The sequence below is a fragment of the Pseudophryne corroboree genome, chromosome 7 (genome assembly GCF_028390025.1).
Source record: "Pseudophryne corroboree isolate aPseCor3 chromosome 7, aPseCor3.hap2, whole genome shotgun sequence".
Taxonomy (NCBI): Eukaryota; Metazoa; Chordata; class Amphibia; order Anura; family Myobatrachidae; genus Pseudophryne; species Pseudophryne corroboree.
The window spans coordinates 114,725,102-114,797,190 of record NC_086450.1 but is presented as its reverse complement, the minus strand read 5'-3'; positions in this window follow the sequence as shown (position 1 = coordinate 114,797,190).

Genomic DNA, 72,089 nt, shown 5'->3' with positions numbered 1-72,089 from the left:
TATAATAAACAAATAATACCCATTAGCGACAATTCAAATTTTATGATACCATACTAATTCATATATTTGTGTCAGCAAATATATGAAAACGTCCAGTGTCCTGGCCAATATTTATTGGAATAAATACAACCTTAATGACTTTTTAACAATGTATTTCATAACTACAGTATTAAAGGTAAACTGTTTTATTTGTATATTATCTTCATGGTGATGTATGACGGGATCCGGTCTGAAGGTCGACACTGTCTAGGTTGACAATGTTTAGGTCGACCACTATAGGTCAACAGTCACTAGGTCGACAGGGTCTGAAGGTCGACAGGGTTTCTAGGTCGACATGTGCTAGGTCAACATGTCAAAAGGTCGACATGAGTTTTTCATGGTGTTTTTGGTGTCTTTTTCTCCGTACAGTGTCCTGGAACCCCAATTAGTGCACCTTGCTTCGGGCAAGGTACCATTCCAATCGTAATCCACGTGGATCGTTAAGTATGAAATAGGAAATAAAAAAGGAAAAAAACGGGAAAAACTCATGTAGACCTTTTGACCTGTCACCCTAGAAACCCTGTCAACCTTCAGACCCTGTCGACCTAGTGACTGTCGACCTATAGTGGTCAACCTAAACATTGACGACGTTGACACTGTCGATCTAATGATCCACACCCAGGTATGATACAAGTAAAAAAATAAAAATAGAAAGTTATCTAGTCTGCTCCCAGCTCCACAGCTCTCCACCATGCCTCCCTGCTGTTGTGTCCTGTACGAGTCATTGCAAAAGTCGCAGCCGCTCACAAGTGAACAGGGATGCTCATCTAAGCCATTGCAACATCTCAGCAACTGCGTACTCGATCGCAACGGAGATGTGAGGAACATCAACTCCTCATGTGCCATCATGGCAGCACAGAATAGACGTGGGAGCTGTGATGCTGGTACCAGGTTTTATGTGTACGAGATCGCAGTCGCATGCAGAGACATGCCCTAAAAACGGTTTTGCAGAAACCCCCCCGTTACCTGCCACCAAACGGCCTGTTCCTGTCAGTCACACTGCGACTGATTCCTCACTGTGTAAGGCATTGCAAAGGTGCCTTGGTGCGTGCGTACTGCTGATAATCGCACAGATGCGACACCATCTAAGTTGTGACCGCATCTGAATCAAGCACTGAGTCCTGGTTTTATGGATGTCCAAACTTGAGCACAATTTACTTAATTAGTACAGATGGAGCCGCACTCATCCAGTGCGGCTCCATCACAGGCGTGCACTCCCGGCGTGACTAGGCGATCCATCCACCTAGTCATGCCGGGAGTGCACAGAGAAGCTCTCCCATTCTAGCAAATGGGGCGCGTCTCCGTCACGGATGTTCAAGCACCCCGGACGGAGATGCTCTCCCATTCTAGTGAATTCCCATTCCGTCACCTTTGGTGCGCCCAGGCACAGACGCGTGGCTCCATCTGTACCTCAGTTAATCTGATTTAACCAACTGTGTTCAAGCATGGATATTCTTAATTCCTGGACTGTTAGTGTGCCTTGAGGACTGAGGTTGGAAGACACTGATGTCTGACATAAACATGTAGCCAGATCTGCCTATTCGGCAGTGAAAGAGTTTCAATGCTCTGTAGAAACAATTCTCAGGCTGTCACGTCAATGCTGGGGATGGGGTTGGGATTCATTTGCCAGCGGTTGGGATGTCGGAGGTCAAAATACCGACTGCTGCATCCCAATGTCTAGAATCCCAACAGGGGAAGGTAAGTATACATACCTCTAACCCACCCTTTCTGTACCCCAACCCCTCCCCCTTCCCGCAGCCTAAATTTACCCCCCCCCCCTTAACAGCCTAACCCTAACCCTCCCTGAACTGTACTCTCCCTCCTGGCAGCCTAAATCTAACCCCCTCCCCTTCCCCCCGGGCGCAGCCTAACCATCCTCCCCCCTCCCCGTAACTTCCTAACCCTGCCTGGGGGGGTGCCTGAACCCTACTCCCCCTCCCCGCAGGCTAAATGTGCCTAAACCTGGGATCCAGACCATGAGTGCCCCTGATTAGACTGTAAGCTTTTTCAGACAAGGCACTTTTTTCTCTTGTTCTTTTCCTTCCCTCACTTACAGTATATCATCTCCTCACTGCCAATATCAGCGCCAACCTGCTGCTGATTTGGGTCTTATAACCACTGATGCTGCAATGATTATAAACTTTGTTCTACAATTTTTTTTTTTTTACGTGTTCCTGTTTATGTACATTGTTGGGTGCCATAGATCCTCCGCAGATAAATATAATAATAATAATAATAATTAGTGCATGTACAGAAAGAGCAATAAATATATATATATATATATATATATATATATATATATATATATATATATTATATACAGGGCCGGAATGGTACTAAAAATCGGTCCTGGCATTTTTGAAGCACGCAGGCCCACCTCAGTGTCAGCATCTGACTCCTCCCCCTTACTATTCCTGACTCCTCCTACTTTAGTCTATGCTCTTACAAATATAATTAATATTATTACAACATACAATCATGTACATCATTCTCTTTTAAGTGTACTTTACCACACCATATACCCCTTATGCACTACAATAGTAGGACCACTTATAGTATCTAGTACTGGTGCCTCTTCCACATTATAACACACAGAATGAGCCGAAATTCACGGGTGTAGTACGGCTGACCGGCGGTCTCCTGACCGCCGGTCAGCTTACCGACGCCGGGATCCCGGCAGCATACCGACGCCGGGATCCCGGCGGGGAGGGGTGAGTGCAGCAAGCCCCTTGCGGGCTCGCTGTGCTCGCCACGCTGCGGTCGCCACGGGTTCGCGGGTTCACGGGTGGACACCCACGAGTGGAAATAGTCCCTGTTGGTTGGCATGCCGACCATTGGGACAGTGACCCGTCGGGCTGGTGGAGGAGGTCATGTGACTGTCGGTCAGCTGACCGGCGGTCACATGAATACCACCCGAAATTCACATTATAGCACACGGTATGAGCCGAAAATTCACATTATAGCACGCAGTATGAGCCGAAATTCACATTATAGCTCACAAAATGAGCTGATATTCACATAGTAGCACACAGAATGAGCCGCAATTCACATTATAGCACACAGAATGAGCCGAAATTCACATTATAGCTCACAAACTGAGCCAAAATTCACATTATAGCACACAGAATGAGCCGCAATTCACATTATAGCACACGGTATGAGCTGAAATTCATATTATAGCACACAGAATTAGCCAAAATTCACATTATGCCACATGGAATGAGACAAAATTCAGGGAGAGTGACAGCAGGGACATAGGGACAGGGAGAGTGACAGAGGGACAGGGAACGTGACTGCAGGGACATAGGGACAGGGAGAGTGACAGAGAGAGGGACAGCAAGGGCATACAGTAGGGACTAGGGAGAGAGAAAGGCAGCAAGGTAAGATTACCTATTTAGCAGCAGCAGTCCTGAGGATGCTGTGGTTTGCGGTGTGGTAGATGAGGAGGCTGTGGTCGGCGCAGGGTGGAGGAGGCTGTGGGCCTCGAAGATGGTGCGGAGGAGGAGGCTGTGGGAGCTGGCGGAGGTGCAGAGAAGGACTGAGGGCACAGGTCTATTCAGTTTCGCTCACGCCCATCTAGAGCAAGGCAATCTATATTTTAAAGCCAGAGAACCTCACCCATACCGATGTCGGCAGGGGAGGCTGAGGGCAGCGCCGGTACAGCGGAGGAGGAGGCAGAGGGCGGTGGTGGTGCAACGGAGGAGGAGGCGGCTGCGGTCAGCGGCCTTTGATGCGCAAATCTGTGGCGGACCGGCAGCCAATCAGGAGCGGCCGCACGGACAAGAGAGAGAGGCGAGGACAAGAGAGAGAGAGAGAGAGGTGAGGACAAGAGAGAGAGAGAGAGGCGAGGACAAGAGAGAGAGATGAGGACAAGAGAGGTGAGGACGAGGAGAGAGGTGAGGACAAGAGAGAGTAAGGAGTAAGATTGAGAAAGAGAGGTGGGGATGAGAGAGAGAGAGAGAGGTGTGGACAGACAGAGAGAGAGAGAGGTCAGGACCTGAGAGAGAGAGGTGAGGGCAAGAAAGAGAGAGAGAGGTGAGGACAAGAGAGGTGGGGATGAGAGGAAGAGAGAGAGGTGAGGACAAGAGAGAGAGAGAGAGGTGAGGACAAGAGAGAGAGAGAGGTGAGGACGAGAGGGAAAGAGGTGAGGATGAGAGAGAGAGAGGTGAGGACGAGAGAAAGAGGTGAGGATGAGAGAGGACAAGAGGGAAAGAGGTGAGGACGAGAGGGAAAGAGAGGTGAGGACAGAGAGAGAGAGAAGTGATGATGAGAGAGAGAGTGGTGAGGACAAGAGAGAGGTGAGGACGAGAGAGAGAAAGAGAGGTGAAGGCATGAGAGAGAGTGAGAGGGGAGTGCAAATGAGAGGTGAGGACGAGGGAGAGAGAGGTGAGGACAGGAGCGACAGATAGAGGTAAGGACGAGAGAGAGCGAGTGAGTGAGGTGTGGACAAGAAAGTGAGAGAAAGACAAGGACAAGCAAGAATGAGAGGGAGGTGAGGACAAGAGAGAGAGAGAGAGGGGAGGACGAGAGAGAGAGGTGATGACAAAAGAGAGAGAGAGAGAGGTGAGGACTAGAAAGAGGGGGGTGAGGACAAAAAAGAGAGAGAGAGGCGAGGACAAAAGAAAGAGAGAGGGGTGAGGACAAAAGAGAGAGAGAGGGTGAGGACAAAAGAAAGAGGGGTGAGGACAAAAGAAAGAGAGAGGGGGTGAGAACAAAAGAAAGAGAGGGGTAAGGACAAAAGAAAGAGAGAGGGGGTGGAGACAAAAGAGAGAGAGAGAGAGAGAGAGAGAGGTGAGGACAAAAGAAAGAGAGGGGGTGAGGACAAAAGAAAGAGAGAGGGGTGAGGACCAAAGAAAGAGAGATGGAGAGAGGACAAAAGAAAGAGAAAGAGAGGTATGTGGACAGAGAGAGGATGAGGACAAGAGAGAGGTGATGACAAGAGACAGAGAGAGGGTAAGGACAAGAGAGAGGTGATGACAAGAGACAGAGAGAGGGTAAAAGAGAGTTAACGAGAGGTGAAGACAAAAGAGAGACAGAGAGGTGAGGACAAGAGAGAGGGGGGTGAGGACAAAAGAGAGTCAGCCAGAGCATGTACACTCGCACTCACCGTGGCAAGGGGGCAGCACTCTCTCTGCAGTGCTGCAGCTGGCCATGTGTGTGCTGTTGCTGGGGCTGAGATCCAGTGCTGCATGGTGGCGGGACTCCTCTCGTGGCTCAGGCAGTCAGCAGACATAGTACACGCTGTGCTGGGGCTGCTGCTGCTCCTCCTCCCCGGACTTCTCCCACCACCGCGGCCGCTCCCAGAATGCTGTGCGCGATGACGTCGTGCCGTTTCAGCATTCTGGGAAGGTGGGGAGGGAGAGGAGAGCACTTTTCTGCGGAAGGCGAGGAGGTGGGAGTGTTGAGAGGGATGGGTGCTGCAGCTCGGGCAGGCAAGCGGACAGCCAGACCGACCCACCTGACCATCGGCCCCTCTGGCATTTGCCAGAAGTGCCAGATGGTCAGTCTGGCCCTGGCCGTCTGTGAGAGCCGCACAATGCAAGAGGTGGTTCCGGATGCTAATTAGCTATCCCTACTTTTGCCTACCTGCCGTGATGGCCTCTTTGTAGGGACTGTAATGGCCAGCTTCCGCAACCCCATGAGTAACGCAGCTGGCCAATGGTGTCGCAGGTGATCCAATACTGCATCCTAGGATGCAGCATGGATCACTACTTATACCAGACGCCTCATGCTGCATTACCATACTCTCTTTCATATAAGCAGCAGTGATGCCACCTCCAACAACATTGGAATCAGGCCTATGGTACTAAAATTAAGAAGATCTCTACCTTAAGTGGAATTTCCTGCATTAGTAATATAGGAGCTGGCTGGTCCCCCAACCTCCTCCCCTGTCTTTACACTCACTGTAAACTGCAATTTTCTGAGCCCTGAAGGCCCTTCAGAAGTGGGGCTTGTTGGAAATATGTATGTACAGGCTTGAGGATGTAGCAGAGATTCTATACACACCAGTGTAGAATAAGGGAATGGGCCGCTGGGCAGTACTCACTACCAAAACCCTGTTGACAATGTTCCGACTTCGAAAAACAGGGGATCACCAACCACGGGCAGCAAGAGAGAGAGAAAGACCCTGGTCAATAGAGGTCCAGGCCTCAGGACGGGACAACACTAGAGAATGACACGGGTGCCTGCTACTTCCGGGGTACCCCACTAGGTCACAACACGGGTGTCTGCGACTTCCACCGGTTAGGTGAAAACCATCATATAGAGGAAAAAATGGAGGGTGGAGGAACTCGTTGGGCGCTGGAAAGGAAGTGGGCTGCCTTGGATGCACCTAGGGGTTTTCCTAATTACCCCAAAATGACATATACGATACAAGAAAAATGGTGTAGCCTGGGCGCCCTCTTTCCGTGGTTTATACCAACTCAATGGATTTGAAATACACTAATTACAAACAGGTGTACGTGAATAACCTTTTGAATGACAATGTTAAAATAGCAAATGTTTAAAATCAAGACAAAGATTTAATATGATAACAAATGCAAAAACCAATAAAATTGTATCAAAACAATTGGAAAAACAAGAGCATACCAAATAGGTAGCCAAGGAGCCGCAGGTGGTATGATGTGCAGGGTGGTCCGGACTTCACCCTGCTCTGGCTCCCGAGCTTACCAACGATAGTCCTGGTCCCAATACGCCAGTGTCCAATATCCAACGCGTTTCGAGATGTATAATCTCTTCCTCAGGGCTTGTCTTGATTTTAAACATTTGCTATTTTAACATTGTCATTCAAAAGGTTATTCACGTACACCTGTTTGTAATTAGTGTATTTCAAATCCATTGAGTTGGTATAAATCACGGAAAGAGGGCGCCCAGGATACACCATTTTTCTTGTATCGAAAACCATCATATGCCCAAGCCTCAGCCACACAAACGTCACCTATTAGCACTTGCACGCTAAGGTAAATAATGGACCCTACACGACCGTGCGAGGTCCACTAGACCGGCGCTCAGTAAGGGGACGAACAGACACGGAATACTATAAAAAAATAGAAGAATATCCCGGTGCGCAATCAGCAGCTAGTGTGGGTAATCTAAAAAAGAGGTTCCTCCTACCTCCAATACCAAAACAAAGAAAAAATCTTAGAATACCACTCAACCAGCGCTTAGGTGGGGATCAGTTTTTTTGATGTTCTCCTGAAGTCCTTTCTCCCATGAGATTTTATCTCAATGCATACCGGGAAAATAAAGAAATGGGTAGAACATAGCGTAAACCCTTCTCTAAAACCCCAAAATGTATTACAATAAAATATGCAAAATTAAGCACTAATTGCTCAGATGGTACATTGGCATGAGTGTCCACAAATGTGCAAATGACAATAGTTCCTCAATATATGTACACTCCTGTAGGAGCTTACCTTGAGGAAGACCCAGGAAAGGGTCGGAACGGCTGGGTGCCCCAGAGATCAATCCTTGGAGGACGGAGACGTGGTACAGATGATTTCCGATTCAGGGAAGTGAACCAGGTGACATCCCTTGCTGCAGCCGGGAGAAACTGGTGTTTCATATGCGCTTAAGAACTGTCCGTTGTCAGTTCTCACCTGAATTGGGTAATTAGCCACTGTCTAACCTATACCAGGATTGATCCAATGATGAATGTCATCACTTTGTACATATCATATTGAGGAACTATTGTCATTTGCACATTTGTGGACACTCATGCCAATGTACCATCTGGGCAATTAGTGCTTTGTTTTGCATATTTTATTGTAATAAATTTTGTGTTTTTAAAGAAGGTTTTACGCTTTGTTCTACCCATTTCTTTATTTTCCCAGTATACAATGAGATAAAATCTCATGGGAAAAAGGACTTCAGGAGAACATAAAAAAAAAATGATCCCCACCTAAGCGCTGGTTGAGTGGTATTCTAGGGTTTTTTCTTCGTTTAGACACGGAATACTACATACACCACCACACTTGTCACCTTGCCTGGAGATCACTCCGCTCCTGTGGAAGGAAACAGAACAGCCTCACTACCTGCAAGCTACACTAAACTTCAGAGGGTCTAACACACCAAACTTTACCCTAACTCTGGCTTGCTCAATATAATAAACTCAGTACCATAAACATAGACTGTTTCCTTTACTAACAGTCCTGAACAACAAACAACAGGGAGAACATACAGTTTATAGAACAGTAACAATAAACACAACAGTGACAGGCAGCAATGAAAATACTACTCGGACAGACTTCCCCTAACAATAAATGTGGCCGACCGGCCCTTACCCCCTTTGCCTATCTGAGGTACCGGAACCAGTGTGAACCAGAGACTGGTAGACTTGAACAGCTGTTTACGTAAAGGAAAGGGTTACCCTGGCATGTGGAACTGGACCACTCCGCCATGCCTAACCCAAACTGGGGACTCTTACCCCAAAGGCACTGTACAGAGGACTAAGCTCCTGCTGTATCTCAGTGACCTGTACAAATGAGTGTGGAAGCCGCACAGCCTGCCCACCTGTGTAACTGGTGGCACTGGTAACCTGTCCGCAGAAGAATAATTATATCCAGGGTTCTCTGTCTACCCCAATTCCCCTAGATGTTTAACTAAGACCACCTGCTATTATAGGCCTAATGCCTCCCTAACTATCCACAGGTTTTTGAACCTGGCTCTGCCCACGAGCCTAGTGCCCACCTAATCAAGAGCTAATTAAGGTCACCTGAGCCTAGTGCACCAGGCCACTACTGCAGGGTATGCTAGTGTCCCCCCTATTTGAGCCCAGGCTTGATGCCTATATCGCTGCCTGTCAGGCCAAATGCCTGCTTCCCTGGTGGTCCAGTGGGAAATTAAGGATAAGTATTAGTGGTCCAAGGTCACCTACCCCAAATGTTGGGAAAGGCTGCAGTGGGGAACTTCACATGCTCTTTTTCTTCCCACACACTGCAGCACTCTCCACTCCACAGCTTCAGTTTTCTTTCTTGCCATCGTCTGCTGCCTTTCTGGACATGGCAAGGTCTTCTGCCACCACTGCCGAGCCTCTTCCTCCGCTGGATCTTCTGTCTTCTTCAGCCGCCGCCAAGCCTCTTCTTCTACTGCTGGATCCCCTTCTTGCTTTAGGAGCTCTTCACTGCTCCCTCTCTGTCACCCAATTGAGCTCTGCTGCTCTCAGCACCTAATATAAGATGCTAGGAGGCGGCGGAGTGATGACGCGGTGAGCTCTGATTGACTCACCATGGCGGCTCCTCATTGGTTGCCAACTCGCAAGCCGGGATTGGCTTGCGATTGACGCCGAATTCAAATTGCCACGCGCAGATTGGAGAAACTTGAATCAATTCGGATGCAAGTTCTTCCGCAGTTGCGCCTCGCCTCCAGTTTGCCGTCTGTACGCGTCTCCCCACTGGGACGGGCACGCCGATCCCCACTGCAGTCTTGTGGGGCTAAGTAACCCCCACGGCAACCCCTCTCACACCAGAGCATGCCTTACAACTATGAACAACCCAGTTACTTAACCATTGGAGTGGTTTTATTGAAGATAAAGCAGGTACAGCCGTAATCACTGTTATACACACTAGTAGATGGGGTCACAGTGCAGGATGCTGGAACATATCTCACTGGAGCTAAGTAGAAGACAACTGTCTTCCACTGTAGTACTCTCACACAGTATCAAAATGTCTCTAGACATTCTCAGTAGTAACCTCGGTAGCCATCTTGGTACAGGGAATGAAGCTTCCCTGAAGGAATAGCAACATGCAGTCTGCACAATAGCACACTCCACTTTCAACACTCTCCTAGCTACAAGCGTCTCCATGTTGCACAAACATTCAAAAGAAAATTATCTTAACTAACTCAAAAGGAAACAGGGTCAGACGCATGAGAAGGCATAATGGCAGCAAAGGAGTGGGTAACTCAAAATGTGCGCAAGGCAGCTTTAACTGGTGATGATTGTCTGACAGGGTGTCACCACGCCCCACTGAAACAAAAATTGCAAAAGAGAAGGCAATCTTTCCCAGTATAAGAGCCCTAATATACAACAAAACATATGTGATATATACGTCCCTTTTCAATGTAGAAGTGTTGGTTTCTTCAATTTCTTGATCGTCTGGAATTTCAATTGTCGAGGTCAAAAATATTACATAAAAAAACATACAAACTACACACATTATGAGTCGCTATACTTGCAAATACGCGCAGTGAGCACAACAATATATGGTAACACACGCATTTACACGGACATGCCACAGAGATGGATTCAACACTTATTTCATGTAGTACATAATTATAATAATATCAAGCGACAGACATCATGATGATTTATAATTATATAATGAAGTAATGTCATGTATGTGTATTATTTGAACGAAACCAGATACACCTGTCATATTTACTATTAAAGCAACCAGATTAATGTGTAGATTCATTTGATACTTGTTATAAAGTTGTAGGACATTGCAACAAATAATTATAATTAAATGTATGTAAGCTAAAATCACTTTTATTAGAACAATAGATATTCCAAACAGGTAGTGGACGCGAAGCTCAGGCCAGCCCCTTTGGACATTCCCAAGGCTGAACCTGTTTAGCATATACAAAGAGACTAGTGACTCATCATGAATGAGTAAGTTCACTCCCCCAAAAAACTAGATAACACATTGCTGATCACACAGGAGCTCAGTAGCTGTTTGGTGCGAGACGATGATGGAGTTCCAGCATGATTTTACAGAGAGAAAGAGAGTGATATGGAGAGACTTTTATACGAGAAAGATATGGTGATGTATTTGCTGTATATGCTGGCCTGTAACTGTAACTGTATGTAACTGTAACTGTATGTAACTGTATGTAACTGTATGTATTAACTGCTTACTGTATGAGTTGTAACTGTAGGTATACTGTACATTGTAATATATATTGAATTCATATCCTTTTAATAACAAATATATACATCAATGAGCTTTGGAACTCAGATAATGTGTGGGTGTATTGTTTTCTCTTATGGGATGCAGTGTTTTGCGATGTACAGCGCACTTTTATCGTATATGGTAATAAGATGCGCCTGGCGTCTGCAATATATATTAGAGCGGGCATTTTAAATATTTGTGAGAAAGCAATTTGGCATTCACAGATGGGGGCTGGTCCGTGATATCAGGGTTTTAATGATGCACTGTACATTACAAACGCGGCTGTAATCGACCGGCTCCGATGGACGCATCGCGACGCTGATGAAAATAACATCCACGTGTATTGTTGTGATATCAGTAAGCCAATGATATGAAATTTCAAGGGACAATGTGTTTCTTATAATATTTAAGATGCTAAAATATATTTTTATTGTTGCAAAACAAAGTTCAAATAAGTCATATTGTGTTTGATTCAGATTGGATTGTTTATCTGTGACGCAGGTTTAAAAGTACATTTAAAAGTTGCTGCATAGCCTTGATATAGTTTTTTTTTTTTTTTTTTTAACTCAGGCCTAAAATAACTTCTGGTGCTTGTATAATGTGTGATTTCTTTGTGACAAAGGAAGACACATGGTCTGTCCTCCATTTTGGACTAACCACATGGCCTGTCCACCATTTTGTGTAAACCTCATGGATGTGGAAGGGGAGGAGCAGTGGCCAATTTAGGAAGGTCATTTTCTAAATAGCTGATTTCTAGTCTGCTCAGAAAAATCAGTTTCCTTGGTCACATCAAGCACAATTTATGAGTTACCACTGCATTTATTTAACCCATGCCATAGTCAATTACACATAGTTTCAATTGGGCCTAGTGAGAGTAAATGGTGAAAGTTTTTTTTTTCCTGTCCTTGTCTGTGCGTAATTACTTTGCATCAAGTAAAGAAATTGCACACAGATAGAAAAAGGAAAGAAATGGTTTTGGTTTTTTTTTCTCTTTTTCCTTCCAAGACTTGTAGAATCTGTTTGCTATAGGATAGCCATTGAAATGCAAATTAACCTGTGTAACTGCTTTTTCTTAGCAGTGGAAACGCAAATAGCTTTAATATGCAAATAAGAGGTAAGGTGTCTCATAGGAGACCAGTGAATGGTACATATATATAATATTATTATAATTATGTGTATATTTATATCAGTGTATGTTCTGCAAGATAGCTATCCAATATGAATCATATTTAAATTATTGATTATTGCTAGAGTCATTATAGATCTGTGTGAAATAGGATACATTTGTTGCTATATAGGTAAATTTGAAATAACAGTATTTTAAGGAAGTAAGTGTAAAGACACAAACACAGGTCTGCATAAAAGTTTATACAGAACAAGTTGTGTCTAGTGGGCAATAGTAATTAGTATTGTTCACATTTATAGAGCTGGGTGATTTGTTTTATTGCGGACGCAGGGTTTTGTACACGTGTCTCGGACAAAGTAAAGGACTGCGCACGCAGTGTAAGAGACACGCACGGTACGCTAAGTACAAATTATACAATAGTGTCATTTAGTTCAAAGGTGGGATAGTAGACATTTAATACAATAGCACAAAACTACCCGGTTTCTAAAGCAGATTAGTATAAAACTTTTGTTTAAACTGTATTGCCTCTGGGGTAAAGCTGCCTATCTGAATGAATTGAAATTTTCTGTACAGAAAAACCAAAGTGTATTCGAGTGAGCGAACGTAGGAGTGAGTGGATTTGAACCCCGGAAACCGGGTCCCGTGGTACACCAAGTAAGTGGAGGCTTGGTGGTGTGAGGCGGCTGACTCACGTTAATATAGATTGAGATACGTGAGCGTGAGGAGATTTGCAGAGGAGCGTAATAGGGAATTGTGCATTGTGTAGTATTGAAGTAAAAAGGTTTTTTGTTACGCTCCGAGCTGAGGGTCGCAGTTTGTACATCGACCCGTGGTTGTACGGCAGATAGGTAACAAGTACCTATAAGCTGTGCGATTGGACCGCGCGTTTGTGGGTGCGATATATAGCTCAACTTGATACCCCTTTTACGAGCTTTTTGCGTAGAATCGCGGTATCATTAGCGCTGAATAGAGCATACGCAAGCGTGATTTGTGTATAAGTGTATAGGGAGTTTTCGCTGGTCTCTCTCAGGAAAATCTCCAGCGGCAGATATTTACTGGAAAAGGTAAGTCACTCCTAACACTTCCAGTAAATAGAAACTAAATAGGGCCTCACTGGGTACGCGGTGTTCACTATTGGAGTGAGTCATGGTACTCAGCGGAGAAGGAGCGAGTGAAAGTGCTAGGTGTCTTTCACCGTCTATTTGCGGTGTGCATTGGGGATTGCGTTTATTGGCAAAAAGTCAGCGATTGGATCCAATTGCACAAGCACTGGGCGTTTGGTAGCTAGGGTTCAGGCTGAAGAAGAGTTGGGACCGAGAAGGTCAGACTCGGGACCGAGAAGGTCAGAATTGCGACCGAGAGGGTCAGCAAGGTTTATTATGTGTGAAAAGTATGGTTCACACACGGAGGCTTTTTGCAATGAATGGTTATGTATGACTGACAAAAACAGGGTACCATTCCCTAAGGTGAGCAGCTTTGAACCAGAGGTATTGCAGAACTTAAGGATAAAGATATGTCTGATAAAATCCAGAAAACAAAGGGTCAGACATACAAAGTGTTTAAACCTGTGGCAGCAAGAGGGGTTGGTGAGTTTGATCCTAAGGTATTGCAGGTGGTATGTTTAACCAAAGTCATATAAGACAAGAATGGAAATATAAGAACTGTTTGAACTTGTATGTCACGATCCGGGTATCTGGACGCCATTTCTTACCTATCAGATGCCTCCTAAGGCTGGCTCAGCGCTCCAGGACCGGATCCCATCTGTTACCCTGATGTGCACATCCCCGTATCCTCTCCTGTCTCTCTGGACGCTGTCACAGTAACGCCTTATACATCTGGCATGGCGTCTCCCGCGGCCTCCGCCGCCGTTCCTGAGCTTCTGCATTCAGAGTGGCGATTACGTCAGCCGCGGCCTCCGCTGTGTCCGCGTGGTTGGATGTGCACCTGTCAGCCTGGCGTCTCCTGTCTCCGGTGGCCGGCGCCGCCATTACTGTTTTCCAGACCACATGGATTACAAACCAAACTTCCCTCCAAGTGTCTGCATGGGCGCAGCCATCTTGGATTCTGTCATCTGATCATATTCACCAATCTGCTGTCTGTATTATTATTTGCATAATTGCCTAGCCAATGCCTTCCTTGCTGCAGGTATAAATAGGTTGTGCCTGAGCAAGGAAGGCGTCAGTGCTTTGGTTGTCAAACCTTGTTCCAGTTTGTCTCTCTCCTGTGAATGTCTTCCAGGTTCCAGCTCCTGTCTCCAGACTTCTGCTATAGAGACCCGCACCAGCATTCCATCTGCGGTGTAGCCTGACTCTCCGATCCATTCTGGACTCACCTGTTTCCAGCTACAACAATCACCTGCTTCCAGCTCAGCTTCCAGCAGTGTACAGCTTCTCTTAAAGGGCCGGTGTCCTTTCTGCAGTTTACCTCTCTCCACCGGTATTATTATTTCTCCGCTCTCAAATTCTACATTTCATCTATATTGCATCGCTCTCAAGCTTTATTTATTATTTAACTGGTTCCAGCCAGTATCCACTCCGTGCCAACACCTGTCTGGTTCTAACCAGTACCCACAGCAGCATTTTACCTACAGCAGTCCAGCTTTCCCTGGAACACCAGCTGGTACGACCCTGGGCTTTCCTCATTGCTACAGTTGAGCCTGGTAAGGACTTTCCAACTTGCAGATAATAAGAACTGTCTCATACCACCAGAGCTCTGTGGCCCCTGCCACCCTGTAGTACCCAGGAACTGTATTATTATTTCTCTGCTGATTTTTATGTTTCTTTTTACTGCTACTGTGATGCATGGAGTTTGTCATAAATAAACATCATTGACTTTTATTCAAGTTGTCGTGGTCACGCCTTCGGGCGGTTATTCCTCATGTTACTTACATGTCCAGGGGTCTGATACAACCTCCCAGGTTCCGGTACATCTCAGCCCCTACAACTGAGGCTGCCTCCCGTCAGCTCAGGCCCTCAGTTGTGACAGTAAGCACTGACCTAATGAATCCAGCCAGAGACCAGGATCAAGCGGCCAGGCCGATGCAAGAACTGGCAGCCCGACTTGAACATCAGGAGGCTGCACAGGGCCACATCATCCGCTGTCTCCAGGATCTCTCTACTCGGCTGGATGGGATTCAGACAACTCTCCGTGGATCAGGCGCATCTGGGGCGTCAACCACAGTGACTCCAACTATAACCCCACCCACCTTACCCGTTTCTGCTCCACGTCTTCATCTTCCAACGCCAGCAAAATTTGACGGATCTCCAAGATTCTGCAGGGGATTTCTCAACCAGTGCGAGATACAGTTTGAGCTACAACCTGGCAATTTTCCCAGTGACCGTACAAAAATTGCCTACATCATCTCTCTTCTCAGTGGCTCAGCCCTTGACTGGGCATCACCGTTATGGGAGAGGTCCGACACCCTGCTATCTTCTTACACCGCATTCGTGTCAACATTCAGGCGCATCTTCGACGAGCCAGGCCGGGTAACTTCAGCTTCGTCTGAGATTCTCCGTTTACGCCAGGGATCACGTACTGTAGGACAATATCTTATACAGTTCCAGATCCTGGCATCTGAACTGGCATGGAACGACGAGGCCCTGTATGCTGCATTCTGGCATGGTTTATCCGAGCGTATTAAAGATGAGTTAGCTACCAGAGACTTACCCTCCAAGTTAGATGAGCTAATCTCACTTTGTACGAAAGTTGACTTACGTTTCAGAGAGAGAGCAACTGAGCGTGGAAGATCATCTGCTCCAAAATCTTCTGCTCCTCCTCCTCGCCAACTGTCACCAACCAAAGATGAACCCATGCAAATTGGCCGTTCCCGTTTAACTCCTGCTGAGCGCCGAAGACGTCTCTCTGAGTCTCTCTGTCTTTATTGTGCAGCTCCGTCTCACACCATTAATGCCTGTCCTAAACGTCCGGGAAACTCCAAAATCCTAGCTCGCCAAGGAGAGGGCCGGCTAGGAGTAATGATCTCCTCTCCATCTCCTCAAGATTGTAATCTCCCAGTCTCGCTTCAAGTTGCTCAACGTTATCGGAACGTTATTGCCCTCCTTGATTCCGGAGCAGCTGGGAACTTTATTACCGAAGCCTATGTTAAACGGTGGTCCCTACCCACCGAGAGACTTCCTTCCTCCTTTTCCTTAACTGCCGTGGATGGCAGTAAAATTTTTGATACAGTTATTGCTCTAAGGACTCTACCAGTTCGTCTGAGAGTGGGAGTTCTTCATTCCGAACTTATTTCACTTTTAGTGATTCCAAGAGCCACACATCCTGTGGTCCTGGGCCTTCCATGGCTCCGTCTTCACAATCCTACAATTGATTGGACGACTACGCAAATTCTGGCATGGGGTCCCTCCTGTGCTGAGACATGTTTGTTTAAAGTGTTGCCTGTCTGTTCTTCCTCCCCCAGGTCGTCTGATGTTCCACCTCCTCCATATCAAGATTTCACGGATGTATTCAGTAAAGCTTCTGCTGATATCCTTCCTCCTCATAGAGAATGGGACTGCCCGATTGATCTCGTTCCAGGGAAGGTTCCACCTCGAGGCCGAACTTATCCGTTGTCTCTGCCTGAGACGCATTCTATGGAGGAATACATTAAAGAGAACCTAGCAAAGGGGTTCATTCGACCTTCTTCTTCTCCAGCCGGCGCAGGCTTCTTCTTTGTAAAAAAGAAAGATGGTGGTCTGCGGCCGTGCATCGACTACAGAGGTTTGAACGACATTACCATCAAGAACCGCTATCCTTTACCCCTGATTACTGAGCTCTTTGACAGAGTTAGCGGAGCTACCATCTTTACAAAGCTGGACTTGAGAGGTGCATACAATCTCATCCGGATCCGTGAGGGTGACGAGTGGAAGACCGCATTTAACACCCGTGATGGACATTATGAGTACCTCGTCATGCCCTTCGGATTGAGCAATGCTCCAGCTGTCTTCCAGCATTTCGTCAATGAGATCTTCAGAGACATTCTATACCGTCATGTCGTGGTCTATCTAGATGATATCCTCATTTTTGCCAACAATTTAGAGGAACATCGTTTTTGGGTAAAGGAGGTTCTGTCCCGTCTCCGTGTCAATCATCTCTACTGCAAATTAGAGAAATGCGTCTTTGAAGTCAAGTCCATTCCGTTTCTAGGGTACATTGTGTCCGGTTCCGGACTAGAGATGGATCCCGAGAAACTACAAGCAATCCAGAATTGGCCGGTACCCTTAACCCTCAAAGGGGTCCAGAGGTTCTTAGGGTTCGCCAATTATTACCGAAAGTTTATACGAGACTTTTCCACCATTGTGGCGCCTATTACTGCTTTCACCAAGAAGGGTGCTAACCCGTCCAAGTGGTCTGAAGAAGCCATGCAAGCTTTTCATCTTTTGAAACAGAGGTTCATCTCTGCGCCTGTCCTGAAACAGCCTGACATCGACTCTCCTTTCATCTTAGAGGTGGATGCCTCCTCCGTTGGAGTAGGAGCGGTGTTATCTCAGAGGGCTAAAGATGGCCATTTACATCCTTGCAGTTTCTTCTCCCGGAAGTTCTCCCCAGCGGAGCGCAACTATGCCATTGGCGACCAGGAGTTGCTAGCCATCAAGCTCGCTCTAGAGGAGTGGAGATATCTGTTGGAGGGAGCTTCTCGTTCAATCACCATACTTACAGACCACAAGAACCTTCTATATCTAAAAGGCGCACAATGTCTCAACCCTCGTCAGGCCAGATGGGCACTTTTCTTTTCCAGATTCGACTTTAAACTCCAGTTCTGTCCGGGCTCTCAGAATCGCAAGGCCGATGCCCTTTCCCGCTCATGGGAGCAAGAAAATGAGTCAGAGTCTTCAGACAAGCATCCTATTATAAATCCGTTGGCATTCTCCACGGTAGGGATGGACTCTACGCCCCCATCAGGGAAAAGTTTTGTGAAGCCGACACTAAGGAAGAAGCTCATGCATTGGGCCCATGCTTCCCGCTTTGCCGGACATACAGGTATCCAAAAAACCCTGGAGTTTATCTCTAGGTCCTATTGGTGGCCAACTCTGAAAAAGGACGTGTTGGAGTTTATTGCATCTTGCCCAAAGTGTGCCCAACATAAAGTATCCCGCCAGTCGCCTGCGGGGCAACTGGTTCCACTATCTGTTCCCCGTCGACCATGGACCCATTTGTCGATGGATTTTATTACAGATTTGCCCATGTGCAACAAGTTCAATACCATCTGGGTGGTAGTTGACCGGTTCACCAAGATGGCACACTTCATTCCTCTCACCGGTCTTCCGTCAGCTTCCAAGTTGGCTCAAGTATTCATACAAGAGATCTTCCGACTCCACGGTCTTCCAGAAGAAATTATCTCAGATCGAGGAGTTCAATTCACAGCCAAATTCTGGCGAAGTTTATGTCAAGTCCTCCAAGTCAAGCTAAAGTTTTCCACGGCTTACCATCCTCAGACCAATGGTCAAACTGAGAGGGTGAATCAGGACTTGGAGTCCTTCCTCCGCATCTATGTGTCCTCCTCTCAAGATGACTGGGTTCAATTACTTCCCTGGGCCGAGTTCTGTCATAACAACCAGTATCATTCTTCATCTTCTTCAACACCATTCTTCACCAACTTTGGATTCCACCCTAAAGTCCCTGAGTTCCAACCGATTCCAGCAACTTCTGTTCCCGCAGTGGATATCACCTTGCATCAGTTTGCCAATATCTGGAAGAGCGTACGATCAGCTCTGCTCAAGGCATCGTTCAGGTACAAGAAGTTTGCGGATAAGAAGCGTCGAGCAGTTCCTGCTCTCAAGGTGGGTGATCGGGTATGGTTATCCACGAAGAATTTGAGGTTGAGAGTTCCCAGTATGAAGTTTGCACCTCGCTTCATCGGTCCTTTTAAAATTGATCAAGTCATCAATCCTGTTGCTTACAGACTCCAGTTACCTCCTTTTTTAAAAATACCCAGGACATTCCATGTTTCTCTGTTGAAACCGCTAATCTTGAATCGGTTTCATTCCTCACTTCCTCCATCTCCGAAAGTCCAAACTCAACGAGGCGTTGAGTATGAAGTGGCCAAGATCCTGGACTCACGTCACCGTTACGGTCAACTTCAGTATCTTATTGACTGGAAGGGTTATGGCCCTGAGGAACGTTCATGGACCAATGCTTCTGATGTCCATGCTCCTGCCTTGGTCCGGAGATTCCATTCCAAGTTTCCTCAAAAGCCAAAGAAGTGTCCTGGGGCCACTCCTAAAGGGGGGGGTGCTGTCACGATCCGGGTATCTGGACGCCATTTCTTACCTATCAGATGCCTCCTAAGGCTGGCTCAGCGCTCCAGGACCGGATCCCATCTGTTACCCTGATGTGCACATCCCCGTATCCTCTCCTGTCTCTCTGGACGCTGTCACAGTAACGCCTTATACATCTGGCATGGCGTCTCCCGCGGCCTCCGCCGCCGTTCCTGAGCTTCTGCATTCAGAGTGGCGATTACGTCAGCCGCGGCCTCCGCTGTGTCCGCGTGGTTGGATGTGCACCTGTCAGCCTGGCGTCTCCTGTCTCCGGTGGCCGGCGCCGCCATTACTGTTTTCCAGACCACATGGATTACAAACCAAACTTCCCTCCAAGTGTTTGCATGGGCGCAGCCATCTTGGATTCTGTCATCTGATCATATTCACCAATCTGCTGTCTGTATTATTATTTGCATAATTGCCTAGCCAATGCCTTCCTTGCTGCAGGTATAAATAGGTTGTGCCTGAGCAAGGAAGGCGTCAGTGCTTTGGTTGTCAAACCTTGTTCCAGTTTGTCTCTCTCCTGTGAATGTCTTCCAGGTTCCAGCTCCTGTCTCCAGACTTCTGCTATAGAGACCCGCACCAGCATTCCATCTGCGGTGTAGCCTGACTCTCCGATCCATTCTGGACTCACCTGTTTCCAGCTACAACAATCACCTGCTTCCAGCTCAGCTTCCTGCAGTGTACAGCTTCTCTTAAAGGGCCGGTGTCCTTTCTGCAGTTTACCTCTCTCCACCGGTATTATTATTTCTCCGCTCTCAAATTCTACATTTCATCTATATTGCATCGCTCTCAAGCTTTATTTATTATTTAACTGGTTCCAGCCAGTATCCACTCCGTGCCAACACCTGTCTGGTTCTAACCAGTACCCACAGCAGCATTTTACCTACAGCAGTCCAGCTTTCCCTGGAACACCAGCTGGTACGACCCTGGGCTTTCCTCATTGCTACAGTTGAGCCTGGTAAGGACTTTCCAACTTGCAGATAATAAGAACTGTCTCATACCACCAGAGCTCTGTGGCCCCTGCCACCCTGTAGTACCCAGGAACTGTATTATTATTTCTCTGCTGATTTTTATTTTCTTTTTACTGCTACTGTGATGCATGGAGTTTGTCATAAATAAACATAATTGACTTTTATTCAAGTTGTCGTGGTCACGCCTTCGGGCGGTTATTCCTCATGTTACTTACATGTCCAGGGGTCTGATACAACCTCCCAGGTTCCGGTACATCTCAGCCCCTACAACTGAGGCTGCCTCCCGTCAGCTCAGGCCCTCAGTTGTGACAGTGTAGCAACAATAAACAAGTAGGAAGAGAAAAAAAAGAGAATACAAGTACACCGCCATATGTAGATGTGGAAGCAGTTACGGCCAGCATACAAACTATAGAAAATAATAAAAATATGAAAAATATGACTGTAACTTATATATGTACTAATTAGAGATGAGCGGGTTCGGTTTCTTTGAATCCGAACCCGCACGAACTTCACTTTTTTTTTCACGGGTCCGAGCGACTCGGATCTTCCCGCCTTGCTCGGTTAACCCGAGCGCGCCCGAACGTCATCATGACGCTGTCGGATTCTCGCGAGACTCGGATTCTATATAAGGAGCCGCGCGTCGCCGCCATTTTCACACGTGCATTGAGATTGATAGGGAGAGGACGTGGCTGGCGTCCTCTCCATTAGAATAGATTAGAAGAGAGAGAGAGAGAGAGAGATTGTGCAGACAGAGTTTACCACAGTGACCAGTGCAGTTGTTGTTAAGTTAACTTTTATTTAATATATCCGTTCTCTGCTATATCCGTTCTCTGCCTGAAAAAAACGATACACAGCAGTCACACAGTGTGACTCAGTCTGTGTGCACTCAGCTCAGCCCAGTGTGCTGCACATCAATGTATAAAAGCTTATAATAATTGTGGGGGAGACTGGGGAGCACTGCAGGTTGTTATAGCAGGAGCCAGGAGTACATAATATTATATTAATTTAAAATTAAACAGTGCACACTTTTGCTGCAGGAGTGCCACTGCCAGTGTGACTAGTGGTGACCAGTGCCTGACCACCAGTATAGTAGTATATTGTTGTATACTATCTCTTTATCAACCAGTCTATATTAGCAGCAGACACAGTACAGTGCGGTAGTTCACGGCTGTGGCTACCTCTGTGTCGGCAGTCGGCACTCGGCAGGCAGTCCGTCCATCCATAATTGTATAATTATATACCACCTAACCGTGGTATTTTTTTTTCTTTCTTTATACCGTCGTCATAGTCATACTAGTTGTTACGAGTATACTACTATCTCTTTATCAACCAGTGTACAGTGCGGTAGTTCACGGCTGTGGCTACCTCTGTGTCGGCAGTCGGCAGGCAGTCCGTCCATCCATAATTGTATTATTATAATATATACCACCTAACCGTGGTTTTTTTTTCATTCTTTATACCGTCATAGTGTCATACTAGTTGTTACGAGTATACTACTATCTCTTTATCAACCAGTGTACAGTGCGGTAGTTCACGGCTGTGGCTACCTCTGTGTCGGCAGTCGGCAGGCAGTCCGTCCATCCATAATTGTATTATAATATATACCACCTAACCGTGGTTTTTTTTTCATTCTTTATACCGTCATAGTGTCATACTAGTTGTTACGAGTATACTACTATCTCTTTATCAACCAGTGTACAGTGCGGTAGTTCACGGCTGTGGCTACCTCTGTGTCGGCAGTCGGCAGGCAGTCCGTCCATCCATAATTGTATTATAATATATACCACCTAACCGTGGTTTTTTTTTCATTCTTTATACCGTCATAGTCAGTCATACTAGTTGTTACGAGTATACTACTATCTCTTTATCAACCAGTGTACAGTGCGGTAGTTCACGGCTGTGGCTACCTCTGTGTCGGCACTCGGCAGGCAGTCCGTCCATCCATAATTGTATTATAATATATACCACCTAACCGTGGTTTTTTTTTCATTCTTTATACCGTCATAGTGTCATACTAGTTGTTACGAGTATACTACTATCTCTTTATCAACCAGTGTACAGTGCGGTAGTTCACGGCTGTGGCTACCTCTGTGTCGGCAGTCAGCAGGCAGTCCGTCCATCCATAATTGTATTATAATATATACCACCTAACCGTGGTTTTTTTTTCATTCTTTATACCGTCATAGTGTCATACTAGTTGTTACGAGTATACTACTATCTCTTTATCAACCAGTGTACAGTGCGGTAGTTCACGGCTGTGGCTACCTCTGTGTCGGCAGTCGGCAGGCAGTCCGTCCATTCATAATTGTATTTTAATATATACCACCTAACCGTGGTTTTTTTTTCATTCTTTATACCGTCATAGTCAGTCATACTAGTTGTTACGAGTATACTACTATCTCTTTATCAACCAGTGTACAGTGCGGTAGTTCACGGCTGTGGCTACCTCTGTGTCGGAACTCGGCAGGCAGTCCGTCCATCCATAATTGTATTACAATATATACCACCTAACCGTGGTTTTTTTTTCATTCTTTATACCGTCATAGTCAGTCATACTAGTTGTTACGAGTATACTACCATCTCTTTATCAACCAGTGTACAGTGCGGTAGTTCACGGCTGTGGCTACCTCTGTGTCGGAACTCGGCAGGCAGTCCGTCCATCCATAATTGTATTATTATAATATATACCACCTAACCGTGGTTTTTTTTTCATTCTTTATACCGTCATAGTGTCATACTAGTTGTTACGAGTATACTACTATCTCTTTATCAACCAGTGTACAGTGCGGTAGTTCACGGCTGTGGCTACCTCTGTGTCGGCAGTCGGCAGGCAGTCCGTCCATCCATAATTGTATTATAATATATACCACCTAACCGTGGTTTTTTTTTCATTCTTTATACCGTCATAGTCAGTCATACTAGTTGTTACGAGTATACTACTATCTCTTTATCAACCAGTGTACAGTGCGGTAGTTCACGGCTGTGGCTACCTCTGTGTCGGAACTCGGCAGGCAGTCCGTCCATCCATAATTGTATTACAATATATACCACCTAACCGTGGTTTTTTTTTCATTCTTTATACCGTCATAGTCAGTCATACTAGTTGTTACGAGTATACTACTATCTCTTTATCAACCAGTGTACAGTGTGGTAGTTCACGGCTGTGGCTACCTCTGTGTCGGAACTCGGCAGGCAGTCCGTCCATCCATAATTGTAATATTATAATATATACCACCTAACCGTGGTTTTTTTTTCATTCTTTATACCGTCATAGTGTCATACTAGTTGTTACGAGTATACTACTATCTCTTTATCAACCAGTGTACAGTGCGGTAGTTCACGGCTGTGGCTACCTCTGTGTCGGCAGTCGGCAGGCAGTCCGTCCATCCATAATTGTATTATAATATATACCACCTAACCGTGGTTTTTTTTTCATTCTTTATACCGTCATAGTGTCATACTAGTTGTTACGAGTATACTACTATCTCTTTATCAACCAGTGTACAGTGCGGTAGTTCACGGCTGTGGCTACCTCTGTGTCGGCAGTCGGCAGGCAGTCCGTCCATCCATAATTGTATTATAATATATACCACCTAACCGTGGTTTTTTTTTCATTCTTTATACCGTCATAGTCAGTCATACTAGTTGTTACGAGTATACTACTATCTCTTTATCAACCAGTGTACAGTGCGGTAGTTCACGGCTGTGGCTACCTCTGTGTCGGAACTCGGCAGGCAGTCCGTCCATCCATAATTGTATTACAATATATACCACCTAACCGTGGTTTTTTTTTCATTCTTTATACCGTCATAGTCAGTCATACTAGTTGTTACGAGTATACTACTATCTCTTTATCAACCAGTGTACAGTGCGGTAGTTCACGGCTGTGGCTACCTCTGTGTCGGCACTCGGCAGGCAGTCCGTCCATCCATAATTGTATTACAATATATACCACCTAACCGTGGTTTTTTTATACCACCTAACCGTGGCAGTCCGTCCATAATTGTATACTAGTATCCAATCCATCCATCTCCATTGTTTACCTGAGGTGCCTTTTAGTTCTGCCTATAAAATATGGAGAACAAAAAAGTTGAGGTTCCAAAATTAGGGAAAGATCAAGATCCACTTCCACCTCGTGCTGAAGCTGCTGCCACTAGTCATGGCCGAGACGATGAAATGCCAGCAACGTCGTCTGCCAAGGCCGATGCCCAATGTCATAGTACAGAGCATGTCAAATCCAAAACACCAAATATCAGAAAAAAAAGGACTCCAAAACCTAAAATAAAATTGTCGGAGGAGAAGCGTAAACTTGCCAATATGCCATTTACCACACGGAGTGGCAAGGAACGGCTGAGGCCCTGGCCTATGTTCATGGCTAGTGGTTCAGCTTCACATGAGGATGGAAGCACTCAGCCTCTCGCTAGAAAACTGAAAAGACTCAAGCTGGCAAAAGCACCGCAAAGAACTGTGCGTTCTTTGAAATCCCAAATCCACAAGGAGAGTCCAATTGTGTCGTTTGCGATGCCTGACCTTCCCAACACTGGACGTGAAGAGCATGCGCCTTCCACTATTTGCATGCCCCCTGCAAGTGCTGGAAGAAGCACCCGCAGTCCAGTTCCTGATAGTCAGATTGAAGATGTCAGTGTTGAAGTACACCAGGATGAGGAGGATATGGGTGTTGCTGGCGCTGGGGAGGAAATTGACCAGAAGGATTCTGATGGTGAGGTGGTTTGTTTAAGTCAGGCACCCGGGGAGACACCTGTTGTCCGTGGGAGGAATATGGCCGTTGACATGCCAGGTGAAAATACCAAAAAAATCAGCTCTTCGGTGTGGAGGTATTTCACCAGAAATGCGGACAACAGGTGTCAAGCCGTGTGTTCCCTTTGTCAAGCTGTAATAAGTAGGGGTAAGGACGTTAACCACCTCGGAACATCCTCCCTTATACGTCACCTGCAGCGCATTCATAATAAGTCAGTGACAAGTTCAAAAACTTTGGGTGACAGCGGAAGCAGTCCACTGACCAGTAAATCCCTTCCTCTTGTAACCAAGCTCACGCAAACCACCCCACCAACTCCCTCAGTGTCAATTTCCTCCTTCCCCAGGAATGCCAATAGTCCTGCAGGCCATGTCACTGGCAAGTCTGACGAGTCCTCTCCTGCCTGGGATTCCTCCGATGCATCCTTGCGTGTAACGCCTACTGCTGCTGGCGCTGCTGTTGTTGCCGCTGGGAGTCGATGGTCATCCCAGAGGGGAAGTCGTAAGCCCACTTGTACTACTTCCAGTAAGCAATTGACTGTTCAACAGTCCTTTGCGAGGAAGATGAAATATCACAGCAGTCATCCTACTGCAAAGCGGATAACTGAGTCCTTGACAACTATGTTGGTGTTAGACGTGCGTCCGGTATCCGCCGTTAGTTCACAGGGAACTAGACAATTTATTGAGGCAGTGTGCCCCCGTTACCAAATACCATCTAGGTTCCACTTCTCTAGGCAGGCGATACCGAGAATGTACACGGACGTCAGAAAAAGACTCACCAGTGTCCTAAAAAATACAGTTGTACCCAATGTCCACTTAACCACGGACATGTGGACAAGTGGAGCAGGGCAGGGTCAGGACTATATGACTGTGACAGCCCACTGGGTAGATGTATGGACTCCCGCCGCAAGAACAGCAGCGGCGGCACCAGTAGCAGCATCTTGCAAACGCCAACTCTTTCCTAGGCAGGCTACGCTTTGTATCACCGCTTTCCAGAATACGCACACAGCTGAAAACCTCTTACGGCAACTGAGGAAGATCATCGCGGAATGGCTTACCCCAATTGGACTCTCCTGTGGATTTGTGGCATCGGACAACGCCAGCAATATTGTGTGTGCATTAAATATGGGCAAATTCCAGCACGTCCCATGTTTTGCACATACCTTGAATTTGGTGGTGCAGAATTTTTTAAAAAACGACAGGGGCGTGCAAGAGATGCTGTCGGTGGCCAGAAAAATTGCGGGACACTTTCGGCGTACAGGCACCACGTACAGAAGACTGGAGCACCACCAGAAACTACTGAACCTGCCCTGCCATCATCTGAAGCAAGAAGTGGTAACGAGGTGGAATTCAACCCTCTATATGCTTCAGAGGTTGGAGGAGCAGCAAAAGGCCATTCAAGCCTATACAATTGAGCACGATATAGGAGATGGAATGCACCTGTCTCAAGTGCAGTGGAGAATGATTTCAACGTTGTGCAAGGTTCTGATGCCCTTTGAACTTGCCACACGTGAAGTCAGTTCAGACACTGCCAGCCTGAGTCAGGTCATTCCCCTCATCAGGCTTTTGCAGAAGAAGCTGGAGGCATTGAAGAAGGAGCTAACACGGAGCGATTCCGCTAGGCATGTGGGACTTGTGGATGCAGCCCTTAATTCGCTTAACAAGGATTCACGGGTGGTCAATCTGTTGAAATCAGAGCACTACATTTTGGCCACCGTGCTCGATCCTAGATTTAAAGCCTACCTTGGATCTCTCTTTCCGGCAGACACAGGTCTGCTGGGGTTGAAAGACCTGCTGGTGACAAAATTGTCAAGTCAAGCGGAACGCGACCTGTCAACATCTCCTCCTTCACATTCTCCCGCAACTGGGGGTGCGAGGAAAAGGCTCAGAATTCCGAGCCCACCCGCTGGCGGTGATGCAGGGCAGTCTGGAGCGACTGCTGATGCTGACATCTGGTCCGGACTGAAGGACCTGACAACGATTACGGACATGTCGTCTACTGTCACTGCATATGATTCTCTCAACATTGATAGAATGGTGGAGGATTATATGAGTGACCGCATCCAAGTAGGCACGTCACACAGTCCGTACTTATACTGGCAGGAAAAAGAGGCAATTTGGAGGCCCTTGCACAAACTGGCTTTATTCTACCTAAGTTGCCCTCCCACAAGTGTGTACTCCGAAAGAGTGTTTAGTGCCGCCGCTCACCTTGTCAGCAATCGGCGTACGAGGTTACATCCAGAAAATGTGGAGAAGATGATGTTCATTAAAATGAATTATAATCAATTCCTCCGCGGAGACATTGACCAGCAGCAATTGCCTCCACAAAGTACACAGGGAGCTGAGATGGTGGATTCCAGTGGGGACGAATTGATAATCTGTGAGGAGGGGGATGTACACGGTGATATATCGGAGGGTGAAGATGAGGTGGACATCTTGCCTCTGTAGAGCCAGTTTGTGCAAGGAGAGATTAATTGCTTCTTTTTTGGGGGGGGTCCAAACCAACCCGTCATATCAGTCACAGTCGTGTGGCAGACCCTGTCACTGAAATGATGGGTTGGTTAAAGTGTGCATGTCCTGTTTTGTTTATACAACATAAGGGTGGGTGGGAGGGCCCAAGGATAATTCCATCTTGCACCTCTTTTTTCTTTTCTTTTTCTTTGCATCATGTGCTGATTGGGGAGGGTTTTTTGGAAGGGACATCCTGCGTGACACTGCAGTGCCACTCCTAGATGGGCCCGGTGTTTGTGTCGGCCACTAGGGTCGCTAATCTTACTCACACAGCTACCTCATTGCGCCTCTTTTTTTCTTTGCGTCATGTGCTGTTTGGGGAGGGTTTTTTGGAAGGGACATCCTGCGTGACACTGCAGTGCCACTCCTAGATGTGCCCGGTGTTTGTGTCGGCCACTAGGGTCGCTAATCTTACTCACACAGTCAGCTACCTCATTGCGCCTCTTTTTTTCTTTGCGTCATGTGCTGTTTGGGGAGGGTTTTTTGGAAGGGCCATCCTGCGTGACACTGCAGTGCCACTCCTAGATGGGCCCGGTGTTTGTGTCGGCCACTAGGGTCGCTAATCTTACTCACACAGCTACCTCATTGCGCCTCTTTTTTTCTTTGCGTCATGTGCTGTTTGGGGAGGGTTTTTTGGAAGGGACATCCTGCGTGACACTGCAGTGCCACTCCTAGATGGGCCCGGTGTTTGTGTCGGCCACTAGGGTCGCTTATCTTACTCACACAGCGACCTCGGTGCAAATTTTAGGACTAAAAATAATATTGTGAGGTGTGAGGTATTCAGAATAGACTGAAAATGAGTGTAAATTATGGTTTTTGAGGTTAATAATACTTTGGGATCAAAATGACCCCCAAATTCTATGATTTAAGCTGTTTTTTAGTGTTTTTTGAAAAAAACACCCGAATCCAAAACACACCCGAATCCGACAAAAATAATTCGGTGAGGTTTTGCCAAAACGCGTTCGAACCCAAAACACGGCCGCGGAACCGAACCCAAAACCAAAACACAAAACCCGAAAAATTTCAGGCGCTCATCTCTAGTACTAATGAATGTTGAAGTTTTATTTAGGAGGAGAAGGTGACCTGATTGTTTTCAGCCATTTCTCATGCATCCAGAGGAGTATCCAACCGGAAAAAGAAGAGCAGTAGCCTGTGGGGGAAGTGGCTGAGACCAGTGGAACAGGTAAGTATGGTATCATTCGTGTACATATATAGTAATACAAAAAAAAAATCAAGAAAGTAACGTCAGAAATGGAAAAAAACCTGTCCGCACATTAGTATTTGCCAGTAGGAAAGCGGACAGAGACAAGGTAACACCCGGGTATTTCTTTCAGTTACCATATAAGAAGTATTCATTCCTAGTAATGCCCCTAGTCAAGATGAGAAGGGAAATGTTTGTTGGACCATGTACAGACCCTTAATACGGGATGAGAAGGATTAAATGAATACTTTGCATGACCTAGAAGCTTGTTAAACTTTTTTTTGTTTTTGTCTCTTGCAGTAATAGAAAACTCTCCATCTGGATAAGACCACTGGTAAACACTAATTCAGCAAATGGGAGGTGGCTGTCTCTGTGCAAATGGACGGGCTCAATAAGGCATTGAGTGTCAGGGAGCAGACTTCTTTGCAAAATTGGAAAGGGGTCACAGTAGCTAATCTTAGATAGTGTGCTATTGAACATCACAAGAATAGTGCTAGTCGCAGAGAACAACAGGTGGAGAGGTTGAGGACGGTAAGTATACTAGCACATACAGGAAAGACCCATCAGTACAAATCCCAGATCCCTAATGGTCAATAATATGTTACACTTGTAGAAAGGAAGGGCATTTTGCCAGAGATTGTAGGAGTAGTAGGATACATAGTCAATATAGATTCCCTAGACAGAAAACACAAGCCACATTATTAAACACATAGACAGGACCAAGGGACATATAGTAAGGAATCATAAGCCATATAGAAAACACAGATTCGGTTAATGGGAAGAACAAAATAAATGCAACATTACCCTTTGACAAAACTTGCTGGGGTTAAGATGGGGCCTCTAAACTTTTGCTTCTTTTTCCTAGCAGAAATGGCCCCTGATTAACTTAATTTTGTTAGATATGATATACATATAATGTGCTCCCGCTCAGGAAGTACAAAGTATGTTAGACACCCACGAAGGCTAAGGTTGCATGTCATGGTTCTAGATTCATGTCCATCACAGGTAGAGGAAATTATCTCACAGATACCGGGTTCCCTATGAACTTAGGATGGACAGGACACTGGATTGATGGCTGGGATAGTCCCAATAGCGATACGATAAACAGAATTTTTGTAAGGGGAGTAGACCAAGTAGAGAATCACTTCCCCGTAGTGCCCAATCCAGTTGTCAAATTTTTATAAAATCTTCTTCACCTCTACAAAGTCATCTGTCACCAACCTCTATTCTGTTTCTCTACAGTTTCCTCTTCATCTTTTGCGTTCACACAGAGTGGTACAATACATGGACCCAAGTACAGTTCAAACTCCACATGCCTAGGTCCTTCAGAGTTCTGCCCGAACCCAGTATATCTCAACAGCACTATAACACCAGTATTACTGCAGTGTGCCTTGTCATGCACAAAGGGTGGAGAATGGGAATACTGGTGAAGGGAAATTTTGTATAGACACTGATATGCCTGTTGGTGAATGGCGAAATGATATTTTCTTTTTCATTTTCTTCTTCCTTCTCTCCTCTAGAGATGTTTCTTTTTTTCTTTTCTTTTTTTTTTGAGTTATGCTCATGGTACTCTACATTGCAAACACATGATAGTAAATTAAAATGAAAAATTTGTGTTCCCTACAGGAAAAGTCAGTCTGGAGGACAAAGGGTTATGGCCAGGAGTCCTCAGGACTGTGGGCAGGTGGTCACGGTAAGCCAGTAGCCCCCAGAGCATACCTTCCAAGTCTAGCTGAGGTGGCACACGGTCTGACTCATCTAGGCAAAGAGGGTATGTGCAGGCTGATGAGAGCCTACTGGTGTGCGCCAGGATTCAAGTCTCATGCAGGTAAGAGAGCAATGACCTGTCTTGCTTGCTTGAGGAAGAATATTGGTAAAGCAATACCAACAGAGCCGTCCCATATCCCTCCTGCAGACGTATCTTTTCAGGAAATACAAATCGACTTCGTACAGTTAACACCCTTTAGGAATTATTGTTATGTATTGGTGTGCACTGATGTTTTCTCAAACTGGGTAGAGGCATTTCCTGCTGCCACGGATGCTGCTGTGTTTACCACAAAGAAAAATTGTGCAGAAATTTGTGTGTAGATAATGGTACCCCTAGAAGTAGGAGCAAAGCTTGAAATTGTACTATTGTGATCATAGATACTGCCACTAGTATTATGTAGCTTCGGAACCACTCCCAGATCTTCACTCAACGAATCACCCTCTTCGAAATTTGTTTTTGTTTTTGTTTTGGTATTTGTGTTTTTTTGGGGTTGTTTTTGGAAGACAACCTCATGTCATGGTTGATCCGCACAATGATCAGAAATACACCAATGAGGTGACAGTACAGTACCTTGTTGAGATGAGCCAGCATTTGAGAACTTGACAAAAGAACTTGAAACTGTTGATTGCTGGTATGCCAAATACTAACTGTCTTGATTGTGAACCAAGAGACTGTGTGATTGTTCTTACGCTCAGGTTGCCTAACAGACAGGTGGGAAGGACCATACCAAGTTTTGTTGACAGCACTATCCCAGTGAAAGTAGCTGAGAGAGAGACTTGGGTCCACGATTCCCATTGCAGGAAAGTCGGTAGTCCGGAAGGAACTCGTAAATGGAGTGAGATCGCAAAAGTATCACCAGAGACTCTGTTTCGTGAAGACTGAGAGGCGGCACTGTTCAGCACTACCTGAGCGTACTAAAGGATTGCAGAAAGACCAGTCATTGTAATTGATTTGTTATGAACAAGAGTTGTTTTGTTCTATTTCTCTTTTCTCTCTTTCCCGCTGACAAACATTTTCTTTCAGGATATTCTATTTTTGTGAGGGTTTTTTTTTATGAGGAGTCGAGTGTGGGACTGGAACTGGTACTGGAGGAAGGAGTGATTTCCTTTATAGGATCCCAAGATTAGCCGATCAGTTTGTTAAAGTCAGAGAAAAATCAAAGTTCTAGTAGTTATGGAGCTCAGAGGTATTCAGGAACAATCAGACAATGGCTATTCACACATTGCAGATAAAGAGCTCATTAATATATGTGGAAGAAAGGTTTATGAGTGGCTCTCCCCGAACTCCGAAGGTTTATGTTATTTAGGAAGGACACTACTTATAACCCTTGTTCAATTATTAAACAGACCTAGCATACGTTCCAGAAATGGAAACAATGTTCAGAAAATGATAGGAATATGTAGATCATGAAAATTTTATATGTCACTGTCACGATTTGTTTGTGTCTTCTTCATCTACCCAGCAGAACCTCAATCGAATCCAAACATCAGTGTACAAAGACGTAGGTACATGTATGTGTGAAATGTTCATCGCAAATCAGACATTATAGGCCAAAGCACTGTCCCAGCATACTCTATAGGTTGAATGTTGTCCCACACCCAACCAGTGGTCCCATGACCGCTGAGTGCATATAAAGGATGTCTCGTCCTCCTCCCTGTCTTCCCCAAATATAGACAAGTGTCTGATTTGCAAAATTAATACATACTTGTGTCTAGGTCACCGATTATTGTATGAAATATTTTTTTTCTTATGTTAATAATTGATGGCAGTTATTGTTTACTGTCAAAGGGTGGACTGTTGAAGTCAAAAATATTACATAAAAAGAACATACAAACTACACTCATTATGAGTCGCTATACTTGCAAATATGCGCAGCGAGCACAGCAATATATGGTAACACACGCATTTACACGGACATGCCACAAAGATGGATTCGACACTTATTTCATGCAGTACATAATTATAATAATATCAAGCGACAGACATCATGATGATTTAAAATTATATAATGAAGTAATGTCATGTACAGTATGTGTATTATTTGAACGAAACCAGATACACCTGTCATATTTACTATTAAAGCAACCAGATTAATGTGTAGATTCATTTGATACTTGTTATAAAGTTGTAGGACATTGCAACAAATAATTATGATTAAATGTATGTAAGCTAAAATCACTTTTATTAGAACAATAGATATTCCAAACAGGTAGTGGACGCGAAGCTCAGGCCAGCCCCTTTGGACGTCCCCAAGGCTGCACCTGTTTAGCATATACAAAGAGACTAGTGACTCATCATGAATGAGTAAGTTCCCTCCCCCAAAAAACTAGATAACACATTGCTGATCACACAGGAGCTCAGTAGCTGTTTGGTGCCAGACGATGATGGAGTTCCAGCATGATTTTACAGAGAGAAAGAGAGTGATGTAGAGACTTTTATACGAAAAATATATGGTGATGTATTTGCTGTATATGCTGGCCTGTAACTGTATGTAACTGTAACTGTATGTAACTGTATGTAACTATGTATTAACTGCTTACTGTATGAGTTGTAACTGTAGGTATACTGTACATTGTAATATATATTGAATCCATATCCTTTTAATAACAAATATAAACATCAATGAGCTTTGGAACTCAGATAATGTGTGGGTGTATTGTTTTCTCTTATGGGATGCAGTGTTTTGCGATGTACAGTGCACTTTTATCGTATATGTTAATAAGATGCGCCTGGCGTCTGCAATATATATTAGAGCAAGCATTTTAAATATTTGTGAGAAAGCAATTTGGCATTCACACAATTAAGATGATTTGGTCTCAGCAGTTTTACGTGAAGACAAAAATGAATAAACGTACAATGTGTAATGTTGTTTTGTATAGTCCTTTGTTTAAAATAGTCCTTGTCCAATTAAAGTGGAAGGAACACCAGAAGAAAATGATCTATGTGGGGTGCGTACCGCAAACTCACACTAGGAGCAAGTATTCATGCGTGTAAAGGTTTCTTTATATTTCTTCACCCTTTCTGTGGGACCTTCACCAACTAGCATGCAGAGAGACGCATACCTAAACTCACTTAAAGGTATAGTCAAGTCAAGTGCATAAAGGTATCTTTTTCCTCTATAGTTGCAATAATAATGGTACGTACCACACTCACGAGAAATGAAGCAAAGATGTTCCTATCTAGGTTTCTTTTTTGGATCCACAAACGTCTCAAACTTGGAAACCAGACATATAATTTGATGTTCTCAACAGTTTTTATGCGGAGACAAAAAGTAAATAAACATGCAATGTGTAGTATCGTTATATATAGCAATCTTTCTTGTTTAGAACTATCCTTATCCCATCGTAATGGAAGGAAAAGATAGATAGATGAAGGCCTATGGGAGGTGCGTACCCCAACTCACACTCAAGGTAAGTATTTGTGCGTGTAAAGGTTTCTTTTTTCTGCTTCACCCTTTCCGTGTAGCCTTCACCAAATTAGTAAGCAAGGAGAAGCATACCTAAACTCACTTAAATATATAGATGAGTCAAATATATAAAGGTATATTTTCTCTCTATTATTACAGCAAAACAAAGTGCGTACCACACTCACAGGAAAGAAAGTGGAGACATTCCCATCTGGGTTTCTTTTGGATCCACACCCGTCTCAAACTCAAGAACCAAGCATAAATTTTGATGGTCCCAAAAACAAAAGAAAGGATGTGCCACTTAATCCGTATCTCTTAAAAGTTTATTTATACAAAAATTCCCATAGTTGGAATGTATAGAAAAATACAGACAAGAAATCGACAAACATCCAAACAAAAAATACCAACGATTTATACCTTTTTTTTTAAAAAACATTAAAAACGTGATTTTGCACCAATATATGTCCGGACTTCATAAAGTGCAAATAATAGTAAAAATACCTCAATAGTGGTCTTTTGAAGTTAGCAGAGGTTTCACAGTGCCCAGTGGTTGTCAACGCGTTTTGGCTCAGCAGGAGCCTTTTATTGAAGATAAAGCAGGTACAGCCGTAATCACTGTTATACACACTAGTAGATGGGGTCACAGTGCAGGATGCTGGAACATATCTCACTGGAGCTAAGTAGAAGACAACTGTCTTCCACTGTAGTACTCTCACACAGTATCAAAATGTCTCTAGACATTCTCAGTAGTAACCTCTGTAGCCATTTTGGTACAGGGAATGAAGCTTCCTTGAAGGAATAGCAACATGCAGTCTGCACAATAGCACACTCCACTTTCAACACTCCCCTAGCTACAAGCGTCTCCATGTTGCACAAACATTAAAAAAAATATTCTCTTAACTAACTCAAAAGGAAACAGGGTCAGACGCATGAGAAGGCATAGCAACATGAAATCTGCACATTAGCGCACTATACTTTAATTAGGGTTGTCATATATGATTAGAAGCTGTCAGTAGGAATAAACACCTGAAGCATTTCCATGGTAAATAAGGTATAAATGTATGTATAAGCGGCGCTACTACTGGGGACGTTATGTATAAGCAGTGCTATTACTGGGGACGTTATGTATAAGCAGTGCTACTAATGGGGACGTTATGTATAAGTGGAGCTACTACTGGGGAAGTTATGTATAAGCAGCGCTACTTCTGAGGACGTTATGTATAAGTGGCGCTACTACTGGGGATGTTATGTATAAGCAGTGCTACTACTGGGGACGTTATGTACAAGTGGTGCTACTATTGGGCGTTATGTTTATCATGGGCACTACTGTTGGGGACTTTATTGGGGATATTCAATTGTTTGAAAAGTCAGTTGGGTGTCTGTTTTTTCCTAATAGACAGGAAAAAACAGACACCCAACTGACATTTCAAACATTTGAATATCCCCCTTTGTGTGTAGTGACACTACTACACTGTGGGTATTATGTGTATTAGCGGCACTACTACTCTGGCCATTATGTGTATAAGTGGCACTGCTACTTGCTGTGTAATGTGAATAAGATTATGCTACTCTGTGGCATAATTTTAAATGGGGTACTATTGTGTTACCACACCCCTTCCTAGTTAGACCACATCCTTTTTTTCTGATGCGCACTGTCCTCTGTAAAATATGGAAGTGCGCAAATTTATATTTTGTTGGTTGAGGGGGCGCCGAACACCCTAGCACCGGCCCTGTTTACACCATTGAGATTATAGATTTTCATAGGATCAATATAAGGAATGACGATAATATTGTGTCCATACACACTACAACATAGTTACCCAATAACACCTACATGTGTGGCCAGCATGCCCAGTATTTTTTACAGAACAAGTCTAGTGACAGAGCTAACACTCCACTACTATACATCTGTAAATGTTACTATTTGCTCTTATATAAGGACATTACTATATAGATTTAGTATTCTGCAATACCATATAAAATATCCAACACTCAGACAAGATGTGACTAATAACGCTGAATACACACTAGGACGACCGTCTTCCTATCTGACGAGTGGTAAGTGCCCAATGTGTCATGCCTGATGTCATAACTGGGTAAGCATTTACATGTGTCCGCCCACTTGTGGTGTCAGTCACCGACAGCCTCTGCAGCAAGTGTATGTGTGGCCAGCTGACCGCCTCTACACATAGCACGATGCGCTGATATATTTGTGGATATCGGCCATCGGCTGTGCTGCAGGGCCGACAGAATATGTTGGTGAATAATGCCGTTCCCAGACACATCGCTGGTACACATCTACTGGCGCGCCCATGATATATCAGCCAGTGTGTACCTAGCTTAACACCTGTGTTTGCAGTTTATTGTGTTACTTTATACAAATGTCAAATTATTTAATGTAAACGTGTCAAAGTATTTGTACATAGAAAATATAGCAATGAATTGCTGTAAAAAATTAAGACCTAGATTTCATCACAGGTGAGTCTCCAATATCCAAAAGTCTCGTAAATGGGTGGATAGGGGCCCAGGTGCATTGCTTTACCCAGGGGCCTACACTGCTGTTAAAATTACCCTGGACCTGGGGTGGGCCCTGTCCCCTCTCATTCCAAGACCACGAGAGGCAAGGTTACAATTGTGACAAAGACACAGATAATGATGTTAATGGAAATCGATCTTTTAATATTATGCAATGTGGTTTTCCAGCAGATGACACAGGTTATATACACAGTATTGAACAAGGTGGTACTCCAGCAGGTGGTATAGGGTTATACAAGAACGACTTATCAGAAAGTCGCCAAATATTAAGTACGTCTTAAAGTTACAGAAAATTTGGTGGCATTCTGATAACTGACTGTAGACTGCTTGGAGTTATGTATATAACGTAAGATGGCAGCCAGTGGTATAGGCTTTGAACTGGATACATCACATGATGACAGCCGGTGGTATAGGCTTTGTATATAGCGTAGATTTACAGCAGATATTTCAGTTTATGCTGGATCGCTTTCCTCTACGCTTCTTCTACCATAGGGCTTGTGCTCCTCCACCATGTCTGCTCTTGCATTGTCTAAATTAGAACATAAAAAAAGAACAGTTATGGCAATAAGCTCTACAAATGGATGATTGCTATTAGACAAATAATGAGAGAACATCTATAAAGGCACAATCATAATTTTTATCATATTCTCATTAGGACTTTCTATGATAAGGAATTGTAGCTGTCATGTTTTTATCTACCTTAAAATTATGCAGCTACATGTGTGCATTTTACTAAAACATATATAGGTAAAATCATTAGCGAAGCTCTGCGATTATGTACTATACGCATTTTCCTACTGGCACCACGGGGAGTTTTTTTGTTTTTGTGTGGGGGAAACATTTACTATAAAGAGGCAGCAGGGTTTGGGGCATATAAAATTCTTATTGGCAGACAAAATAATCATGCAGATACTAATAAGCAAGGCTCATTTATTGACTGGTTCCCTTTCAACACTTAATATTCCAAAGTCAGTGTTACTAGGCCTTAGAGGATTTCCCCACAATGCAAGTAAAATAACTAAATTTGCAATCATCTATTCAAACACCATTGCCTGCTTACTGGCCTAACCATCTTGCTCTCTGGCCAGGAGCAGTACTACAGCTCAGCCTAGAGGGGGCAGACCAGCTAACTCTAGCTCTAACTTTATCTTGTTGTACCAGCTTCTGCTGCTAGACCACATGGTACAAGGCCTCCAGATGAGCAGAAGGGATGGCTAATAAGTAGTACTGAGCACTGGACTTGGCAAGTTTACAGTTCATTAAAAAAAAAACTTCTTGGTAGAACCAACACTTACAATAAGAAAAAGCAAACACACATAAGGGTACTGCTACACAGGCATGCAGAGACACCAAGGGTACGTCATAGCTACTAATGGGGATTCGATTGTCTAATAGCACTCAGACATGCTTAATCACTTTCATGGGCACTTTTTTTAAGAACATACCATTTAGCATTTGCCAGTGAATATTATGTAACAGTACACACGCATGTCAGTTTCTGAATGCCAAGTTTCAGGGCTTTATATATGTTGAAGTTCAAAACACGTTCAGAAATGGGCAATGGGTGTATGCTGACATAAAGCTGTTATGTCTATAGCATAATACATGGATTGTTAAAGTATATAAAAATGAAGCAGCTGGAAAGCTGTAGGTGACCATTACAGAGCCCCAGCTGTTCCTGCACCTGTTCCATCTGAAACATAAAGAATGGCGGCTGTGCTACTATACACTCATCAGAAATGGGGAAATACACCATACCCTACAACTGTACCTTTTTAATAGGTACAGTACCTTTTTTTATGGTCTGTACCGATTTTTGGCTCTCCAAACTTCCATTGAAAGTATAGGAAAAGGGGCGTGACCACGCCCCCTATTCTAATTTGTACCGATTTTTATGTGTCAAATGTTGGAGGGTATGAATACACATCCATAAACACTTCTAGCAATGTGCACCACACCCCGCTGGTAAGAATTACATAAGTTTGGAAAACCCAAACACAATATTTGCAGCACACTCATGGTTAGTGACAAGAAAATGTCTCTCAGTCACATAACTGTAGCCCAATCAGGCACTGAGGTAACCAGGATTTCCAGCTTCACCAAAACATAGAATTAATGGTGACATCTCCCTTCAGAGATGCTTACGGCAGATGTCACAGAGCATTGAGGTCGGCCTGGTGGGTAAGACAGCCTAAAAACCCTATTCAGACAATTTAGGTCTGTGCTCTCTTGGGTTTGCCAGGTGAATGTATGGGAATGGTCATGTGACCAGTGTGTATACAAATATCCTGTTTCTAGTAATAAAGCCATGTAATTGTATTCTTAGTTGCCCTAGCCTACTTTTATAATGAACCAAAATGCAACCTAAACTATTCACCCAGCTTACCCATTGCGGCCCCTGCGCCGTGCAGTAAGGACATCCCTCAGGTCCTGGACGGTGGCACAGCTTCGGAAGTTCTGCAAAGCAAAATATGGATATTAGCTGTTCTGTTTGTACAGGCAAAACAGACGAGACTAACACAAGCACAACGGGTTCTTATGGGAGAAGAAAGCAGGAAGCCAAGATATATGAGGTATCAGAACTACACAGGAATGACACACTTCAGCATCTGGACAATGAGTGGGATTATTATAGGCCTATATATGGCCTAGATTAGAATATTCCCAACAGCCATTACCTGGATCAGCATATCATGGGGGATGGGGAGGCAGTGTGAACAAACTCTGGGCAGTACTGTTAAGGGGGGTACACATGGAGAAATTTATGCATAATTTCTAAGCAATCTGACTAGACTGCTTAGAAATTAAGCACGGATCTCTCCGTGTGTATAGCGCGCGTCGCTGTCGCTGACTCTAGATTGGCCTGCATGCAGGCTCAATCTAGACATATCACTCACGTCACTGCTGAGTGAAGTGAGCATCCCCCCATCCCCCCTCTTGCTCAGCACACATTGTGCTGTGTGCTGAGGAGGGAGAGGTGTGTGCTGAGCGATCTGTGCTAGATCGCTCAGCACATACAGATGGGTCCTCCGTTATCTTGACTGTTTCTGCGCCTAGACGGAGGTTTAGTCATGCCTAGGCAATAGCTTAGCTTGCTGGGTTTAATCATGGACAGGCACATTGAGGCGATACTAGATACTCAGCATGCACTACACATCACCACTGGGTGGCTAATGCTCCACTAATCCAGTACTTTAGATCAAATAGCGGCAGATTGATCTATAGCTCTGGCAAATGGTCAGTGATGACTGTAATGTTAATAGATGGTGACCAATGATCAGACGGAGAGAGTTTAAAAAATAAATAGTTTATACAGACACAAATGAACACGTTAAAACACTTGTGTATGCAGATGCAAGATTGTGTATGCAGACGCAACTAATGTGTGAAAGGAAGTATGTACAGTGCATAAATACCGTGCTTTTAAAATACATGTATGAGTGTCCGAGTCCCCTAGGGCATAAACCAACACCAATGGGAAGGGATCGCTCTCTGCAGTACTTTTACACATGAACTTGTAACTTTCTCATGAAGCGTCGTGGGCTAGCGATGAAGGCTCCCACCTCCCACGCTGAGAGTCCCGGGTTCAAGTCCTAAAGTGCCAACCTTTTTTTTTTGTGTGTGTGTTCCCGTGACATTCACTTTATTTTTTTTTCTTTGTTATACATTTAATGGAAGGGTGCACACAGGTTTCACATAAATCAGACTAAATCTGCAGAAGCGATTCATTCCGCTATATACAAATACACAGCGGTAATGAGTATAAATGAGTGTATTCTGACGTAACTAACTGAGCAACAAAGTACTGTAGATCGTCTGTGTTTGTGTATTGTACATGACCTGAACTCCCACCATGTCTTGTCTGCTGCATGACCTATGCAGGCTCCCAGGAGGAAAGGGTGATGGGGGTAGGGGGAGGTGGTGGAAAATACAGTGCTTTGAAATACAAGTATGAGCATCCAAGTACCCTAAGGCATAAGCCAGCACCAATGGGAAGGGATTGCTCTTTGCATTACTTTTACACATGAACTTGTGAATCTCTCATGAAGCATTGTGGGCTAGTGATGAAGGCTCCCACCTCCCACGCTGAGAGTCTCAAAGTGCAAACCTTTTTTTTTATGTGTTCCCGTGACATTCACTTTATTATTATTTTTTTTCTTTGTTATACATTCAATGGAAGGGTGCACACAGGTTTCACATAAATCAGAGTAAATCTGCAGGAGCAATTCATTCCACTATATACAAATACACAGCGGTAATGAGTATAAATTAGTGTATTCTGACGCAACTAACTGAGCAACACAGTACTGTAGATCGTCTGCATTTGTGTATTGTACCTGACCTGAACTCACTCCCTGTCTTGACTGCTGCACGACCTGTGCAGGCTCCCAGGTGGTAAGGGTAATGGGGGTAGGGGAGGCGGTGGAAAATACCATGCTTTTGAAATACATGTATGAGCGTCCGAGTCCCCTAAGGCATAAACCAACACCAATGGGAAGGGATTGCTCTTTGCATTACTTTTACACATGAACTTGTTAATCTCTCATGACACATCATGGGCTAGCGATGTAGGCTCCCACCTCCCACGCTGAGAGTCCCGGGTTCAAGTCCTAAAGTGCCAACCTTTTTTTTTTGTGTGTGTGTTCCCGTGACATTCACATTATTTTTTTTTCTTTGTTATACATTCAATGGAAGGGTGCACACAGGTTTCACATAAATCAGACTAAATCTGCAGAAGCGATTCATTCCGCTATATACAAATACACAGCGGTAATGAGTATAAATGAGTGTATTCTGACGTAACTAACTGAGCAACAAAGTACTGTAGATCGTCTGTGTTTGTGTATTGTACATGACCTGAACTCCCACCATGTCTTGTCTGCTGCATGACCTATGCAGGCTCCCAGGAGGAAAGGGTGATGGGGGTAGGGGGAGGTGGTGGAAAATACAGTGCTTTGAAATACAAGTATGGGCATCCAAGTACCCTAAGGCATAAGCCAGCACCAATGGGAAGGGATTGCTCTTTGCATTACTTTTACACATGAACTTGTGAATCTCTCATGAAGCATTGTGGGCTAGTGATGAAGGCTCCCACCTCCCACGCTGAGAGTCTCAAAGTGCAAACCTTTTTTTTTTATGTGTTCCCGTGACATTCACTTTATTATTATTTTTTTTCTTTGTTATACATTCAATGGAAGGGTGCACACAGGTTTCACATAAATCAGAGTAAATCTGCAGGAGCAATTCATTCCACTATATACAAATACACAGCGGTAATGAGTATAAATTAGTGTATTCTGATGCAACTAACTGAGCAACACAGTACTGTAGATCGTCTGCATTTGTGTATTGTACCTGACCTGAACTCACTCCCTGTCTTGACTGCTGCACGACCCGTGCAGGCTCCCAGGTGGTAAGGGTAATGGGGGTAGGGGAGGCGGTGGAAAATACCATACTTTTGAAATACATGTATGAGCGTCCGAGTCCCCTAAGGCATAAACCAACACCAATGGGAAGGGATTGCTCTTTGCATTACTTTTACACATGAACTTGTTAATCTCTCATGACACATCATGGGCTAGCGATGAAGGCTCCCACCTCCCACGCTGAGAGTCCCGGGTTCAAGTCCTAAAGTGCCAACCTTTTTTTTTTGTGTGTGTGTTCCCGTGACATTCACTTTATTTTTTATTTTTTGTTATACATTCAATGGAAGGGTGCACACAGGTTTCACATAAATCAGACTAAATCTGCAGAAGCGATTCATTCCGCTATATACAAATACACAGTGGTAATGAGTATAAATTAGTGTATTCTGACGTAACTAACTGAGCAACAAAGTACTGTAGATCGTCTGTGTTTGTGTATTGTACATGACCTGAACTCCCACCATGTCTTGTCTGCTGCATGACCTATGCAGGCTCCCAGGAGGAAAGGGTGATGGGGGTAGGGGGAGGTGGTGGAAAATACAGTGCTTTGAAATACAAGTATGAGCATCCAAGTACCCTAAGGCATAAGCCAGCACCAATGGGAAGGGATTGCTCTTTGCATTACTTTTACACATGAACTTGTGAATCTCTCATGAAGCATTGTGGGCTAGTGATGAAGGCTCCCACCTCCCACGCTGAGAGTCTCAAAGTGCAAACCTTTTTTTTTTATGTGTTCCCGTGACATTCACTTTATTATTATTTTTTTTCTTTGTTATACATTCAATGGAAGGGTGCACACAGGTTTCACATAAATCAGAGTAAATCTGCAGGAGCAATTCATTCCACTATATACAAATACACAGCGGTAATGAGTATAAATTAGTGTATTCTGACGCAACTAACTGAGCAACACAGTACTGTAGATCGTCTGCATTTGTGTATTGTACCTGACCTGAACTCACTCCCTGTCTTGACTGCTGCACGACCTGTGCAGGCTCCCAGGTGGGAAGGGTAATGGGGGTAGGGGAGGCGGTGGAAAATACCATGCTTTTGAAATACATGTATGAGCGTCCGAGTCCCCTAAGGCATAAACCAACACCAATGGGAAGGGATTGCTCTTTGCATTACTTTTACACATGAACTTGTTAATCTCTCATGACACATCATGGGCTAGCGATGAAGGCTCCCACCTCCCATGCTGAGAGTCCTGGGTTCAAGTCCCAAAGTGTAAACATTTTTTTTTTATGTGTTCCCATAACATTCACTTTATTATTTTTTTCTTTGTTATACATTCAATGGAAGGGTGCACACAGGTTTCACATAAATGAGAGTAAATCTGCAGGAGCAATTCATTCTGCTATATACAAATACACAGCGGTAATGAGTATAAATTAGTGTATTCTGACGCAATTAACTGAGCAACACAGTACTGTAGATCATCTGCGTTTGTGTATTGTACCTGACCTGAACTCCCTTCCTGTCTTGTCTGCTGCATGACCTGTGCAGGCTCCCAGGGAGGAAGGGCAATGGGGGTAGGGGGAGGCGGTGGGAAATACCGTGCTTTTGAAATACATGTATGAGCGTCCGAGTCCCATAAGGCATAAACCAACACCAATGGGAAGGGATTGCTCTTTGCATTACTTTTACACATGAACTTGTTAATCTCTCATGATGCATTGTGGGCTAGCGATGAAGGCTCCCACTTCCCATACTGAGAGTCCTGGGTTCAAGTCCCAAAGTACAAACCTTTTTTTTATGTGTTCCCATGACATTCACTTTATTTATTTATTTCTTTGTTATACATTCAATTGAAGGGTGCACTCAGGTTTCACATAAATGAGAGTAAATCTGCAGGAGCAATTCATTCCGCTATATACAAATACACAGCGGTAATGAGTATAAATTAGTGTATTCTGATGCAACTAACTGAGCAACACAGTACTGTAGATCGTCAGCATTTGTGTATTGTACCTGACCTGAACTCCCTCCCTGTCTTGTCTGCTACATGACCTGTGCAGGCTCCCATGGAGAAGGGCGATGGGGGTAGGGGGAGGCGGTGGAAAATACTGGGCTTTTGAAATACAAGTATGAGCGTCCGAGTCCCCTAAGGCATAAACCAACACCAATGGGAAGGGAGTGTTCCCGTGACATTCACTTTATTATTATTTTTGTGTTCTCTATGTGAGGGGGGAAGGGAAAAGTGGGATGGGGTAGGGCAAGGCAGTGGAAAATACAGTGTTCAAAGAAAAGGCATAATCAAAACCAAGGGGAACTGACGTAACAACCTGGGATGCCTGGAACGCATGTCATCTGAGACGCACGTCGTCTGAGACGCTCATTGCAGTTAAGGATGGATAATGGCTGCTAGGGATCGCCCCTATTCGCTTGGGGAGCTCCGTTTCCTCATTTGAGAGAAGGACAAGATAAGGGCCTACCGGAGGGCTAGTAGGGAGATCCTCCAAAAATACAGTAGGAGGAGGACTGTAAGGTCACTTCAAAGGCAATAGAGTGACCTTGTCTGGAGGACCCCAAGGCGCCTGCAGGCAATACGGGATAGTAAGTACAGTACAGTACTGTAGATTGTTGTACTTTAAGTTACTGTAGTTACAGGTACTGTATAACACGGACTGCTGTAGCAGCAGGTATCCGGTCTATACAGTACTGTACCTGTGGTAAACAAATGGTTAAACAAGGCCCAAACGTTAACCAGGGTCAAAAGGTCAATTTTGTTTTTTTTACACTTTTCCAATTTTTTTTGTATTTACTATCCATGTCAAAAGCGACACCATCTAGGTCGACACTAGAGATGAGCGGGTTCGGTTTCTCTGAATCCGAACCCGCCCGAACTTCATGGTTTTTTTCACGGGTCCGAGCAGACTCGGATCTTCCCGCCTTGCTCGGTTAACCCGAGCGCGCCCGAACGTCATCATGACGCAGTCGGATTCTCGCGAGGCTCGGATTCTATCGCGAGACTCGGATTCTATATAAGGAGCCGCGCGTCGCCGCCATTTTCACACGTGCATTGAGATTGATAGTGAGAGGACGTGGCTGGCGTCCTCTCCATTTAGATTATAAGAGAGAGAGATTTACTGGAGCTTAGGACTAGGAGGAGTACTGTAGAAGTGTAGAGAGTGCAGAGAGTTTACTAGTGAGTGACCACCAGACAGTGCAGTTTATTTAATATATCCGTTCTCTGCCTGAAAAAAGCGATACACACAGTGACTCAGTCACATACCATATCTGTGTGCACTGCTCAGGCTCAGCCCAGTGTGCTGCATCATCTATATATATTATATATCTGTCTGACTGCTCAGCTCACACAGCTTATAATTGTGGGGGAGACTGGGGAGCACTGCAGTGCCAGTTATAGGTTATAGCAGGAGCCAGGAGTACATAATATTATATAGTGAGTGACCACCAGACAGTGCAGTTTATTTAATATATCCGTTCTCTGCCTGAAAAAAGCGATACACACAGTGACTCAGTCACATACCATATCTGTGTGCACTGCTCAGGCTCAGCCCAGTGTGCTGCATCATCTATATATATTATATATCTGTCTGACTGCTCAGCTCACACAGCTTATAATTGTGGGGGAGACTGGGGAGCACTGCAGTGCCAGTTATAGGTTATAGCAGGAGCCAGGAGTACATAATATTATATTAAAATTAAACAGTGCACACTTTTGCTGCAGGAGTGCCACTGCCAGTGTGACTGACCAGTGACCTGACCACACTGACCACCAGTATAGTTAGTAGTATACTTATATTGTGATTGCCTGAAAAAGTTAAACACTCGTCGTGTGACTTCACTTGTGTGTTGTTGTTTTTTTTATTCTATAAAAATAAAACTCATTCTGCTGACAGACAGTGTCCAGCAGGTCCGTCATTATATAATATATAATATATACCTGTCCGGCTGCAGTAGTGATATATATATATTTTTTATATCATTTATCATCCAGTCGCAGCAGACACAGTACGGTAGTTCACGGCTGTGGCTACCTCTGTGTCTGCACTCGGCAGGCAGTCCGTCCATAATTGTATACCACCTAACCGTGGTTTTTTTTTCTTCTTTATACATACATACTACTACGACATCTCTTTATCAACCAGTCTATATTAGCAGCAGACACAGTACAGTACGGTAGTTCACGGCTGTGGCTACCTCTGTGTCTGCACTCGGCAGGCAGTCCGTCCATAATTGTATACCACCTAACCGTGGTTTTTTTTTTCTTTCTTCTTTATACATACATAGTTACATAGACATCTCTTTATCAACCAGTCTATATTAGCAGCAGACACAGTACAGTACGGTAGTTCACGGCTGTGGCTACCTCTGTGTCTGCACTCGGCAGGCAGTCCATAATTGTATACTAGTATCCATCTCCATTGTTTACCTGAGGTGCCTTTTAGTTGTGCCTATTAAAATATGGAGAACAAAAATGTTGAGGTTCCAAAATTAGGGAAAGATCAAGATCCACTTCCACCTCGTGCTGAAGCTGCTGCCACTAGTCATGGCCGAGACGATGAAATGCCAGCAACGTCGTCTGCCAAGGCCGATGCCCAATGTCATAGTACAGAGCATGTCAAATCCAAAACACCAAATATCAGAAAAAAAAGGACTCCAAAACCTAAAATAAAATTGTCGGAGGAGAAGCATAAACTTGCCAATATGCCATTTACGACACGGAGTGGCAAGGAACGGCTGAGGCCCTGGCCTATGTTCATGGCTAGTGGTTCAGCTTCACATGAGGATGGAAGCACTCAGCCTCTCGCTAGAAAAATGAAAAGACTCAAGCTGGCAAAAGCAGCACAGCAAAGAACTGTGCATTCTTCGAAATCCCAAATCCACAAGGAGAGTCCAATTGTGTCGGTTGCGATGCCTGACCTTCCCAACACTGGACGTGAAGAGCATGCGCCTTCCACCATTTGCACGCCCCCTGCAAGTGCTGGAAGGAGCACCCGCAGTCCAGTTCCTGATAGTCAGATTGAAGATGTCAGTGTTGAAGTACACCAGGATGAGGAGGATATGGGTGTTGCTGGCGCTGGGGAGGAAATTGACCAGGAGGATTCTGATGGTGAGGTGGTTTGTTTAAGTCAGGCACCCGGGGAGACACCTGTTGTCCGTGGGAGGAATATGGCCGTTGACATGCCAGGTGAAAATACCAAAAAAATCAGCTCTTCGGTGTGGAGGTATTTCACCAGAAATGCGGACAACAGGTGTCGAGCCGTGTGTTCCCTTTGTCAAGCTGTAATAAGTAGGGGTAAGGACGTTAACCACCTCGGAACATCCTCCCTTATACGTCACCTGCAGCGCATTCATAATAAGTCAGTGACAAGTTCAAAAACTTTGGGTGACAGCGGAAGCAGTCCACTGACCAGTAAATCCCTTCCTCTTGTAACCAAGCTCACGCAAACCACCCCACCAACTCCCTCAGTGTCAATTTCCTCCTTCCCCAGGAATGCCAATAGTCCTGCAGGCCATGTCACTGGCAATTCTGACGATTCCTCTCCTGCCTGGGATTCCTCCGATGCATCCTTGCGTGTAACGCCTACTGCTGCTGGCGCTGCTGTTGTTGCTGCTGGGAGTCGATGGTCATCCCAGAGGGGAAGTCGTAAGCCCACTTGTACTACTTCCAGTAAGCAATTGACTGTTCAACAGTCCTTTGCGAGGAAGATGAAATATCACAGCAGTCATCCTACTGCAAAGCGGATAACTGAGGCCTTGGCATCCTGGGTGGTGAGAAACGTGGTTCCGGTATCCATCATTACTGCAGAGCCAACTAGAGACTTGTTGGAGGTACTGTGTCCCCGGTACCAAATACCATCTAGGTTCCATTTCTCTAGGCAGGCGATACCGAAAATGTACACAGACCTCAGAAAAAGAGTCACCAGTGTCCTAAAAAATGCAGCTGTACCCAATGTCCACTTAACCACGGACATGTGGACAAGTGGAGCAGGGCAGGGTCAGGACTATATGACTGTGACAGCCCACTGGGTAGATGTATGGACTCCCGCCGCAAGAACAGCAGCGGCGGCACCAGTAGCAGCATCTCGCAAACGCCAACTCTTTCCTAGGCAGGCTACGCTTTGTATCACCGGTTTCCAGAATACGCACACAGCTGAAAACCTCTTACGGCAACTGAGGAAGATCATCGCGGAATGGCTTACCCCAATTGGACTCTCCTGTGGATTTGTGGCATCGGACAACGCCAGCAATATTGTGTGTGCATTAAATATGGGCAAATTCCAGCACGTCCCATGTTTTGCACATACCTTGAATTTGGTGGTGCAGAATTTTTTAAAAAACGACAGGGGCGTGCAAGAGATGCTGTCGGTGGCCAGAAGAATTGCGGGACACTTTCGGCGTACAGGCACCACGTACAGAAGACTGGAGCACCACCAAAAACTACTGAACCTGCCCTGCCATCATCTGAAGCAAGAAGTGGTAACGAGGTGGAATTCAACCCTCTATATGCTTCAGAGGTTGGAGGAGCAGCAAAAGGCCATTCAAGCCTATACAATTGAGCACGATATAGTAGGTGGAATGCACCTGTCTCAAGCGCAGTGGAGAATGATTTCAACGTTGTGCAAGGTTCTGATGCCCTTTGAACTTGCCACACGTGAAGTCAGTTCAGACACTGCCAGCCTGAGTCAGGTCATTCCCCTCATCAGGCTTTTGCAGAAGAAGCTGGAGACATTGAAGGAGGAGCTAACACGGAGCGATTCCGCTAGGCATGTGGGACTTGTGGATGGAGCCCTTAATTCGCTTAACAAGGATTCACAGGTGGTCAATCTGTTGAAATCAGAGCACTACATTTTGGCCACCGTGCTCGATCCTAGATTTAAAGCCTACCTTGGATCTCTCTTTCCGGCAGACACAAGTCTGCTGGGGTTGAAAGACCTGCTGGTGACAAAATTGTCAAGTCAAGCGGAACGCGACCTGTCAACATCTCCTCCTTCACATTCTCCCGCAACTGGGGGTGCGAGGAAAAGGCTCAGAATTCCGAGCCCACCCGCTGGCGGTGATGCAGGGCAGTCTGGAGCGACTGCTGATGCTGACATCTGGTCCGGACTGAAGGACCTGACAACGATTACGGACATGTCGTCTACTGTCACTGCATATGATTCTCTCAACATTGATAGAATGGTGGAGGATTATATGAGTGACCGCATCCAAGTAGGCACGTCACACAGTCCGTACTTATACTGGCAGGAAAAAGAGGCAATTTGGAGGCCCTTGCACAAACTGGCTTTATTCTACCTAAGTTGCCCTCCCACAAGTGTGTACTCCGAAAGAGTGTTTAGTGCCGCCGCTCACCTTGTCAGCAATCGGCGTACGAGGTTACATCCAGAAAATGTGGAGAAGATGATGTTCATTAAAATGAATTATAATCAATTCCTCCGCGGAGACATTGACCAGCAGCAATTGCCTCCACAAAGTACACAGGGAGCTGAGATGGTGGATTCCAGTGGGGACGAATTGATAATCTGTGAGGAGGGGGATGTACACGGTGATATATCGGAGGGTGATGATGAGGTGGACATCTTGCCTCTGTAGAGTCAGTTTGTGCAAGGAGAGATTAATTGCTTCTTTTTTGGGGGGGGGTCCAAACCAACCCGTCATATCAGTCACAGTCGTGTGGCAGACCCTGTCACTGAAATGATGGGTTGGTTAAAGTGTGCATGTCCTGTTTTGTTTATACAACATAAGGGTGGGTGGGAGGGCCCAAGGACAATTCCATCTTGCACCTCTTTTTTCTTTTCTTTTTCTTTGCATCATGTGCTGATTGGGGAGGGTTTTTTGGAAGGGACATCCTGCGTGACACTGCAGTGCCACTCCTAAATGGGCCCGGTGTTTGTGTCGGCCACTAGGGTCGCTAATCTTACTCACACAGTCAGCTACCTCATTGCGCCTCTTTTTTTCTTTGCGTCATGTGCTGTTTGGGGAGGGTTTTTTGGAAGGGACATCCTGCGTGACACTGCAGTGCCACTCCTAGATGGGCCCGGTGTTTGTGTCGGCCACTAGGGTCGCTAATCTTACTCACACAGCTACCTCATTGCGCCTCTTTTTTTCTTTGCGTCATGTGCTGTTTGGGGAGGGTTTTTTGGAAGGGACATCCTGCGTGACACTGCAGTGCCACTCCTAGATGGGCCCGGTGTTTGTGTCGGCCACTAGGGTCGCTAATCTTACTCACACAGCTACCTCATTGCGCCTCTTTTTTTCTTTGCGTCATGTGCTGTTTGGGGAGGGTTTTTTGGAAGGGCCATCCTGCGTGACACTGCAGTGCCACTCCTAGATGGGCCCGGTGTTTGTGTCGGCCACTAGGGTCGCTAATCTTACTCACACAGCTACCTCATTGCGCCTCTTTTTTTCTTTGCGTCATGTGCTGTTTGGGGAGGGTTTTTTGGAAGGGACATCCTGCGTGACACTGCAGTGCCACTCCTAGATGGGCCCGGTGTTTGTGTCGGCCACTAGGGTCGCTTATCTTACTCACACAGCGACCTCGGTGCAAATTTTAGGACTAAAAATAATATTGTGAGGTGTGAGGTATTCAGAATAGACTGAAAATGAGTGTAAATTATGGTTTTTGAGGTTAATAATACTTTGGGATCAAAATGACCCCCAAATTCTATGATTTAAGCTGTTTTTTAGTGTTTTTTGAAAAAAACACCCGAATCCAAAACACACCCGAATCCGACAAAAAAAATTCGGTGAGGTTTTGCCAAAACGCGTTCGAACCCAAAACACGGCCGCGGAACCGAACCCAAAACCAAAACCCAAAACCCGAAAAATTTCAGGCGCTCATCTCTAGTCGACACACCATGTCAACCTATATCTGGTGTCAACCAATTGGTGTCAACCTAAGGTGTGTCGACCTAGATGGTGTTGCTTTTGAAATTGGTTGACACAAGATATAGGTTGACACGGCCGTTAAATTGACATGGCAAAAAGTCGACATGAGTTTTTTGGGGGAAAAATATTTTTTTAAACTTGTTTATACAGTTCTTTACAATACACACAGTCTACGATTGTGCAGTGTATCATGCAGTGTACAGTATATGCAGTGTATCACATCATGCAGTGTATCGTGCTGTGTTATTGCAGCGTGTCATGCAGTGTACATTCAGTATATGGTATTGTGCAGCGAAATTGTAGTGTAATACATAGTGAATCACATCGTGCAGTGTACTGTATACAGGTACAGTATGTGTTGTGCAGTGTAATTGCAGTGTTTTGTGCAGTGTACAGTACATGCATTGTATCATATTTTGCAGGGAAATGTGCAGTGTATTGTGCAGTGTAATGTGCAGTTTATCGTATCACAGAGTGTATTGTGCAGTGCATCACATAGTGTAGTGCATATGCAGTGTCGTGCAGTGCATCGTGTGGTGTAATTGCAGTGTGTCATGCAGTGTACCTGCAGCATATTGTGCAGTGTATCATACAGTATCATTCAGTGTAACATGCAGATGTATTTGCAGTCTCCTGCATCCCACACTGAGTGTCCCGGGTTTTATTCCCAAAGTGCCAATCTATATTTTTTTTATAAGGGAGATTTGTGTTTCAGATAGTATTCTAAGGGACATTACTGTGGCAGAATTTATTCTAAGGGATGTTTCTGTGGCAGAAATTATTCTAAGGGACGTTACTGTGGCCTAATGTGTTATGACGTGCATTACTCTTGCGTAATGTGTTATAAGGTCCATGACTGTGGCAGAGCTCTACTTTGTGACGTAATGTGGATATACTACTGCACTACTGTGACGTACAGTACAGTAACGTGAATAAGGTGGTCTACTGTGTGACACAACGTGAATCAAGGGCAGTACTGTGACGTGAATAAACTGCACTACTGTGACGTGACATGAATAAGATGAATTCAGGTGAGTGCTGCATCATCTGTCATGAAATCAATTTATACTGTAATGAATAGTACTGAGATAGTTAAGGGTGGGAGGGCTGCATGTTGATGTGTGTCATAATGTTTATAAGGGCAATGCTAATGTGTGACACAATGTCTATAAAGGTAGTGTTCTGTCTAATACCCTGGACCTACTGTACTGTACTGTACTGTAGCGACACTGTAAGTGTACTGTATGTCACATTTAAAAATGTGCCCCTTAAGTTTTGAAGACAGTACAGTACACTATGCCCTCCTGAGTGATTAGGTGCAGGGTACTAGAATGAACAATTCCATTGATTGTGATGTCATAAAGATGCTGTCAATGTTGAATTTCATTGGCTGTACAGTATGCTGCCATTATACTGTATATATATTTTTACAGGGCTGGAAGCACAACGCCAGAGAAGGCGGGACAGGCGCCACCAAGCTGGTAAGTATTGTCAAGTACAGTAGTGTACATAGTGATTTATACAGTCCCACCCCCCTGTCCTGACCAGCTCAGATAACTCACCGCAATCCGGGTGAGACACTTCCTGTGAGATCCGGTGGCCCGGGATGTTAAGAATGTCTGTTTACAAAAATAAATGTAAATATTAAACACAGTATAATTAACCTTGTAGATAGCTGAATACCCATGCTTCGCTACGGGATGAGGATGGTAAATTACAGTGATACAGTAGCTGTTTGTTAATTTACGTTTGTTGGCGATCTAGTGTACTGTATACTTTAGGCATACTGTATCTTGCTTCTCTGATGCAGATTGTGTAGTGGCTGGTCCCCCTGCCCTTCCCACTATACAACTCTCAGTCTGTGGCTTACTTCTGCCTCCTTTTTGGTCCCCCTGCCCTTCCCACTATACAACTCTCAGTCTGTGGCTTCCTTCTGCCTCCATTCCCCTCCTCACATCATGTTGGTGCTCCTGTGAAATTATATTTTTTTTTATAGTTTCTTATATAGCGCATCCCATTATCTATCTCCTGATATACTCCATGCTGCAGGGGGACCATGCTACTTCCAGTATATAACTCTCAGTGTGTGGGTTTGTGCTACCTGCATTCCCCTCCTCACATCATGTCACTGTCAGTGTCACATGCAGCCCTGTTTTCTCATACATCCTAGAGGATGCTGGGGACACCAAAAGAACCATGGGGTATAGATGGGATCCGCATGAGACATGGGCACTTTAAGACTTTCAAATGGGGTGTTCACTGGCTCCTCCCTCTATGCCCCTCCTCCAGACTACAGTTTTAGAATTGTGCCCAGTGAGACTGGACGCACTACCGGGGAGCTCAACTGAGTTTCTCTGAAATACTTTTTGTTAGGTTTTTTACAGTGGCGTATCTTGCCACGGGCAAGCAGTACTTTTGCCCGTGGCGCCGCCTTCCGGAGGGCGCCGCACCATGGCAAGATCCGCCACTGTGCCCCCCGCTGTGCCCGTCGCTGGTCCCCTGCTTTGAAGGGAACCAGACGCTACGTGTCTAGTTTCCCTTCATGGAGAGGACCTGTGCTGTGCGGTGCACGATGACATCATCGCGCACCGCACAGCATAGTGGCACAGACACTAGGGGTCATAATTGACCTCTAGTGTCTATGCTGTGCTATGGGAGAGACGTAATGACGTCTCTCCCATAGATCCGAGGACTGGAGAAGAGCGGCGCCGGCGGAGGTCTGGAATCAGGAACGGGGATTGTAAGTATACTTTTATTTTATTTTTCTTTTTCTTCCAGCTGCGCTACAGGGGCACAAATGGGGGCGTAACTGACCACGCCCCCATACAAAGCCACGCCCCTATCTTTGCCCGGGGCGCCACAAGGGCAAGAACCGGCCCTGGTTTTTTATGTTCAGGGAGGCTGCTGGCAACAACCTCCCTGCTTCGTGGGACTGGGACTGAGTTTAATGGCTCTGCTTCTGGCTACAGGACACCATTAGCTCCTGAGGGTTTGATCGCTGGGTATGCTCAGATGCTCGCTCCCACAGCTGGCCGTCACCCCCCTTACAGAGCCAGAAGTCAGAAGACAGGTGAGTAGAAGAAGAAAGAAGACTTCAGTGACGGCTTTTCCCTGAGGTACCGCGCAGCGAGCGGACGCTGCGCACCAAGCTCCCGCTCCTACCGCTCACACACACAGCACTACTGGGTGCAGGGCATGGGGAGGGGGGGGGGGGGGCACCCTGGGCAGCTTAAAATCCTCAGCATAAACTGGCAAGGGAGGACATTAGTGCAAAGGCACTGTCCTAACTCCCGCCAGTATAATCAGTATTACAAAGAGCGGGACGGAAGCGCGCCATTAAGGGGGTGGAGCTTCATCCCCACAGCTCACTCTGCGCCATTTCATCTCCGCTGGCTGCAGAGACGCTGGTCCTTCCTCGCACTGCTGAACAAGTATCAGGGTGCAAAACGGGGGGTGCCCAGGTTATTTGGTGCAATGATATAATAAATAAAGCGCTACAGGTCTGGGGCATTTTAGTAATCGCTTCAGACCCATTGATTTGGCACTGGGGTGTGAGCTGGCAAACTCCCTCTTTGTCTCTCTGACAGGCTTTTCTGTGGGTCTGTCCCCTATAAGGCCAGTGTGTCTGTGGGTGTTTCTTACACGTGTGTCGGCATGTCTGAGGCTAAGTGCTCTTCACAGGAGGAGGCTGTATTAGAGACGCAAAAGGCGGTGGGGGTGACCATGTCAGCATCGCCGACTCCTGATTGGGTAAATGTGTTGAATGCTTTGAATGCTAATTAGTAAGAGATTAGACAAGTCTGACTCTCAGACCCAGGCATGGAAGAAATCTGTGGAAGATATGTTATTACAAGTCCAGGTCCCCTCGGGGTCACAAAAACGTACATTTACCCAGTTGGCTGACACTGATACCGACACGGACACTGATTCCAGTGTCGACTATAGTGATTCCAGATTAGATCCGAAATTGACAAAGAGCATTCAGTACATGATTGTGGATAATAAAGAGGTATTGCATATCACTGAGGACCCTGCTGTTCCAGATAAAAGGGTCTATATGTACACTATAAGGAGAAGAAACCTGAGATAATGTTTCCTCCCTCTCATGAACTGAATACTCTATTTGATAAAGTCTGGGAAAGTCCTGACAGAAAATTTCAGATTCCCAAAAAGATTCCGGTGGCTTATCCATTTCCCTCTGGGGATAGGGAAAAGCGGGAGTCACCCCCCCATTGTGGACAAGGCCCTATCGCGGTTGTCTAAAAAGGTGGCTCTTCTGTCACCTGGCACGGCAGCCCTTAAAGACCCTGCAGATCGTAAGCAGGAAGCTACGTTAAAATCCATTTATATGACCACAGGTACACTACTCAGACCGGTCATTGCTTCTCCGTGGGTGTGTAGTGCTATTGAAAAGTGGGCAGATAACTTGTCATCTGATATAGATACCCTAGATAGGGATAACATCCTCTTGACGCTGGGTTATATCAAGGATGCTGCGGCTTACCTAAAGGAAGCGGCGAGGGATATTGGCCTTTTGGGATCAAAGGCCAATGCCATGGCAGTCTCAGCTAGACGAGCATTGTGGATTCATCAGTGGAATGCTGATGCTGACTCTAAGAAAAATATGGAAACCCTGCCGTACAAAGGTGGTGTCTTGTTTGGTGACGGCCTCGCTGATTTGGTATCTACTGCTACCACGGGTAAGTCATCATTTTTGCCTTATGTGCCTTCGCAACAAAAAAAGACACACCACTATTAAATGCAGTCCTTTCGGCCCAATAAATACAAGAAAGGGCGAGGTGCTTCCTTCCTTGCTGCTAGAGGAAGGGGAAAGGGAAAAAGATCCCCAGCCATGGCGGGTTCCCAGGAGCAGAAGTCCTCCCCGATTTCTGCCAAATCTAGTGCATGACGCTGGGGCTCCACTGCAGGAGTCCGCACCGGTGGGGGCACGTCTCAAACTCTTCAGTCAGTTCTGGATTCGTTCAGATCTGGACCCATGGGTTTTACAAATAATATCCCAAGGGTACAAACTGGAGTTTCCATGCATCCCCACTCACCGTTTTTTCAAATCGGTCTTGCCAGTTTCTCTTCCGGACAGGGAGGTCATTTGCGACGCCATGCAAAAGTTGTGTCAAAATCAGGTTATCGTCAGGGTTCCCCAGTCACAACAGGGAGAAGGCTTTTATTCAAGCCTATTTGTGGTCCCGAAGCCGGATGGCTCGGTCAGGCCAATCCTAAACCTGAAATCTCTCAATTTCTACCTAAAGAAATTAAAATTCAAGATGGAGTCTCTCCAAGCGGTGATCTGGAGGAAGGGTATTTTATGGTGTCGGTGGACATAAAGGATGCCTACTTATATGTTCCCATTTATCCTCCACATCAGGCTTACCTGAGGTTTGCAATTCAGGATTGTCATTACCAATTTCAGACGTGCCGTTTGGCCTGTCCACGGCTCCAAGGATTTTCACCAAAGTAATGGCGGAAATGATGGTTCTACTTCGCAAGCAAGGAATCACAATTATCCCGTACTTGGACAATCTCCTGATAAAGGTAAGATCCAGGGACCAGTTGGTAAAAAACGTTGCCCTGTCCCTGACTGTTTTCAACAACACAGTTGGCTCCTGAACTTGCCAAAATCACAGTTGATTCCGGTGACGTGGTTGTCATTTTTAGGGATAATACTGGACACAGAACTACAGAGAGTTTTTCTTCCGGTGGAAAAGGCTCAGGAACTTCAGAGCCTTGTGAAACAAATTCTGAAACCACCGAGAGTGTCAATCCATCAGTGCACTTGGTTGCTGGGGAATATGGTGGCGACCTACGAGGCCGTTCAGTTTGGCAGATTCCATGCCAGAGTGTTTCAGTGGGACCTGTTGGACAAGTGGTCCGAATCCCACCTGCACATGCACCGAAAGACAATCCTGTCTTCCAAGACCAGAATATCACTCCTGTGGTGGCTACACAGCTCTCACCTCCTGGAGGGGCGCAGTTTCGGGATCCAGGACTGGATCCTAGTAACCATGGATGCAAGTCTCCGAGGATGGGGTGCAGTCATGCAAGGGGAAAACTTCCAAGGAGGATGGTCAAGCCAGGAAACTTGTCTCCTCATAAACGTTCTGGAGTTAAGGGCCATTTACAATGGCCTTGTGCAGGCGGAACATCTTCTTCGCAATCTGCCCGTGCTGATCCAATCGGACAATGTGACAGCAGTAGCATACATAAACCGCCAGGGCGGAACAAAAAGCAGAGCGGCAATGGCAGAAGTCACAAAGATTCTCCGCTGGGCGGAGAAGCATACAAGCACGCTGTCAGTGATCTTCATTCCCGGAGTGGACAACTGGGAAGCAGACTTCCTCAGCAGACACGATCTCCATCCAGGAGAATGGAGCCTCCTTCAAGAGGTCTTCACAGAAGTGACAAGTCATTGGGGTATTCCTCACATAGACATGATGGCGTCGCACCTCAACAAGAAACTTCAGAGATATTGTTCCAGGTCCAGGGACCCTCAAGCAATAGCAGTGGATGCAATAGTGACACCATGGGTGTTTCCGTCAGTGTATGTTTTCCCTCCACTGCCTCTCATTCCAAAAGTTCTAAAGATCATAAGAAGAACAAAGGTTCAAGCAATCCTCATTGTTCCGGACTGGCCAAGGAGGGCTTGGTATCCAGATCTTCAGGAATTACTCATAGGAGATCCCTGGCCTCTTCCTCTACGCGAGGACCTGTTACAGCAAGGGCCGTGCGTATACCAAGACTTACCGCGGCTACGTTTGACGGCATGGCGGTTGAACGCCAGATCCTAGCCCAAAAGGGTATTCCCAGTGAAGTAATTCCCACACTTCTTCAGGCCAGGAAGGGAGTAATGTCTAAACATTACCATCGCATTTGGAGGAAATATGTGTCTTGGTGTGAATCCAAGAAGGTGCCTGTGGAAGAGTTTCAGCTAGGACGTTTTCTCCATTTTCTACAAGCAGGTGTGGAGGCGGGCCTAAAGTTGGGCTCAATTAAGGTTCAGATTTCAGCCTTATCGGTTTTCTTTCAAAAACAATTGGCCTCCCTTCCAGAAGTTCAAACTTTCGTGAAGGGTGTGTTGCACATCAAACCTCCATTTGTTCCCCCTGTGCCACCATGGGATCTTAACGTGGTGTTGCAGTCCCTTCAATCGCATTGGTTTAAACCTTTACAGACGGTGGAGTTGAAGTTTCTCCCTTGGAAAGTGGTTATCCTGTTGGCTTTGGCGTCCGCAAGGCGGGTGTCTGAGTTAGGTGCCTTGTCTCACAAGAGCCCTTATTTAATCTTTCATGAAGATAGAGCAGAATTGAGGACTCAGCAGCATTTTCTGCCGAAGGCGGTTTCATCTTTCCACATGAACCAGCCTATTGTGGTGCCAGTGGCTACTGACGCTTTCCTTGAGTCAAAATCTTTGGATGTGGTCAGAGCTCTGAAAATTTATGTCCCCAGAATGGCTCAGGTTAGGAAAACCGAAGCTCTGTTTGTCCTGTATGCTCCCAACAAGATTGGGTGTCCTGCTTCCAAACAGACCATTGCACGCTGGATTTGTAACACGATTCAGTATGCTCATTCCACGACCGGATTACCTTTGCCAAAATCGGTGAAGGCCCATTCTACTAGAAAGGTGGGCTCATCCTGGGCGGCTGCCCGAGGGTTCTCGGCATTACAGCTTTGCCGAGCAGCTACTTGGTCGGGTTCGAACACTTTTGCAAAGTTTTACAAGTTTGATACCCTGGCCGATGAAGACCTCAAGTTTGGTCAATCGGTGCTGCAGAGTCATTCGCAGTCTCCCGCCCTTTCTAGAGCTTTGGTATAACCCCATGGTTCTTTTGGTGTCCCCAGCATCCTCTAGGACGTATGAGAAAATAGGATTTTAATACCTACTGGTAAATCCTTTTCTCTTAGTCCGTAGAGGATGCTGGGCGCCCGTCCCAGTGCGTACTGTATCTGCAGTTATTAGTTATGGTTACACACCTGTTGTGTTCTGTTTATAGTCAGCCTGTTGCTGAAATTGTTCATGCCGTTGGCTTGTGTTCTGTTGAATACCACGTTGTGCAGCATGCTTGAGGTGTGTGCTGGTATGAATATCGCCTTAGTTTACCAATAAATCCTTTCCTCGAAATATGTCCGTCTCCCTGGGCACAGTTCCTATAACTGGAGTCTGGAGGAGGGGCATAGAGGGAGGAGCCAGTGCACACCCCTTTTGAAAGTCTTAAAGTGCTCATGTCTCCTGCGGATCCCGTCTATACCCCATGGTTTTTTTGGTGTCCCTAGCATCCTCTACGGACTAAGAGAAAAGGATTTACCGGTAGGTATTAAAATCCTATTATCACTGACATACTGTATCATGCATGTTTTGATATAGTCTGTGCTGCTGGCGCTCCCCTAGCGGTGCTAGGGGTGTCTTACCCCCACAGTGTTTGTTCCCAGCCTGTAAGTCATATGTGTACAGAGTGTGTTGTAAATAGGTCCAGGTAGTCGGGAGTTATGCTGTCCGCTGACATACTCTGTGCTGCTGTCTCCCCCCTAGGGGTGCTAGGGATTTCTAATTGTATTAGTTGCATCCGCCGTGTTTTAATACGCTCGTATGCCAAATTTCACGATCCTCACTTGTAAACTGTGGAATTGTATAGAAAGGCAGAAGGACAGACATTCGCTTTTATATACAGTAGTAGATAATTTATACACTACAGCTTCACTTACGGTACAGGTTAATTTTTTTTCTCACAGTACCACCGCCACCTACATGCCCACACCCACCACAGGCTGGTGATGAGGTGCCAGGCACCAGTGCAGCCGGTAAGCACACTGCTCTCTGATTTCTGCTTCGCTTCCCAGTGGTATTGTGTAACGAGAATTCTGGTGCGACTGTCATCATTACACTACTGTACATGTGTCCTGGATACTGTACAGTACATGTTACAAATTGACAGCTTCACTTATAGTACTTTTATTTTATTTTTCCTACAGTACCACTGCCACCTGCCAGTCCACACCCACCACAGGGACAGTAAGAGGAGGAGCAGGCGCCGCCAGGCCCCATCTCATTCGGTAAGCACACTACTCTCCGATTTCTGCCTCGCCTCCCAATGGTATTGTGTAACGAAAATTCTGTTGTGACTTTCATGACTTGGGATCACGGCGGTCGAGATCCTGGTGCTAAAATCCACACACCCCTTAAAATGGCGGTGCCGATGTCTCAAATTGGGTGGGAGACCGGCTCCATGATCCCAACAGACATGATCCTGATCGTAAGGACGCCGGATGCAATGCGTATACAGCCAGGGAAGGGACAGTTACGTTAAGGCACCACCAGTGGCGACTTAGGGTTAAGCACCAAGGGGTAGGTTTAGGCTGCAGGAGGGAATCTTTAGGGTTAGAGGGGAGAGGGTTATTACAGTCTCAGTGGTGTAAGTACAGTAGAAATATTTTCTTAGTGGTACTGATAGTTGAAAATAAATGGGTGTTATGAGGGGACGTGGTAACACAAAACTAGGGGAGTTGCAACATGACAATAGGGGCATGGCCACATTATGCCAGACACCATAATACCTCTTACACATTATGCCAAACCCCGTAATGCCTTACATATAGTATTATACCACACACCATAATGCCTATTACAGTACATATTATGCCACACACAGTTATGCCACTGACAAGAATTGGTAAGAATTGTAATCTACTGAACAGTACTCTACTGTACTGTATTGTACATTTATTTATTTATTTATTAACAGTTTCTTATATAGTGCAGCATATTCCGTTGCGCTTTACAATTAGAATAACAGTTATACTGTAGAACAAAATTGGGTAAAAAGAGACAGACATACAGTAGAGGTAGGAAGACCCTGCTCGCAAGCTTATAATCTATGGGGAAATAGGCATAGATACACAAGGATACAGTAGATACTACTGTAGCTATTGCATAATGGTCCACCAGATTGCTAGGTTCTTAATGGGTTGTGTGATATGATCACCCCGCAATGTTGTCAAAGGGTCAGGAGGGTGTGAGAGTAAAGAAAGAGAAAATATGTGAGGTTATGTGTTCTGTACAGAGGGGATGTAATTAGATAGGGAAGCACTGAAGGTTATGTGGGAGGGTCTGGAATTTGATACAGTAGGCTTGTGAGTTTTCCAATTGTGTACCAATGGCTTGGGTTCGCGTGACCAGTGGTCAAGATTCAAGCAGTCAAGTGACCAACAGCGGCATCATAATTGCAGAAATCCCATCAGGTTGAGGTACGGTATCCAAACCCTCCTACACTACCCCCTAACCCTCCATTCATACTCTGATTCTGGTCTCTTCATTCTGAATGCCGGGGTCATGACAGCTGGTACAGTATTTTAAATGCAGGTACAGTACGTCCCCTACCAATGGACGGTCATTCTACACTCCTACTAAGAATGTCTCTCTGCTTCCTGTACTATACTTCTTGTAGCACTGTACTACTGTAAAGTATTGGACAATACTGTAGACTGTAGTACAGTAGTATTGGAATAACAATGTACAATTTGACATTTCTTTTTTGGTTTATAATATTTTTTTTATATTCAACACAAATATCAGTTACGTGGAGCTGGGGGAGGAGGAGGAGGAGCCACAGTATAGTAAGTATAGTAGGAATTTCTCAAGCCCATTCTTAAAAGTATTGACCAAGTCCGCCTTTATTACTCTCTCAGGCAGGGAATTCCAAACATGTACAGTATTGCCATTACCGTGAAGAACCCTTTTCACCTCTGTGTGCAAAATCTCTTCTCCTCCAAACTGAGCGGATGTGCACGTGTTCTCTGTGTCGATCTTATCAAAAACAGTTCCTCTGCAAGCTCTGTGTATTGTCCCCTTACTGTATATATTTGTAAAGGTTAATCATATCCCCTCATAATCTCCTCTTTTCCAAAGTAAACATGCCTAGCCTAGCAAGCCTTTCCTCGTATTCCAGCGTCTCAATCGACTTGATCAGTTTGGTCGTCCGCCTCTAAACCTTTTCTAGTTCCACGATATCCATTTTGTAGTATGGTGCTCATAATTGTGCATCTTACCCACCCTCCACTAGCCTAACCCTCCAATCATACTCTGATTCCAGACTCGGCATTCTGAATGTCGGGATCCCGACAGCCGGTATTTTAAATACAAGTACAGTATAGTACTGTACGTCCCCTACCACTGGACAGTCATTCTGCTCCTATTTTTCATTTTTGCTTTATAATATATATTTATATAATTATTATTATTATTATATAATATATATATATATATTTGTTTTATATTCAACACAGACATCATTTACATGGAGCCGGAGGAGGAGGAGCCACAGTGTAGTAAGTATAGTATGAATTAATCTCGCCCATTCTTAAAAGTAATCACCAAGTCCGCCTTTACTACTCTCTCAGGCAGGGAATTCCAAACATGTATTGTCCTCACTGTGAAGAACCCTTTTCGCCTCTGTGTGCGAAATCTCCTCTCCTCCAACCTGAGCGGATCTTATCAAAAACAGATCCTCCGCAAGCTCCGTGTATTGTCCTCTTATATTTTTGTAAACCTTTTCTAGTTTCACAATATCTATTTTGTAGTACGGTGCCCAAAATTGTGCATCCTACCCACCCTCCACTAACCTAACCCTGCAATCATACTCTGATTCTGGACTTGGCATTCTGAATGTCGGGATTCCGACAGCCGGTATTTTAAGTACAGGTACAGTATAGTACTGTACGTCCCCTACCACTGGACAGTCATTCTGCTCCTACTGTATTATGAATATCTCCATAATGCCCATTACACAATATGCCACACACCGTAATGCCCTTGACACATTATGCCACGTATTCCAATGCCCGTTATACATTATGCCACACACTGCAATGCCCCTGAGACATTATATCACAATGCCCATGATATAGTATACCACACACCGTAATGCCTGTGACACATTATTCCACACACTGCAATGCCCATTACACATTAAGCCCTACAGTAAGGCTTCTAATGACTTTTAAATTACCTGCTCCTTGCCAGGGGTTTCATGCTCTTGGTTCCATGCACAGTGCCAGGGGTTTTCATGCTCAGGGTGTCATGGTCATTGCCAGGGGTTTCATGTGCTGGGTGTTATGCTTGTTGCCAGGGGTTTCATGTGCTGGGTGTCAAGCTCGTTCCCAGGGTGTAATATTTGTTGCCAGGGGTTTCATGCTCGCTGCTAGGGGGTAATGCTTGTTGCCAGGGATTTCATGAGTTGGGTGTCGCGCTTGTTACCAGGGGGTAATACTTGTTGCTAGGGGTGTGCCCCCAGTGCCACATATGCCCCCAGTGCCAGATATTCCCTCACAGTGCCAGATAAAAATATGCCTTCATAGTGCCAGAAACACATATGCCCCCAGTGCCAGATATTCCCCCACAGTACCAGATACACATATGCCCTGATTGCCACATATTCCCCTCCAGTGCCAGCTACACATAAGCCCCAGTGCCAAATATGCCCCCCAGTGCCAGCTACACATGCCCCAGTGCCAAATATGCCACCCAGTGCCAGCTACACATGTGCCAAATATGACCGCTCAGTGCCAGTTACACATATGCCCCCCAGTTCCACTTACACTCGTGCCAAATATGCCCCCCAGTGCCAGCTACACATGTGCCAATTATGCCCACCCAATGCCAATTACACATATGCCCCCCAGTGCCAGCTACAAATGTGCCACATATGCCCCGCCAGTGCCGCTGCTGAGCTGTGCTGTGTGTGAGTCCGGGAAGGAGGGCACAACGCAAACCTCTCCTGTGTCTGTCCTGTCTGTGTCTCCGGCGGCGTGTCTGGCAAATGAAGCACCGGATCGTGAGTTAATTAGAACTTGCGAACCAGCAGCTGTGGCTCCTGATTGGCTGCCGGTCCGCGAGCTCTGATTGGCTCACGAACAAGCGCTTCATTTGACAGACACGCCGCCGGAAACACAGGAGAGGCGCATGCTGCACGGTCCCTCCCGGCCTCACACACAGCACAGCAGCGCAACTAACTTGGTGTAAGGGGAGCGGCGAGTCCCGGGCCCCTGCGACAGCCTGGGCCCCATAGCAGCCGCATCCCCTGCACCTATGGTAGCTACACCACTGGTTGGATGCTTATGCTGATACTGTCATCCCAAAAATTACCAGTACAGTAACCGCTAAATATTTTCACTGTACTGTACAATATGCCATCATTGCATGGAGTGTAAATGGGTAGCACATGCACATACAGTACAGTACTGTCCCTGTAAGCTGCCCTACGGTACTGTACTTAGTAAATACTGTATGTACAGTATACATAATTCAAAACAAAAAAAAGTTGCTACCTTAGTCATAATCACCAGCATACGGGCCACTCACAAATTTTCTGATGGTCAGGAGCCCCTTGGAATCACCGTGCCTGTCACAAGCATCCCTTTTTTTACCCACCTGTCACCGGGCTTGGACACTAGTGTACTATTACTATACTTTTTACTGTATCTTATAATAGTCTTCTCTTTTACCCACAGACGACGAGCCAGAATATATTTTTGGTAAATATACAGTACTGTACAGTAGCAATAGTTAGTACTGTAATAATGACAGTATTTTTTTTCTCCTAAATTATTTTAAGTCAAACAGATATGACTAACCGTATTTTATCTTTTTACAGTCCGTCGCCAACCAGCGGAGGAGACACCTGGCAATAAGAGAGAAATACATAATGCACTGTACTGTACTCTAACTTACTGTAACATGTATAACACTGAGCTGATCATCTTCACACCCGCTGACATAACCTTACAGTACATACTGTACATTCTCTCCTTTTTCACCCTCTTCACTCCACAAATGCATGCTGCGTATCCTGACTACTGATTTCTTCCTTAAACTGCCACCTCCAATATTTTGCAGAAGCTGCTCCCTACAGTACTGTACTGTACTGTATCTCTGGAATTCTCCAAGTCTAAAGTACTGTACAGTACTGTATATTAAACTTGTTTGTAAAACAGGCTCTCAGTGCCCACTTCTTCATCCCACCTAGGCATCTTTCATCCTACCCCTCTCTTCCATACTGACATCCTACCCCATTCTGTCTTTCTGCTCATTGCAGTTAAATGCCGGCTGTTGGGTTAACAGTGACAATGCCGATAGGCGTAATCTCTACGCTAAAGATATGTTCCCACTTGTGGGTGTCCACGACACCCATAGAGTGAGAAAAGATCCTGTGTGGAGTGATGCGAGTCACAAGTCTGCTGTGTGGCGAGAGCAACAAGGCTGCAAGGAGACTTGGAGCACTCGTCCCTCTGCCGGCATTATGGCAGGAGGGATTCAGCTGTTGGGATATACAGTAAACAGCCGGTATCCCGTCCGGTGGGATTGCGTATGTAATCCAAATGCACAGTGGGGGTGATTCAGACCAGATGGCCGCTGTGCATACCGCAATGCTCATACACGCTGCCAAACAACAACAGGCATTGGCGACCAGCGACAGTCTTGTTCAAAAATTACGATTGCACGGGCATTCGCAAGGCGATTGACAGGAAGAGGCCGTTTGTGGGTGAAAACTGACCATTTACTGGGAGTGTCTGGAAAAACGCATTTGGACAAAAGAGTTATTAGGGAGGGTGTTTGACGTCAGCTCGGTCCCCACTCAACCTGATCTCATCGCACGGTAGGAGAAAGTCCTGGGCTGCGCAAAGACTGCACATACTGGATTTTCACAGCTCTGCATACACATACATTTGCACACTTGCAAGGGTGAATATGTGAATGCAGCAGTACAATCAGGTCTGAATTACTCCCAATGTACTGTACTGTACAGTACTGTAAGATCTTTTGAGCAGGGCCCTCCTACCTGTTGTGCTTTTCCATTTGTTACTTACAGTACAACCGGAGCCTGCCCTAGGCATAGGCATACTCGGCAAATGCCTAGGGGCACAAGCAGTTTCTGCTGATTTACATGATATGCAGCATGCCTACAGTATATTCTGTGTGTGACTGCGTCTCTATCTGCATACAAAATGCATTACTAATGTGCAGCATTATGTGTATAAGGGGTGCTACAGTACTTTGTTGCATAACATATAGAAAGGGCACTACTGTGCGGTCTAATGTGAACAAAGAGCAATATGATGTGGTGCAATGTGAATAAGGGGCACTACTGTAAGGAGTGATGTGGTACTACCATATGATGTAACGGGAATAAGAGACACTATTGCATGATATAATGTGAATAAAGTTGCAGTACTGTGTGACGTAATTTCAACTGGGGCTATTAATGTGTGGACATGCCCCTTCCAAGCAATAAGATGCCCAGTTTTGGGATGCATACCGAATGTGCACACTGTTCCTATTTAAAATATAGGTTATAGGAGCACCAAAATGAGGAATGCTATGGTTGAGGGGTGATGGTGCTGGGAAAGGGGTACAGGGTCAGAGGCAGAAATAGCATCTGTGCAAGGGGGCACTAGCCAAAAACGTGTCTAGGAAATCATATTGGTTAGGGCCGGCTCTGAGTACAGTCCACTATTATTTATAGTACTCCCTACAACACCACCTACAGTACTGTAACCCTCTTTTTTTAACCCTCTTTTTTTGCCACACTGAAGCTGTCATGAAATGTCATGACTGCTAATGCATAAATGTCTACAGTATTTGTACTGTGGTGTTTTATTCCTTTGACAATTTGTTTATGACCTGTTGAAGCTAAACTCTTGTACAGTACTTTATATTTTGAATACCACCAATACAGTATAATACTGTACCTACAGTATACAGTAGTAATTATATAGTATTGGAATGTGACTAATGTTTTTTTTCTCCAATACAGAGCCAATGATTTATGGGGGCCCTGTGATGTTAGTATATTATAATGCTTAATATTTGTAGACACTCCCTTACTAACATGTGTAAGCCTGAATATTCAGTGATGGTCCCTATGACCAGGGGGATGCTGGGAAGTGGGTGGTCCAGTGTGCAGTGTGCCTGTAGTTGGTGATGGAATAAAGCAGCACAGCAGTGAACTCACATGTCTCTGTGTCCTGATGACTGGATTTACAAACAAATGAACAAAACATGGTGTCAGAAGAAGTTTAACTTGGACTGCTAGTGCTCTCAGAGTGTGACAGAATCCTGCAGCAGTCTGTAAGGCTGTGATACTCAGTGTCTGCAAAGCCTGCCGTGTGCTCCTCTCTTCAAACAGTGAGTAACCATGGATAAACTAGCTCCTCCAACAGGCATGCTGATGTCTGGTAACTTGTCTTAAAACTGGAAAAGATTTAAGCAAAGGTTTAATATATATCTTGCTGCATGTGGAGCTGATACAGAGGCTGACAAAACAAAGGCATCCATTTTCCTCCATGTGATAGGAGAGGAAGTGCTGGATATTTATAATAGTTTTCAGTTTGATGAGGGGCAGAATATGGTGCTATCTTCTATAATGCAAAAGTTTGAAGATTACTTTGTGCCAAGGAAAAATGTGACATAAGAAAGATATAAGTTTTTCACATATGATCAGAAGTCTGTAGATGGATTTGATCAGTATGTTACAGAGCTGCAATCACTCAGTAAAACCTGTGAGTTTGGTGATTTAAAGGATTCACTGATTAGTGATCATATTGTCTGTGGAATATCTGATAATGGACTCAGAGAGAGATTGCTGAGAGAGCAAGACCTAACACTAGAAAAGGCAGTGACTATGTGTAGATCTGCAGAAAGGTATTGTGCAAGCACAAGTAGCACCAAGATCTTATACTATACGTACAGAGTGTGGAACGGAAGTAAGAAGAAATCGGGTGGATTTAAGATCTCAACCTAACCATAATGAAGACAACATGACTGAAGAATACCCTTCATCTGACATGTATGATGATCCTGATAATGGTGAACAAACCACGATTCTAGAAAGGTCCAACATGGTCGATGAAACACAGACTGTGGGGTAAATTTACTAAGGTCCCGATTTTGACCGAGATGCCGTTTTTTCTTCAAAGTGTCATCTCGGTAATTTACTAAACTCAAATCACGGCAGAGATGAGGGCATTCGTATTTTTTGGGAAGTAGTTGTAAAAAAATACGAATGAATACACCATCGGTCAAAATACGCCAGCAAATTAGTAGAACTCGGTAATTTACTAAAAAGTGCAAATCTCCAAAGAGGAAAACACTGCCGTGAAAAATTACAAATCGCAAAAAAGTGCTAAAAAAAAGCAGACCTGCTTTTTATATTCGTGATTGCATAGGCATGCAGGGATCCATTAGATCCGTGCATGTCTATCAGTGGGAAGGGGTGGGAAAGTTTTTTTTTCCAAAAAAAAAAAATGCGTGGGGTCCCCCCTCCTAAGCATAACCAGTCTCGGGCTCTTTGAGCCGATCCTGGTTGCAGAAATATGGGGGGGAAAATTACAGGGGTTCCCCCATATTTAAGCAACCAGCATCGGGCTCTGCGCCTGGTCCTGGTTCCAAAAATACGGGGGACAAAAAGAGTAGGGGTCCCCCGTATTTTTAAAACCAGCACTGGGCTCCACTAGCTGGACAGATAATGCCACAGCCGGGGGTCACTTTTATATAGTGCCCTGCGGCCGTGGCATCAAAAATCCAACTAGTCACCCCTGGCCGGGGTACCCTGGGGGAGTGGGGACCCCTTCAATCAAGGGGTCCCCCCCCCAGCCACCCAAGGGCCAGGGGTGAAGCCCGAGGCTGTCCCCCCCCCATCCAATGGGCTGCGGATGGGGGGGCTGATAGCCTTTGTTGTAAATGAAAAGATATTGGCCCTCATTCCGAGTTGATCGGTCGCAAGGCGAATTTAGCAGAGTTACACACGCTAAGCCGCCGCCTACTGGGAGTGAATCTTAGCTTCTTAAAATTGCGACGATGTATTCGCAATATTGCGATTACTAACTACTTAGCAGTTTCAGAGTAGCTCCAGACTTACTCTGCCTGTGCGATCAGTTCAGTGCTTGTCGTTCCTGGTTGACGTCACAAACACACCCAGCGTTCGCCCAGGCACTCCCACCGTTTCCCCGGCCACTCCTGCGTTTTTTCCGGAAACGGTAGCGTTTTCAGCCACACGCCCCTGAAACGCTGTGTTTCCGCCCAGTAACACCCATTTCCTGTCAATCACATTACGATCGCCGGAGCGAAGAAAAAGCCGTGAGTAAAAATACTTTCTTCATAGTAAAGTTACTTGGCGCAGTCGCAGTGCGAACATTGCGCATGCGTACTAAGCGGATTTTCACTGCGATGCGATGAAAAAGAACGAGCGAACAACTCGGAATGAGGGCCATTGTTTTTAGTAGCAGTACTACAAGTCCCAGCAAGCCTCCCCCGCATGCTGGTACTTGGAGAACCACAAGTACCAGCATGCGGCGGAAAAACGGGCCCGCTGGTACCTGTAGTACTATTACTAAAAAAATACCCAAATAAACACAAGACACACACACCTTGAAAGTAAAGATTTATTACATACATGCACACAAACATACATACATACTTACCTTATGTTCACACGCAGGTCGGTCCTCTTGTCCAGTAGAATCCATGGGGTACCTGTAGAAAAAATTATACTCACAAAATCCAGTGTAGATCGGTCCTCTTCAAATCCATTTGTAATCCAGGTACTTGATTAAAATAAAAAAACGGACACACGAGCCACGAACTGAAAGGGGCCCCATGTTTTCACATGGGACTCCTTTCCCCGAATGCCAGAAACCCACTCTGACTTCTGTCTAAGTGGGTTTCCTCAGCCAATCAGGGAGCGCCACGTTGTAGCACTCTCCTGATCAGCTGTGTGCTCCTGTACTGAGTGACAGGCGGCACACGGCAGTGTTACAATGTAGCGCCTATGCGCTCCATTGTAACCAATGGTGGGAACTTTCTGCCCTGCGGTTGACCTAAAGTGACGTCACCGCTGAGCAGAAGGTTCCCAGCATTGGTTACAATGGAGCGCATAGGCGCTACATTGTAACACTGCCGTGTGCCGCCTGTCACTCAGTACAGGAGCACACAGCCGATCAGGAGAGTGCTACAACGTGGCAATCCCTGATTGGCTGAAGAAACCCACTTAGACAGAAGTCAGAGTGGGTTTCTGGCATTCGGGGAAAGGAGTCCCATGTGAAAACATGGGGCCCCTTTCAGTTCGTGGTCGGGACAACGTTTTTTTATTTTCACAAGTACGTGGATTACAAATGGATTTGAAGAGGACCGATCTACACTGGATTTTGTGAGTATAATTTTTTCTACAGGTACCCCATGGATTCTACTGGACAAGAGGACCGACCTGCGTGTGAACATAAGGTAAGTATGTATGTTTGTGTGCATGTATGTAATAAATCTTTACTTTCAAGGTGTGTGTGTCTTGTGTTTATTTGGGTATTTTTTTAGTAATAGTACTACAGGTACCAGCGGGCCCGTTTTTCCGCCGCATGCTGGTACTTGTGGTTCTCCAAGTACCAGCATGCGGGGGAGGCTTGCTGGGACTTGTAGTACTGCTACTAAAAACAATATCTTTTCATTTACAACAAAGGCTATCAGCCCCCCCATCCGCAGCCCATTGGATGGGGGGGGACAGCCTCGGGCTTCACCCCTGGCCCTTGGGTGGCTGGGGGGGGGGGGATCCCTTGATTGAAGGGGTCCCCACTCCCCCAGGGTACCCCGGCCAGGGGTGACTAGTTGGATTTTTGATGCCACGGCCGCAGGGCACTATATAAAAGTGACCCCCGGCTGTGGCATTATCTGTCCAGCTAGTGGAGCCCGGTGCTGGTTTTAAAAATACGGGGGACCCCTACTCTTTTTGTCCCCCGTATTTTTGGAACCAGGACCAGGCGCAGAGCCCGATGCTGGTTGCTTAAATATGGGGGAACCCCTGTCATTTTTCCCCCCATATTTCTGCAACCAGGATCGGCTCAAAGAGCCCGAGGCTGGTTATGCTTAGGAGGGGGGACCCCACGCAATTTTTTTTTTAATTTTACACTGTTTAATTAAAAAAAAAATGAACCCCAGCACGGATCACACAGATCCAGCCGAGATTCATTTTTAAAAAGTCAGCAGTGTTTTGCTAATCACTGCCGTAAAAATAGAAAAAAAAACACGAATGACATCGACATCAGAAGAAAAGAAAAACCCGAATACGACAGCTTAGTAAATCCGTCGTAACAAATTCAAAAAGTTGCAGTTTTACACTTTCGATGTCATTCGTGATTATTCTCCCACCAAATCGGGAGAATTACGAATGTTAGTAAATATACCCCTGTGTATGAAAGACCCAAAAGGGAAATACGCAGACCTGAGAGACTCATTGAAACGTGTTAGATGATGTTCTTAATATGACGTTGTTAATTGTTGCATTGAAGCGTATAGGGCTTATCTTTAAAGAAAAGAGGATGTGATGTTAGTGTATTAGAATGCTTTCAATTTGTAGACACTCCCTTACTAACATGTGTAAGCCTGAATCTTCAGTGATGGTCCCTAGGACCAGGGGGATGCTGGGAAGTGGGTGGTCCAGTGTGCAGTGTGCCTGTAGTTGGTGATGGAATAAAGCAGCACAGCAGTGAACTCACATGTCTCTGTGTCTTGATGACTGGATTTACAAACATATGAAAAAAACAGGCCCCAGACAGGGCCAAGAAAGGTGGGCTGGCCCGGACAGCGGCACCCAGCAGCCCACTTATATGAGAAGTAAACTATAGCAATGTTTAAATTACTTCGACAGCACACAGTAGTGTTCTATTTACTGTAGTGACAATACAGTACTGTACATTGTAAATATCAAGATTTTCTAATATAGAGTACAGTACTGTATTGCCATTACTACACTGTAAAGTATTCAGTATTTGTGTTGTAATACTGTCCTTTTTCCCCACAGAACAAATGCAGCGTGCCATCCTGGTCCTGCGGGTGGTGGTCCACCTTTTAGTGGACCACTTGCTTAATTTTTTATTATGGTCCATTTAATTTAATTTAAGTACTCCATTGTATAGTATCTTTTTCTACTGTATGACAGAATCTCAGGTCATTTATAAGCTAGGCATACTGTACACCATACAATTATCTGGCAGATAATCTGCCAGAACTCTGGCTGTTTGGAATGGCTGTTTGGAATGAAATTCTGGTAATGGATGAGACAAATGACAATCATCCATTACCAGAATTTCATTCCAAACAGCCAATCAATCAATGTACAGGTAGCAGTTGATTGATATTGTATGCACACTTCTCAGTCTTCACACTGTTTTATACTGTACATCTATCCCATGTCTGCTTTACATAGAATGCAGAAAGGTGTGTCAAGGGACATAGCAGCAGTACAATGCAAGGGACTAGGACACTATCTCACAGTAGATTGAGCATACTATACACTGTA